General features: G+C 36.5%; 2 protein-coding genes and 2 non-coding genes across 4 annotated transcripts in view; 3 read left to right on the top strand and 1 right to left on the bottom strand.

The window, feature by feature from the left end:
- The window catches only part of LOC141618565 (uncharacterized), a 5,741-nt gene extending 1,368 nt beyond the window's left edge, over positions 1 to 4,373 (bottom strand). Inside the window, exons 1-2 of the mRNA XM_074435668.1 lie at positions 3,990 to 4,373; positions 1 to 453 (exon numbers count right to left, since the gene is read on the bottom strand). The exon at positions 1 to 453 is cut by the window's left edge and continues 84 nt beyond it. Of these exons, the coding sequence (XP_074291769.1) occupies positions 1 to 453; positions 3,990 to 4,373 (837 nt within the window). The remainder of the gene's footprint in view (positions 454 to 3,989) is intronic.
- Positions 4,374 to 23,726: 19,353 nt separating this feature from the next.
- LOC141618564 (uncharacterized) lies at positions 23,727 to 25,167 on the top strand. Its single transcript, XM_074435667.1, has 3 exons — positions 23,727 to 23,851; positions 23,921 to 24,164; positions 24,547 to 25,167. The coding sequence occupies exons 1-3, from the start codon at positions 23,727 to 23,729 to the stop codon at positions 25,165 to 25,167; spliced, it is 990 nt and encodes a 329-aa protein (XP_074291768.1).
- Positions 25,168 to 55,622: 30,455 nt separating this feature from the next.
- LOC141624719 (small nucleolar RNA R71) lies at positions 55,623 to 55,729 on the top strand. The gene has a single exon (XR_012534525.1). It is a non-coding gene; the product is annotated as a small nucleolar RNA R71 (small nucleolar RNA).
- Positions 55,730 to 64,007: 8,278 nt separating this feature from the next.
- LOC141625326 (small nucleolar RNA R71) lies at positions 64,008 to 64,114 on the top strand. Its single transcript, XR_012535111.1, has one exon. It is a non-coding gene; the product is annotated as a small nucleolar RNA R71 (small nucleolar RNA).
- Positions 64,115 to 72,089: the final 7,975 nt, after the last annotated feature.

Raw genomic sequence — 72,089 nt, 5'->3', positions numbered from 1 at the left:
TTGGGTTGGACTAACCCATTGACTATCGGAGATAGGATAGATCATACCTACATAAAGGAGTTTGAGTACTTCTTTCTTCACAACATCCATCATTGGAGGATTCAAACGCCTTTGTGGTTGTCTGACGGGCTTTGCTTCATCTTCAAGAAGAATCCGATGCATGCATAAAGTGGGACTAATGCCTTTGATGTCGGCCATTGTCCACCCAATTGCTTCCTTGTGTTGCTTAAGAACCCGGATGAGAGCCTCTTCTTGCTCCTTAGTAAGCTTGCTTGAAATAATTACCGGTAGAGTTTCTTCACTTCCTAAAAATGCATACTTCAAGTGGCTTGGTAAGGGCTTCAATTCAACAATAGGAGGCTTGACAATAGAGGGAACGGGTTTCTCTTTTGGTAGCTCTTCTAATAATTTGGAAGAAAGGAAGAAAATCTCTTGGACAGGGGCAAACTCGCACTAATTATAAACTAGTAAAATAGCAAGCAAGGGATCGAACCCAAGAGAAGATGGGTTTTGCGATAGTGAAATTAAAAGAATAATTAGAACAATTGTAAAGAAGTAACAACAATTATGTAAAAAGGGGGGGTTTTTGGTTTGGTTTTAATTGTAACAAAAGAAAGGCAAATTCAAACAAGAGTGCAAAGCAAGTAAACAATCAAGAGTTTAAGATGGAAATTAATCAATATTAAGAGAGACTTAACCCGACCCAAAGTTTGGCACTTTAGTTGACAAAACCCCTCAATCAATCCTTCAATTATATATTATCACCCTATTGTGAAGATAAATCTTCTAAATCTCCTTAGTAATGGCCAAATGACAAGGAAATCACACTTAATCAAATAACCCAACTTATCAATTCTACCAAGTAGAAATCACATACATTGGTCAAATTAACAAGAAGATATGAGCACAAGAGATTCAATAGAGGTAATTAGACACAATGAAATCACGATTAATGCCTAATTACAAGTTAATCCTTTACTTGCTAATTAAGCCAAGAAGAAATCACATTCATTAGCATAATAACAAGGTGTTGCAAAGATGAGATTACAAGGAAATCACACTTAATAATCCCAACAACAATAAATTAAGGAACTTGATTAATTAAGCAACAAGGAAATCACACTTAATTACTCAATATAAACAAGGATTCCAAAATTCAAACAATAAACACAAAAGGATTAACAATGATAATGAAAATTAAGGAAGGATTAAAGGGTCTTACAACCAAAGATTAAGCCTTGAGTCGGATTAAGATAGAAGATTAGTTCTCCATAATTAGATCTAAAACCCAATTCAAAAGATGAAAATATTCCCAAATTACAACCTTGATTAATTAAAGTGAACAAAAGATGGTTAACCTAATTGCAAACTTCCTATTTATATCCCCCAAAACCTAGTAATTAATGGGCTTAATAAAGGGAAGGCCCGTAATACAAAACGGCAACAATCGTCCTTAAACCCAGAATTTTCGCACCGTGCGAGTTCTGGGCCTGGAAAACTCGCACGGTGCGAGTTTGCTCCTGGAGTGCGCCTTTCTTTCGCGATTCCTTTGATCCTTTGGAGGGCTTTCTTGTGGCATTTCTTCAAGCTTGTTCTTGGCTCCTCCTTGGACACTTCTCTCATTCTTTTGGCTTCTTAATCTTCACTTGAATTCATGCTAAATGGTGAAGCATTCGGAATTGGTCAAACAATGTAAAAATTGTCAAAAACCGTCACCAAGTGCTACCAAATGAGCTCAAAATGGTGCCAAAATGTAGTAGAAATAGGAGCTCATCAAACACCCCACACATAGCCCTTTTCTCGTCCCGAGCAAACTAGAATAAACCTAATCACCACCTAGGCCAAGAATTATGGGCACTCCTAATTCCCCTATCTTCACCTCACTTCTTCCTTCTTATGTCATCCCTCTTCTAAGCTCATGGTCACTTTCCTTCATAGCTCCAATAAGTGAGTAAGTGACCCAAATTCCACCAATTCGAACCTCTCTTCTCTCACTCCCCCTCCTTATATCATCCCTCTTCTAAGATGATCCTAAGTCCACCAATTCATCCATTCATCCTTCCCAAAACTCAACACTTCCTCCTTATTACTCCCCCTTATCACTCCACTTGGTTTACACAAGGTTACCACGATCATTAAAGCCTCTCCTATCTATCAATTTGGCAACCTCAAACACCTCCATTTTTCAACAATTCACAACAACTCAACAACTCAACACTCAACAACCAAACACAACCAAACATAACACAAGTGAACACAATCCCACACAACAAGTATGTCAAGCACTAGTAACAAAATAAACTTCCAAATCCCCCTCCTAGTCTTGGCATATCACTATCCTACCCTTCCGGCCTTCTAGAGCTCCACCACTTATGTCACCAATTCCAAATGGAAATAGTCAAGTATGTGACATGATTTCAAGGCTTCAAAGAGGTCACATGATTTTTCAATTTTTTTCCTACTTCTCTCATTTTGCCTAAACCGCCCTTTCGGGTTTTCGGTTTAGCTCTTTTCCTCACCTCTACTCTCGTGACTCGCACTCTTTTCTTCATTTTGCCCGGAGCGCCCTTTCGGGTTTTTACTCCGACCTCGGCAACTTTCCCATTTTTGCCTAGGATGCCCTTTCGGGTTTTCATCCTAGCCGGGTTTTTCTTTTTCTTTTCTTTCTTTTTCTTTTTTTTCGTTTTTTTTAAATAAAATACAATGCATGGAATTGAATATATCACAATATATACATGATACCAACTCATGCCCACCCCACACTTAAATCTTCACTTTGTCCTCAAAGTGTGAGGTGAACACCCTAAACTCACTCAAGAGTGTGAGCTTGAGGCACCTCCAAAGTCCGGAGGTCCTCCTCTTCTTCTTGCTTCTCTTCTTCTTCTCATCCTAGCCCTTTCGACTCTTGTTTCCTCAACTCTAGTCTCACTATACCCTTGGTATTGGGTGGGGAATTGTTGCATGAATTAAGCATTCATCGCGGCCACCATATCAAAAGTTGCGTTTGAAGTATAACGCAACTCTTCCAAATCTTCTTGATAATGGTGGTAGCGGGTTTCGGTGATTCCCCACCGATCATTCTCCGTTAGTTGCATTTGGGAGAGGGTAGACTCAATGTTTGAGACACGGTTGGTAATGTTGGTTTGCCATGTGTTGAAGGCCGGGTAGTCGAATTGAGGGCCCGAAAAAGGATATTGTGGTTGTTGTTGTGGCATTTGGGGAGGAGTGAAATGTGGCTCATCAAAGGGGGCATTACGCATGGGTTCATCAAATGGTGCATCATTATGAGGCATGTCACCAAAAGTAAAAGCCCCCCCTCCCCCCACTTACGGTTGCTCTCCTCCCTCATCCTCTTACGGCTCAACTACTTGGGCTCTATCAACCCAAAGGTACACAAAGGCATCGTCGGGAGGCATGTAGAAATCTTGTGCACTCCCCCAACTCAAGGGTGGTGAGTCGGAGGGACGGGGTAGGTACATGTAATGCTTGGAGTTTTGCCCACCCATGCACCAAATGACCAAGGGGGCGGTCTTGTCAACCACCTCAATCATTTTTTAGTGCTTCAAGTAATGGAAGTCTATGCGACCACTACCCTCAAGTTCGAAAGCATTGGGTGGAAATGGTACACCCGTCTTTTGCACAATTAATTCGATCATGCCCCCAATAAAAATGGTTCCTTTGGGGTTCTTTTGTAGTTCAAGGCACCCACTCACAAACAAGTCCACCCAATCCGGCACTCCCCTCCATTCCGGGGTCATTGACCAAAGACATTGAATTTGTTGGTATTGCATTTTGGTTGGTTCGGTCATGACCAAGAAATTTGTATTTATATGACGGCTTAGGAGGCGTAAGACCGGGTTGGGGATGGTGGTATTCTTTGAGTTCCCATGACGCACATCTCCCGTAATATCGTTCCAAAAAGCACTCATCAATTTTTTATCAAGGTTTTCTTAGACGGGGGCTTTCGTGATATGTAGGGCCTCTCGAACCTCATCATATGTCAAGGTATGGACAAGGCGATAAGCCCGAAATTTGATCCCCGGGACCTTGTCCCTTCCCACTTTCACTTTTTCCAACGACGAAAGAAATTCAAGAGTAACACCCCTTCGGGTGTATGCGGCCATGTGAGTGTAGGCCTCAAGGCCAACCTTTTCCAAAAGCATTCGGGTCAAGTCAAGCATTCCCAATTTAGAGAGAACGTTTTGGTCGAAGAATTTAGTTTGTACAATAGTTGACACCGAAGCAAATTTCTTCCAATTTGTGAGGGCCTTGTCTCGGAGGCCCTCCTTACCCGAATACTCACTTTCATCATAATCCACGGCTCCCTTGGGTCCTTTTGAGGAGGAAGCCGCGGTTTCTTTGCCTTTGCCCATTGAGAACAATTAGATATCCAGAAAACACAATTTTTTTGGGAAAAGTTTTGGGTGAGGCAAATGATCAAACACCTAATATGCACTACAAAAAATGTTGTGCTAATTAGCTATTTGTTAGAATAAAAACACCTCACTAGTTAAAGGGTTGTTTAAGGACGATTTCAACACAATAAAACAACTAAGTTTCGAATTTGAGGCACTCAAATTCGAAATCTAGTAAACTAGAATTGACAAGGAGAAGAATAAGGTGTTATACCTCCCTTTGATCCTTGTTTGTGTCGTTTGGTGAAGAATGCTAACCCAAAATGCTCAAAGTCGTCCCTTAAATCCAATTTGCAACCCAAAATCTTCAATTTCTTCAATCACTTGAAAACTCTAGCTCGAAATGATGATGGTTTTTCGGATTTTCTGCAATTTACCTTACCCAAATTGATGTTGGGAGATAAAAGTTGATAAAACTTGAAGGTAAATGCTTGATTTCGGTGATTTGAGAAGGATTTTGATGGGTGATTTTAGGGGTTTAGAGTTATGGTGAAGAGAGAGGTTGAATGTTCAAGCAATTGGGGAAGAACAAATGAGGCTGTCGTGGGAATTGAAGATGAAAAGCACAGTTTCTTCAAAAACCCGCACGGTGCGAGTTTGGGTCTCAGAAAAGTCGCACCGTGCGACTTTGCTGCTGGAAGTTGCTTTTTTGTTAATTAATTCTCCACTTTAGCTAATTCTTTTACCCATCATTCTTCCTTCTTTTCTTCACATATGCCCTTGAGTTGATATCCTATCACTAAAACACACATTAAAACATCCTAACATGCTAAAAACATTAATGAAAATGCAAATGATTTAATTTATAATGCAAAAATTAAAGGGTGCAATTAATTTAAACATACAAAATGTAATATAAACAATGCAATATGACAAATGCAATAAAGACAATGCAATGCGGAATTTAAATATGCAAGGGAAAGAAATATTTAGAAACTTTTGCCGTTTATTTAACGTCGATGGCTCGACAAAGTTGCACTTTCCATTAAGCCTCGTAAATGGGATCAATAAGGTGTAGTGTTTCCACTTCACCCGCTTCAATGCCTTCATAATAATGCTTAAGCCGTTGTCCATTCACCTTCAAGACTTTCCCGGTCTTTAAACACTTGATTTCTGTTGCTCCAAGTTGAAAAATTTTCACCACGTCATATGATCCCATCCATCGAGACCTCAATTTCCCGGAGAAGAGTCTAAGCCTATTTTGGAAAAGCAAGACTTTCTCTCCTAATTGAAAAACTCTTCTCGAAATCATATTGTCGTGCCATGCCCTTGTCCTAGCTTTATAGATGGATGCATTCTCATAAGCCTCATTCCTTATCTCTTTTAGTTCATGAAGTTGAAGCTTCCTATGGAGTCCCGCCTCATCCAATTGCAAATTGAAGGATTTAACTGCCCAATAGGCCCTATGTTCAATCTCCACGGGTAGATGACATGGTTTCCCAAAAAGTAGTCGGTACTGTGACATCCCAATCGGTGTCTTGTAAGCCGTGCGGTAGGCCCACAAGGCATCATCCAATCTCGAGCTCCAATCTTTGCGATCGGGATTTTCCGTTTTCTCAAGGATGGCCTTTATCTCCCTATTGGAAACCTCGGCTTGGCCGTTGGTTTGAGGGTGATAGGCCGTGGATACCTTGTGAATCACCCCATACTTTTTGAGAAGGGCACCAATAGCTTTGTTACAAAAATGCGTGCCGCGATCACTTATCAATGCTTTGGGAAACCCAAACCGAGAGAAAATATTAGTCTTGAGGAACTCTCCAACCACCTTGGCATCGTCGGTCTTGGTGGCTTTGGCTTCCACCCATTTAGAGACATAATCCACCGCCAAGAGTATGTAGATGTTGCCATAAGATGCGGGAAATGGCCCCATAAAGTCAATACCCCACACATCAAAGATTTCGCAATAGAGCATCGGGGTTTGGGGCATTTCTCCTTTCCTTGAGATATTGCCAAGTCTTTGGAATCTATCACAAGTCTTGACTATGGCATGGGCATCACGGAAGAGTGTGGGCCAAAAGAAACCGCTCTCTAAGACTTTCCGAGCCGTCTTTTTGGCTCCGAAATGACCCCCACAAGCATACTCGTGGCTAAACCGAAGAATTGACATGATTTCGGTGTCCGGCACACACCTCCTTATCACTTGATCGGCACAAAATTTCCACAAATAAGGATCATCCCACACATAGTACTTGGAATCACTCTTGATTTTGTCTCTTTGATGTCGAGTCAAACCCGGTGGAAATTTGTCCAAGACCAAGTAATTCACGATATGTGCATACCAAGGTTCGGTAGACATCAAGGCAAGAAGGGCTTTATCCGGGAAGGTCTCCTTTATTGAACTTTGTGGCACCAAGGAGTCTTCTTGGATGATTCTACTAAGATGATCCGCCACCGTGTTGGTGGAGCCTTTCTTGTCTTTGAGTTCAACGTCAAACTCACTCAAAAGTAGTACCCATCTGATCAAACGGGGCTTAAATTCTTTCTTAGAGACAAGGTGCCTCAAGGCGGCATGATCCGTGAAGATGATGGATGACCTTGGCTCCAAGAATATAAGATCGGAATTTCTCTAAGGCAAACACCACCGCAAGAAATTCTTTCTCGGTAGTTGTATAGTTCCTTTGAGCCTCATTCATCATTGTCGACGCATATTGGATAACATGAGGTGCTCTTCCTACCCTTTGGCCAAGTACCGCGCCAAGGGCATAATTGCTTACGTCCGACATTATCTCAAACGGTTCATTCCAATTAGGAGGTTGAATTATAGGTGCCGAAATAAGCTTCTCCTTGAGCATATCAAAAGCTCCCTTGCATTCTTCACTCATGATAAACTCACAATCCTTTTAAAGTAGCTTGCATAGAGGAGCGGCAATCTTGGAGAAATCCTTAATAAAATGCCGGTAGAACCCGGCGTGACCTAGGAAAGATCTCACTTCGCGCACATTAGTAGGATAAGGCAAGGTGTGAAAGGTATCGACCTTTGCCTTATCAACCTCAATCCCTCTAGAGGAGATCACATGTCCCAAGACTATTCCTTCATCAACCATGAAATGACATTTCTCATGGTTGAGAACGAGGTTGGTATCAATACATCTCTTCAAAACCCAAGTGATATGACTCAAACAATCCTCAAAAGATTGGCCATGGACGGTGAAATCGTCCATAAACACTTCAATAAAGTCCTCAACATGATCCGAAAAGATACTCATCATGCACCTTTGGAACGTTCCCGGAGCATTACAAAGGCCGAAAGGCATCTTTCTATAGGCAAACTTTCCAAAGAGACATGTGAAGGTTGTTTTTGTTTGGTCCTCGGGTGCAATTGGGATTTGATAATAACCCGAGCAGCCATCCAAAAAACAATAAAAAGCTTTTCCCGCTAACCTCTCCAACATTTGATCCATGAAGGGAAGCGGGAAGTGATCTTTTCGGGTCACGGCATTGAGCCTACAATAGTCGATACATACCCTCCACCCATTTTGAACTCAAGTGGGGGTAAAAACGCCTTCATGATTCTCGACTACCGTTAGCCCGGATTTCTTTGGGACAACTTGGGTTAGACTAACCCATTGACTATCGGAGATAGGATAGATCATACCTACATGAAGGAGTTTGAGTACCTCTTTCTTCACAACATCCATCATTGGAGGATTCAAACGCCTTTGTGGTTGTCGGACGGGCTTTGCTTCATCTTCAAGAAGAATCCGATGCATGCATAAAGTGGGACTAATGCCTTTGATGTCGGCCATAGTCCACCCAATTGCTTCCTTGTGTTTCTTAAGAACCCGGATGAGAGCCTCTTCTTGCTCCTTAGAAAGCTTGCTTGAAATAATTACCGGTAGAGTTTCTTCACTTCCTAAAAATGCATACTTCAAGTGGCTTGGTAAGGGCTTCAATTCAACAATAGGAGGCTTGACAGTAGAGGGAACGGGTTTCTCTTTTGGTTGCTCTTCTAATAATTTGGAAGAAAGGAAGAAAATCTCCTGGACAGGGGCAAACTCGCACGGTGCGAGTTTCCCATCCCCAGAACTCGCACGATGCGAGTTCTCTGCTGCCTTCCGGATTTCTTCCTTTTCTTCCCATTCTTCCATTGGGGGATTTTCCTCTAAGTCCTTGATTGTTTCCTGCAAATCACAAGACAAAGCATACCCCGTATCCTCTCCAACCAATCCATTAGTCAAAACAACATTTAATGCATCAACTTTGCACAATTCATACATGGTTTGCACAATTGGCTCAAAAATTTCAAGAAAACACAAGGATGAAGTCTCGGATGGGTATTTCATAGCTTCATGGATGCTATACTCGATCTTTTCCCCCTTAAATTCCATTGTGAGGCGTCCACTAGATACATCAATTTTGGTGTTGGAAGTTCTCATGAAAGGCCTTCCCAACAAAATGGGAGTGGAGCCTTTCTCGGGTTCCATTTCAATCACATAGAAGTCGGCGGGGAAAAGCATTTCCCCCACCTTCACCAAGACATCTTCCACAACCCCCTTAGGATAGATATTGGACCTATCGGCCAAAGAAATGACCGTACGAGTCGGTTTCAAAGGCCCTAACTTGAGTGACTCATAAAGGTAATTGGGCAAGACATTAATAGATGCACCTAAATCAAGCATAGCATGTTGACAATCCAAGTCTCCAATTTTACAGAGGATGGTGAACATGCCCGGGTCACTACATTTTTGTGGCAACCGTTTTTGAAAAATTGCCGACACATGTTCACTAGCCCTTACCTTTTTCATGCTTTTTGCCTTGTTGGTCCTCTTAGTAGTGCACAACTCTTTCAAAAATTTTGCATGCTTGGGCACACTACTAAGAAGATCAAGGATAAGAATTTTTACCTCCACTTTACGAAAGATATCATAAAGGCTTGAAGTCTTCTTGTCAATTATCCTTGTGTCATTCAAAGCACTTGGAAATGGAGCTTGTGGCTCATATTCCGGAAGAGGTTCATGGATCCTCACTTGTTGAGGTGTTGATGCTTCCCCTTGTTCCACTACCACTTCAATTTCATCTTCAATCACATCTTCCACTTCATGAACAATAGGAAGTGGTCTTGTCTTCTTAGGACCCTTGGGTGCCTCTACCAACTCTCTACCATTCCTCAAAGAGACCGCTTTTGCTTGTTCCTTGGTGGGTGGGGGAATGGTGTGAGAAGGGAGACTCCCTCCTTGGTTGGGTTGATAATTGAGTGTAGTGAGGATTTGACCCACTTGGGTCTCAAGGTTAACAAACCTAGAGTCGGTGAGTCGGTTTTGTTGAAGCACGGCATTTTGAAATTCCTTGGTATTTTGTAGCAAGGCTTGGCTTTCTTTTTGCATTGTCATTTGATTCATAGCAAGTGTTTTCATCATTTCTTCCAAGGAATTTTGGGATTGGTTTTGATTTTGATTTGGCTTTTGAAATGAAGAGTTTGAAGCCCCTTTTTTATTTTGATTTTGGTTTTGATTTTGGTTTTGATTTTGGTTTTGATTTTGGTTTCCACCCCACCCCATGTTTGGATGAGATTTCCACCCTTCATTGTAAGTGTTAGAATAGGGGTCAAACTTCCTAAAACCAATAGCCTTCACCGCTTCAATTGCCTCCTCCGTTTGCAAAGATGGACACCCATCGGTGGGATGAGTTGGGTCATTACAAAGGCCACAAAATTTCACATGAGAAGCACTCCTACCTCCTTTTGTAAGTTCCTTGACCAAATTGGTAAGAAAATCAACTTTCTCCTCCATATGATTGGAGCTTTGCCTTGAAGAGAATGTTCCACTTGACTTCTTAATTCTCCTCCCAAAATTCCTAGAGCTTCCTACCAACCTTTCAATCAACTCATTTGCTTCTTGGACCGACATGTATTCAATTCCACCTTGGGTGGCGACTTTAATCATCCTAGCATCATCCTCAAGTAGACCACCACAAAAGTTCAAGAGAAGGTCGTGGTCGGTACACCCATGGTATGGGCAACTAGCAAGAAGTTGTTTAAACCTCTCCCAATACTCATACAAGTTCTCCCCATCCATTTGTTAAACATTACTTATTTCTTTCTTCAATTGAGATGAGAGACTAGCGGGAAAATACTTTTCTAAGAAAGCCTTCTTCATTTGATTCCAAGTGGTGATGCTCCCGGTAGGGAGATAATAAAGCCAATCATTGGCCGCGTCCTTGAGTGAGAAAGGGAAGGCCCTTAGTTGAAGTTGCTCATCGGTAACCCCATTTGGCTTCATGCTTGAGCAAACAACATGAAATTTGTTGAGATGCTTGTTGGGATCTTCCGTGCTAAGTCCATGAAATTGGGGCAATTGGTGAATGAGCCCGGACTTCAATTCAAAGGTGGCATTTTCCGCCAAGGCCGGAAAGGAGCTACACAAGGGCACTTGTGTGAGATCCGGGGCGGTAAGTTCCTTAATAGTTCTAGGCCGTGGTGGGTTCTCTCTTTCACCATGCCCATGTGGTTGTTCTTCCTCACGATCACCCATGATGATTTGAATGGGTATGGGTTGTTCAAAAGGGATGTTGTTATCTTCTCTTTGGTCTTGTTGAAAACCGGGATCAATTTCTTCAATAACCGGGTTGTCTCTTCTAATACCTCCTCCCATCCAAGCAAGTGATCTTTGAATCTCCGGATCGAAAGGAAAAAGTGATTCTCTTGAATTCCTAGTATTGACCATAAACAATTCTACACAAGAGCACACAATCAAAAGGTTCACACAAGTAAAGAACAAGACACTATCAACAAGAAACAAAGACTAACTCTCACAACTATCCTAAAAACACAAATAACAAACACTAGCAAAACCGTTACCTTCCCCGACAACGGCGCTAAAATTTGACACGCCTAAAATGTCGCACTAAAAGACGGCCAAATTAACAATTTATATACCACTAAACACACTAATTAGCACTAATTATAAACTAGTAAAATAGCAAGCAAGGGATCGAACCCAAGAGAAGATGGGTTTTGCGATAGTGAAATTAAAAGAGTAATTAGAACAATTGTAAAGAAGTAACAACAATTATGTAAAAAGGGGGGGGGGGGGGGTTTGGTTTGGTTTTAATTGTAACAAAAGCAAGGCAAATTCAAACAAGAATGCAAAGCAAGTAAACAATCAAGAGTTTAAGATGGAAATTAATCAATATTAAGAGAGACTTAACACGACCCAAAGTTTGGCACTTTAGTTGACAAAACCCCTCAATCAATCCTTCAATTATATATTATCACCCTATTGTGAAGATAAATCTTCTAAATCTCCTTAGTAATGGCCAAATGACAAGGAAATCACACTTAATCAAATAACCTAACTTATCAATTCTACCATGTAGAAATCACATACATTGGTCAAATTAACAAGAAGATATGAGCACAAGAGATTCAATAGAGGTAATTAGACACAATGAAATCACGATTAATGCCTAATTACAAGTTAATCCTTTACTTGCTAATTAAGCCAAGAAGAAATCACATTCATTAGCATAATAACAAGGTGTTGCAAAGATGAGATTACAAGGAAATCACACTTAATAATCCCAACAACAATAAATTAAGGAACTTGATTAATTAAGCAACAAGGAAATCACACTTAATTACTCAATATAAACAAGGATTTCAAAATTCAAACAATAAACACAAAAGGATTAACAATGATAATGAAAATTAAGGAAGGATTAAAGGGTCTTACAACCAAAGATTAAGCCTTGAGTCGGATTAAGATAGGAGATTAGTTCTCCATAATTAGATCTAAAACCCAATTCAAAAGATGAAAATATTCCCAAATTACAACCTTGATTAATTAAAGTGAACAAAAGATGGTTAACCTAATTGCAAACTTCCTATTTATATCCCCCAAAACCTAGTAATTAATGGGCTTAATAAAGGGAAGGCCCGTAATACAAAACGGCAACAATCGTCCTTAAACCCAGAATGTTCGCACCGTGCGAGTTCTGGGCCAGGAAAACTCGCACGGTGCGAGTTTGCTCCTGGAGTGCGCCTTTCTTTCGCGATTCCTTTGATCCTTTGGAGGGCTTTCTTGTGGCATTTCTTCAAGCTTGTTCTTGGCTTCTCCTTGGACACTTCTCTCATTCTTTTGGCTTCTTAATCTTCACTTGAATTCATGCTAAATGGTGAAGCATTCAGAATTGGTCAAACAATGTAAAAATCGTCAAAAACCGTCACCAAGTGCTACCAAATGAGCTCAAAATGGTGCCAAAATGTAGTAGAAATAGGAGCTCATCATGCAGCCTTAATATTTCGTTTGAATTACTATAATTCAAACGAAACATGATAACAATAATTAAATAGTTGGTTATTTAATTAAATAATTAAATGTTGATATTTCAGCATTTAATTACTTAATTAAATGTTAGAAAGAACCAGATAGCTGGTTCTTCCCGTCTATAATTGCAGCCTTAATATTTCGTTTTTCGATTCTCTTTCCAACTTTCTACACTTAAATATTGAAAGATTTCATTTTCCTCATTAGAGCTCTTAGGAATGGCAAATGCTTTTTACTTTAGTCTTTTACCATCTTCACTAATTTAACTTATTTGTTTAATACAAGCCTAATTTTTTGAAGTATACTGTAATTGATTAAAGATTTGTAGGTTGATAATGTTTCTCTGCCCATTTACAATCTCTTTAATCGATTCTTTTCTTATCACCATACATGCATGTGTAATTGAGGTTTTTAGCCTCTCCATCCCAAATACGGGTGAAACTCTTAAATTAGCTAGATGTCAAATCATTATAGTATTTCCTTTGGAAAATAATTATGACACTATACTTTCATTTAATGCTACAAAAATGAGTTAAGCCTAAGATAAGGGACTTAATTTTACAATTTTCTTTTCTAATCAGAACCTAAACTATTAACTTTTTCAGTTAAAGACCTGACCTCCATGTTCCGTCATGTTCTCTGTTAAAAATAACGTTTGTTGATTTCACCTTTAATTCATGATTAATTTCACATTTTATGTAGGACACATTAGAGGCAAAGTGAGGATTAACAAATAAATAAAAGCGATAAACTAGATCCTTATAAAATTGGAGTTAGCCCTCTTTAAGACGGTTTTACACTAATAATATTTGAAAAACGGACATAAATATAAATTTATCAGTGAATAAAGATTTCCTTTCACGATAAATTTGTGTAAAATCGTCTTACTCAAGAATTTGTACCCAACATAAAAATTCTACTTGATCAAACACTATTGAACGTTATAGAACTATCTCAACCCTTGATTTTAAGCAACCTCATATCACGCGAAATTTTGTATTATATTATCAATAAACTAGAACCATAATTTTCTTTTTTAATTTTAATATGTAACGCAAATTAGTAAATAATTTTGTAGATTCTTAATAAGACCTCAAATAATCACAAATATAATATTTTGTCTTATATTTATTTAGTATGCTTTAAATAAATGTTTTTCATAAATTTAGCTAAATCAGAAGTTGAGTGCGTCCTAACTCAACATTTGGGTGTTATTCATGTATGTGTTATAGGATCAAGAGTCGAGGTTTACGAATTTACTTCTTCCATTTCATTCATTTATTTGATTACCTTATACTCCCTCTGTCCCGGTCATTTGTTATTCTTTTCCATTTTTAGGTGTCTCAGTCATTTGTTGTCCTTTCTATTTTAACAATGAACTTGATGGGTAATTTGATCATTCTCATTCAATTTGTTCCACTTGTCATTTAGTTATTGGTCCTCTCCTCTTTCCTTGGTCTTTGTGCCAAAACCAAATGACAACAATTGACCGGGACGGAGGGGGTATATTATTTGCGAGGAATATTTAATTAAGGGTTATTTCATAACAATAATCCATCATATTGGTTGTCTGCAATAATCACTTCATCCTATCAATAATCCCAATTAAATCCAACCTAAACATCATACCTTCTAATAACGAACCAACTGATATTTTGTGATGTTTAAGTGTATCAAATAAACCAAGTTCTTGATTTATCACTTGAAAATATTACATATAAACTTCACATATACTAGCTAGGTTTCCCAAAAACTATCAAATATTCCAACATAAACTTTTAAAAAATATCAGCTGGTTCGTTATTAGAAGATATGGTGCTTAGATTGGATTTAATTTGGATTATTGATAGGATGGACTGATTATTGCAGACCACCAATAGGATGGATTTTTGTTATGAAATAACCCTTTAATTAAAGATAAACAAACAATTATTTAGTGTCAAAAGGGAAGTACAATAACGGGCTTGGGGGACTTTGAACCTGAGACCAATTGTCCCCTATACCTTATTCTTATTATTAAAGACTAATATCTTCGATGGGTAAACAAATAATTGAGACAAGACAATATAACCTTCAAAATATAAGCTTGACAAAAGGGAATTTTTAACAAGTTCAATTTTGTATAAGACGAGTTTTGTTTGATATTTTTATACGGAGTACTCCTTAAGAAAACACATACGAGGAATTATCTCTAACTTTGGGTTTAACGCGCTCCACGCCTGCACATATCTTGCACATGCATATCTTGTGAATAAATGAACTTGAGATCAGGGACGAAGCTAGGACAAAATTCTGACCGGGGTCGATATGATCCATTTTGTTGGTATCTATACTCATTTATCATAGACATCGCACTTTTATTTAATATTATCGACATTTGTTACTCCCTAATAGGATAAACAAATGATTGGAACGAGGGTGTAATATTTTTAGATTACTATATTAAACCCATATTAAAATACTTAAATTATACGAGTACATATTTTTTCTTCGATAAATTTACTCCGTGCTATTCAAATATTCGTGCTATTCAAATTTACCCCATTTTGTCGATAGATTACTATAAAATTGTTTATATAATTTATTTAAGGTGAGATGGTTAAAATTGCAAAATTATTAACTATACAAGGACCACTCACAACGATAAAAATTGTTCTATGCTATTCAAATACTCGTATTATGTAAATATTTATTTATTAGTTACAAGAATTATAGTTGACAAAAATCAATGTTAATAAAATATAATAATGGTCAAGGATGAAGTATAACATGAGACAAAATAAGAAATTTTTTAAAAAAACCAAAATAAAAAAAGGCTCTCTCTCGGATTTGAACTCCGCTTCTCTAGCAATACTGCACCATTGTCTACAATATTACAAGTTATACCACTACGCCAAACACTTGCCAACTGCTTATTCACTACTTGTTTGAGTATTATATTCTTTTGGAGTCTGCCCGGGCCATGGCCCATCCGGCCCAGGCGTAGCTCCGTCCCTGCTTGAGATTATTATAAATGTAACGGAAAAGTGACCATAGTTTTTAACTGTAAAACATAATTATTTAGGTCTTTATTGCAAAAAAAAATGCAAAAAACTGTATTGACTTCAAGGTTAAGGGACATTTATTGACTTCAACAACATGAAAGAATTTTTCGGGTGATCATTTTATTATGCTGATTATACTCATTATAAAATTGTTCGATAGAATGGAATGGTTGCCTCATAATTTTGAATTCTTATCCATTTTTATGAAATGTTTGTACATTAAGGCCCTGTTTGGTAAACAACGGATTAGTTTTAGCATAAGCAGATTGCAAAAGCAGATTATAAATGGCAGATTTTATCAGAAGGTTTGATTAGCATATTATAATTAACAGGATTAATTTGAGTGTTTGGTAATTGGTAGATTACGATGAGTAGATCGTTACTTTTCTTTGGAAAATGGAGAAAAATTTCCTATTTTACAATATGCTAACCAATATGTTGGGGTAAGCAGCATATTGTAAAACAGCATATTGACCCCAAATATGCTGTTTCAACATGCTGTTTACCAAACACTAAAATTAGCATATTCATTGGTCAAACATGCTAAAACCCTTGAATATGCTAAAAATTGGCCAATATGTTGTTTACCAAACAGCGCCTTAAACTAATATTCTATTTGTAGCTAAAATTTAAAATCTTTTATTCATTTATTTATATATACCCATGCAACTTTGCACGGGTTCTAAACTAGTATTTTATAGATGTATGCCATTTAAATTTATGTAATTTTGAATCATATAATTTGTCTTAGTATGGCCTTAGTTTTTAATTGGTATTACCCGTAATGTAAGGGAATATCGATCTGGTTGTAATTTTAATGTGATTTCGCATCACCATTTTGTAATTTAATAGATTCAAATTTTTATTACAAATTTATAATAAGTATAGCTATGTATTTTATTATTATTTTTGTAATTCCGGAGTTTCCTAAAGACGGAGCCATTCGGAAAGGAGTTCTGATCAAGACGGTGTTTCCTTGGGAGGCGTGTCACATGAAGTTCATGGGACCAAAGAAGTTGGTTTCCGAAGTGTAATAGATTATTAAATTTTCTATTTTAGGAAAGGCCATACTAGGAAATTGCTTTTCTTTACATGTTCTATTTTATATGTTTGCATGCATGCCAAATCGCCATAACATCACATGCATATCTTTTTATATCGAGTTCTCGACCTTGTCAATTATAATTATCGATAGATCACTATTTAGTTCACTTAAAAGAGATAGATAATAAATTGACAAGACCTTCACATTTCTAAAAATTGAGACTTAGCCTTACCAAATAGTAGGAACTCATGAATCCCAATTTCATTAGGGGTACAATATGGTATTGAAATATTATACCAGGGTGCTTTGTTTTAACGTTGGGTAAGTTGGATAATAAGATGTTATTACATTTCGAAATTTGGTTGATCTCAACAAAAGTATTAGAGGGACCGTTGTCCCAATAGGTTCGGGTTAAAGATGAACTTAATGTAATTTCATCGACCGAGAATTCTAAGTATAGAATCGGTTAAACGAGTTAACCCACTAAATTGTATTAGTAAAGGTTGTAGAGGGACCGTTGTCCCACAATCATGCTAGTATGACTTTGGGTCTTGGAATCATTTATATAATTGGGTGGAGGTCATTATATAAATGCTATAACTTGCTAAAAGTTTTCATATATTACAATGAATGTTAGTTTTTCCACTATTTCGTTGTTTAAATTTGTTCTATATCTTTGCTCCTAGACATATACGATGTCATTTCGATTTTAACTTATGTCTCCATTAAACCACTATAGCTACAGACAAATAGAATCTCTTTTCTAAAAGCCTCAATTGAACCGTTTAAATAACGCTTGGACTAGCTCCATAGGAATCGTTCTATTCCATAGAACTCCATAGGAGTTGTCCTATGTCATATAAGATTAGCATCTTAAATTCCTAACATGACTATGTATGATTTCTTGTGAAGAAGTATGAATAGAAGTAATGATTAGTCAAAATATGTTTTGATAATATCTTCTATGCATCCACGGTTCAAAAGTCTTATTGCTCAACTGGAATACTTGTCATCAAGCACTTAAGTTATTAAGAACATGACAATGTTAAATTGGTAAATTAATTTGTTAGAAATTTTTATTAACCAAATACCACAATAGAGTTAACCCTTGTGAAGGATTAACTAGGAATTTAAATGAAGATAAGTCTTCATCAAGTAGAAATTCTTGAAGTCAGTGGGAGCAATAAGAAGTAAGTACATATCTTAATTGTTAAGAATAGAATTAGGCTCGAAAGAGAGAGTGTTAGACACTAAAATAGAGACAAACCCCAAATAAGTAAAGATCAAGGAAGTTGGTCATGTGACTCCAACATATTCCTTCCTGAATATCTATGACATTGACATTGCATTCATGCCAATTACCACATCATGAGTATTTGATACAAATTTGTGGATTTCATCATAATATTTGGTATTATCGTGTGACGACTATCAAGAATGTTGTAGTGTCCTCATTTTAGTTTTGTATTTAGAAATGTACCTCAATAATTGTTATGATGTACACTAACTCTAAATAAGAATATAATCCAAGTTTTTGTATAAAAACGCAAAGGGTTTCACTTTTCTGCAATTAAAACAAGCGTTGTGCCCTTACATACCACGATTAAGTTTATGGTGAGACCATACAAATCAAGATAATTATATTCAAACTAGAAATAAAATGTCATATATACAAGACTCAAGTAGGTGACCCCAATTATTTCTCAATTTTCGATTGAAAATCGCATTTAGAAACTAGCTTTGATTAGTGTCCCAAACCATTTCATTAGGAATCTCTTGGTATGTGCGAATCTTGTATTCAAAGCATGATAGTTCATGATCTTCTTCTTGAAAAGGATTATGAATAGAGCAAGATATTCGACCTATTTACACTTTGAAGTATATGGTCAAATACAATTTCAATCAGAAAAAGTTATTACTTCTTCATCTCTTTTACCAACAAACTAGGTAGATACTTGGTATCCACTTAATGAGGTAAGAAGAGAAATTCTTTGACTAAGTCAATGAATGTTTAAAAAGTATCAAAACCTAGATATTATAAAACCAAAGTATTAGTACTTTGTTAAAATGGGGAACAATAAAGTGAAGACTTTTATCTGCACCGAAAAGAGTGTGATATGGTATCTCAAGTTCACTTTCATTACGATATGATTGAATCTTTACAATATAGTTGGAGGTAGTTTTTATTATAAAATTTGTCTAGCATTTAAATTTTCCACTAAAACAAAACATAGTTAAAGCAATATCTACATTTCATATGAGATATGGTTAGGCTTGGTACCTAAATTGCAGCTTGTTTCGATAGTAAACATGTGCTCTCTCTTCCTACATGATCACGAGAACAAAGGGTTTGTGGCTCGTGATGCTGTCTATTAAAGAAAAGAGGATTACTTCTTAAAGACAGAGTGGGAGAAAATGTTCAAGAGCCATAAACTGAAGACAAGACGTAGGAAAGTGGTCTTTCTTGGTCAAAATCAGTAAATATTGATTCGAAACCTAAGTGGACAGAAGTCATGTTATTTTTGGAAGTGACAAACCTGTAACTTATTAAGATGCTTTATCAAGTTTCAACTCCGCAAAAGTCCGAACTGAACATAAACATTAAGATGTTTCCATAACTTGGTTGATTGGTGGTAAGAGGTTTACACCAATTGCAACGCTTTGTTAAATTCGATGACTGTTGGATTTAAAATCATCTTGCATGAGTTTTGTAAATCGCAATTATCCTAAGGTAGGATACGAACTTAAGAAGAAATATTAGGTAGAAGTCAAGGAGTTGAATGGTATGTTTCAGTCATGTAATAAACTTTTCTCGATTTGTCGAGTAGTTTTGTTTATACATGAAGTTTAGTGGGAGTACGATGGTATTATTAGTCTTATATGTGAATGACATATTGATCACTGTGAGTGATAAAAGACTTAGGAGAAGAATAATACATCTCTAAGATATCTAATTCGATGGATATTAGCATAAATTTAATATTCTTATGTTAATAAGAATATTGACAAGTTCAAAAGTATTGAACATGGAGAAATTAAATCCATTTGCTTCCGCTGCTGGATTAATTTATTATGCTAAGATTTATCTCTGTTCTTATACTTCGTATACTTAGAGTATGACGAGAAATTAAAATCGAATCTTTGGGAAAGTCAATATATAGCCATATAGTCTATCCATTAGTACTGAAGAAGCACTAATGATATGTCTTCTATGTCTCATATGTAGATAACATATTATTCATTGATAATGTTGGACCAATGCTCTCCTCCGTGAAGGAGGGATTGGGAGACTAGGAAGAGATGCAAAGCATCTTTAATATCCGAATCTATAAGTGATATATATGAGAGGATAAGTGTTACACAAAAACCATATTCTAAACACATAAGGATGGTTGGAGAACCATCTTGGCTATAATTTTTAAGGAGTAAATCTGAGTAATATACAACGGAAATTATATTATCAACTGATCATCATTTATCAGTAACCATTGGCTTACTAGAGTTTGACGTTACTGTCGTTTGACGGTGGTGATCGGTTGATCCCTTGAGTACACTTGCAACTATGAGATATGCAAAAAAGATGAATCCCACGCACTGTGAGGACAGTGGGAGCTATCCTAAGGCAATATAGCCTATGTCTAGATTGGATTTAGACACGTGCCCAATAGGTTTTATAATACAAGATTATAGATAACGAAGGGAAATAGTATATAATGAGGTTAAGTAAGGTGCAAGATGTTGCTAAGACTTGTTAACCAAGGCCTTCTCATAAGCTTAACATGATAAGTCATGCCATTTCAATTGAATTGATATATACGATTATATACAAAATTAAATATGGATTATAGATTATGTAGTAATTGATATTGTATTAATTTTACATATGTGATAATACATTCATCGTTTGAGTTTTATTTTAAACTCATTTATTACTTTGTTATATCCAAATAGGTTGTAAAGACAACGTTGAACCCTATTAAAGTGAACTGGATTAACATAGTATTGGCCCATAGTCACTTATATGAGGTGACGTCTCCAAGTGACTAGAGTGTGAGCCGATTGATGGCAAGTTCAAGTGCCATAGGGTCATAAGAGATGACTAGTCGATCACATAGGCAGACTGTATGGGACACTCTGTCGGGCAGTGACCACTTATAGAGTTCTTGTAATTCATATAGCATGGTCGTGGCGAGAGCTACTATAGTGTTCTTTTTGAGTCGTTTCTTTGACTAGAGACTGTTCGCCCAAGGTGGCACAGTTTCTGATTGACTTTGATTTTTGCTCCACGACTTCCGAATATGGAGTGCAAATGGGCATCTTTTGGGTCATGATGAGCTGTGGTATTCGAAGAGAACAGTGCGATAAGAATTTTCCACCCCCTTGTCAAGGTTATCTAAATCTCAGGGCCACTCGAGGAGTACTGAACTGAAAATGCGTGGCCACGCTCGGAAGGTATCTACGGCAGATAATTCCAGTCAAACAGTTACTCTCTAGATCAAGGAAATCACTCTAGATATGATCAAATGAAAGCACGACCTGCAAGATACCTTGCATTGAGTGGGAGATAGTAATAGGACAAGAGAATTGGTGACGCGCACTTGTCTCGGACAAGTGGGAGATTGTTGGAGTATGTGTCCTTAACAATAGTGCGATCACATATTAAATCTCATAACAAGAATACAAAAGGGATGATTCAATATTTTGTCAACTGATCAACATTAATCGGTAACGATTGGCCGACTAGAGTTTGATGTTACTGTCGTTTGACGGTGGTGCTCAGTTGATCCCTTAAGGTCACATCTATAGGACAATTCCCTTAACTGATAAGTTAATGGATTGTATGTCGATACAGATTAATTAATTCCTTAAATTGAACAAACTTCATTTGTGAGTGAGAATCATATATCTTATTTTAATGTGATTAAATAAGATTAAATTTAGTAATTAATATGTTACATGATTAATGTTTATGAAATATTTGAGATAAGAGTGATTAGGTAGTTATAATTACAAGATGTTGTAAATTGTATTAACTAAACTTAATGTGATCCATTTTATATACATGTAATTGTGAATTATTTGTTAATTGTTAAATATAATTTATTTGATTTAAAATGATATTTAATTAGTTAAATATGCATTTATATTTCTAATGACATGTTACTTGTCACATGTCATACCAAATTATAAATGACAAATGACAAAGATAATACGGATGTCCATTTTAAGTGTTGGACTGGTTTTTAAGGGTGATTAGTGGGGATTAATTTAGTTCTTATTTTATGCTTAAGGATATAATGATGACACTAATAACATGCTTAACCCTAGGGTCCTACCCTACTATTTTGGGTAAGACAAAAAGGAAAAAGGAAAAGCATTTTCCCTCCCCCATGCTTCTCAAAAACCGGTCACCACCTCCCATATGAGGATATGTGATGGTTTTTATGTTCAAATTTTATTCTAAAAATATAATAAAACACAAGATTACTATTGTATTAATAATATAAGTATTAAATTTGATATTTAAGGTAACAAGTAATATTATATAGTTAATAATATTATTAGTGTTATGGGATAGTCTTGGGTGCAACTAAGAGAAGAGCTCCAAATATGGAACTTTGGTTTTTGGAGGATCATCCTAACGTTATTGAGCTCAAGAACAAGGTTAGGTAGGTGTCCTACCTTGTGCCCAAAAATTCGGTCCACCAATTATAAGGGTAAAACCGTTTTTCTCCTTATTTCATTTATTTACATATTGCATGTAACTAGGTCTATTATTCTAAATTAGTGAGTAATTTAGAAACTAATTAGAGGAGTCTAATTAGGGGTTTAAGAACGTAACAGTTGGTGCACTTAAGCTCTCCCACTCCTAGTCTTTCACATACCGAATATGGCATGACACTCACACTTGCACCTAGATCACATAGTGCTTTCTTGATTGTGGTGTCATCAATGGTACATGGAATGGAGAAACTTCCCGGATCCTTGAGCTTAGGTGGGGAATTCCCTTGAAGAATTGCACTACTTATCTTTGTGAAGTGTAACACCCCCATTTATTTAGGAGTCTTTACCTAGACATCCCAAGTAAATAAGAGCGTTACCATCTCGGTTTTCCGAGGTAGTGAATAACAAAGTCCAACTCACCAAAGTACTTTAAATTAAAACTTAGCGATTACATGTTTATTACAACTTAACCAACTAAAACTTAATATAAAATAATTACAACTAGCAGCGGAAATAAAACAAGTGATTAAATAATTTATATGGTCTATACTTCTAGGTAGAATGGCCAAGTCCTCACGCATCCCATAGCTCCCAAGTCAGCTAATCTTTAGTACCTGTCAAATCTACTCCCCATTATGGTTCATCACAGCTGTTCACGAATACACGGTCAACCACGAGGTTGAGTAGGACTACCCAAACAACAATAATAATCCAACCAAAATAGACATCCTTCAAGTTCTCATCACTTCATTCGTACAACTCATTATGTCACTGGCAGTAGCACAACCCCCTTACTACCGTGTTATGCTCAACTCAAATGGCAGTGGTACTCTCATACCATGCTCAACTGGCAGTAGTAATTTCTTACTATGCACATTTATCTCTGACAGTAGTAATTACTTACTATGCACATCTGGCAGTAACGATCACTCGCTATGCACAACTGGCAGCAATACCCTCCGTGTTATGCTCAACTGAATAATCGACTCTCCATACCAAATATAACCAACAACAAATACTTAATAACAATCTTGTCATACGGCTCAGCCAAAATCTTAGCATACACAAATACTCTGTCTCCAATAATATTAACCTTAATCTCATCAACCGTCACAATTAAATATACATTCACTTAACAATAAAACCCGAGTTGAGTAGATTGAAAACTGTGTTGTCTGGGATTGTGGGGAAGGAGCAAGGGGCCTTTGTTAAAGGAAGAAGTATATTTGAAAACATGATGGTTACTCAGTCATTGGTTAAGGGGTATGTGCAGCAAGGTATCTCTCCTAGATGTATGATAAAAGTTGATATCAAGAAGGCCTTTGACTCACTGCAATGGACCTTCATTGATCAGATGCTGTAAGTCTATAAATTTCCACCTAAGTTCAAAAAATGGATAATGGATTGTGTCACTTCAACTTGGTTTAGCATTAAAGTGAATGGGGATAATACTGGCTTCTTCAAGGGAGAGTGTGGTTTGAGGCAAGGAGATCCTCTATTTCCTTTCCTCTTTGTGATGAGTATGGAAATTATTTCAAGACTGTTAAGGAAAATCCACAGGGATCATCAAGTTTCTTTTCATCCTAAGTGTGGGAAATTGGGTTTAAATCACCTAATATTTGCTGATGATTTGATGCTTTTTGTTAGGGGAGATGTCCCTTCTGTTCAAGCTGTGACCAAGACTTTGAATTTATTTGCTAGTTTATCTGGTTTCCAAGCAAACCCAGATAAGACTAACATTATATGGGAGGAGATTGGGAGGAGGTCAAGCAATCTATTTTGAGAGATACTAACTATGTGGAAGGAGAATTCCCATTTCGATATCTTGTTGTTCCTTTGAATGAAGGGAAACTTAACAAGGGAATGTTTGCTGATTACTGAGTAAAGTGCCGAAATGTTTGCAAACTTGGGCTAATCAGAAAATATCTTATGCTGGGAAAATAAGTTTGATTAACACTGTCATCTTTGGACTAGAGAAATTCTGGTGCTCCACTTTGCTGATTCCAAAAGGTGTCATTAAGCTTATTACCAAATTTTGTAGGCATTTCTTGTAGGGATCAGATGAGGGGCATAGGAAGTTGATTATGAAGAGTTGGGCCTCCTGCTGTGTACCACATGCTGAAGGGGGTTTTAATATTAAGGAGGTTCTGGCTTGGAACAAGTGTATACTATGCAAATGGATATGGATAATTGATACTCACTCTGATAGCTTATGGGTTAACTGGAATCATACTTACAATATCAAAACTGGGGATTTCTGGACTATGGCAGCTAAGAATTATCATTCAGAGAGCTGGAAAAATTTACTAACAGTCAGATATGAAATAGTGGCTAAGACAGGTAGTATTGCTACTGCACGGGCTTTCTTGTTAGATTGTATTGCTGGGGGGAAAATGCGGCTCCATAGGGTGTATGATTTCCTTAGAGTGCCTGGCAGGAGGATCAGTTGGGCACAGGCAGTTTGGAATAAGGCTGTAGTACCAAAGCACAGTTTTCTGGCAGTACTTGCTATGCAACGTAAATTGGCTACTATTGATCAGCTCACGCATAGAGGGATGCACTTAGTGAATCGTTGTGTCCTTTGTAAAGCAGCTAATGAAGATCATTCTCACATTTTTTTCAGTGTAGTTATTCTAGCCACATTTGGCAACAATTGCTGGACTGGATGGGACTGAGAGGAAGATCAATGAATTTAAAGAAGGAAATGCATTGGCTTGCTAAGAGACGACATAAGAGGCATTGGAAGGCTCTTTGGATTTCCAGTTGTTTAAACGCATTGACTTATAGCCTATGAGAAGAACGCAACTCTAGGATCTTCAACAATTTAGAGCATGATGCTGCTTATATTATTCGAAGAGTCCATTTTTTAGTTAGTGTAAAGTTATTACATGTAACTCCTCCTTCTTATGAAGAGGATATATTGTATTGTCTAAATCATTGAGGATTGTAGCTCACTAATTGGTTCTCTTTTGTAAGATTGACCTACTTATTCCCTTCTATGAATGAATAAAATTAGGCTTGCTTTTCTTGCAAAAAAAAAAAAAAAACCACGAGTTGAGTAAGAAATTCCTACCTGGCAAGCAAATAATCCGTATACTGCAACCCAATAAGTAGAAATCCAAATAAGGCTTCTCAACAATTCTGTCACCTAATATAAATAATTATAATTTAATTATTAATTATTTGATTCTTTATGTAATTAAGTTAATTATAGTTTAATTACTTTAATTATATTTTCCGTATGATTAATTACTAATTACTCATTAATTAAAATAATTCATTTACTACGTAAATTACCCATTAAAAACCCGTCTCAAACCATTAGTTAAATCCCGTCTTACAACAACCCAAACTATTATTTTAATAATTATAAATTAATTATACAACTAATATGGAGTCATTATATTAAAAACCCGACTTCCCACAACCCTTGTCAACACCCAAATAAACCCGTCTTAACAAATATGGAAACCCGACTAACAATTCCACAATATAATAATGCCACCCACGTAATTCAATTCACGTGATAACACTACTTCCACAACCCGTTCCACACTACACAAGGCAACCACTGCCTCAACAACAACCCCTCAAACCACCACCACACGCATGGCACCCTCCGTCCTCACACACCACCGTGGACCACCTACTCTTCCCATCCGAGCCACGATGGTCAATGCCCATGACAACCACCACATATGACTAGTGCAACAACTACACACCACGACACTACCAACAACACCACTTATACACCCACAACCCGACACAACCACCTCTGCCACCTGCCACACCGTGAGTCTCCTCTTCCAGCCACCCAACCACGCCCCAAACCCTAGCTACAACCACCTCCAACCGCCACAAACTGACGCCCTAGCAACCACAAGCACAACATCACCATTACCGAAAACCCGACATCCAAACACCGCGTTCAAGCTATAATACATACGACCACCACCACCACTACATGTCACCATCATCCTCCACCGTACCCAGCACCACCAGCAACTCATAACCACCTGCCAAACTACCCCCACAACCCTCAACCCTTCACGCCATAACCATCCCTTCAAAACCTAACACTAACAACCAAACAACCACCCCGACAGCCAGTGGCCACAACTGTGGTCTCCCTTGACCTACGGGGGTCCCACCACTATCCACGACCTCTCACGACACCCCACGACCACCCAGAAATGACGCACAACCCTTCTAATGCACAAACACCCAAACGGCCACCTCCCTTAACTGCCACCGTACCAACCACCACGACACACCACCCCAACACCACGAGCAGGACCACCCACCGCCGACAAGATCAACCACCAAAGTCCCAGGTCAAGTCGTCATGTATACATGGGTTAAAACCCGTTTTAATTACCCACGGAAACCACCTTTTAGACGCCTAAACCGCCACCCACGGTGGTCAACGATGGTAAAAAACAGTGTTAATAGCATTACGGTGGTCAAAGGTAACTACTAAGGTCAGTGGCGTGTATCACGGTGGTCTATACGGTGCATAAACGATAACTTAATAGATTAAGACAATATAAACATAAATTACGACGGTCTTACCTTTTATCGCTAATTGCTCCTTCCGTCTCTTAAATCTCCTTCTTATTTCTTTGTGAATTATTATTTTTCAGATTTATTATGTATTTATAGTCTAGGTTTAGGGAGTATATGATGTCAATTAGGAAACTATTGCCTTTTCTAATTATTATTAGGAATTACCATATTATTATATGTTGGAAACCATAGTTTAAATATCACATATTTTGGTTTAAAGTTTTAGTCATAAAAACATAAAGATCTTATGCATGCAAAACTAGAATAAGAGTAAGAAAAAATGGTTTCATACCATATGAGTATTTCGGATATTTTGGGCACAAGTGAAGTCTCCTACCTCACTTGTTCTTGAGCTTTCCATATGTTAGGATGATCCTCCGAAAACCTCAAGTATAGAAGTCACTCCTCTTGATTGCACCCAAGATTATCCCTTATCCCCACTAAATAATATTAGCTAGATATTAGTTTAGTAGTTTACCTTAAAATTGATTACTAATACTCATATATTACACTAATAATATTAGTAATTTGATTTGAACAATTTGATCATGATTTCTCTAATTTTTGGAGAAAGATGAACAAAGTATGAGAGAGTTTGCATGTGTGTTGAATGGTTAAGTGTAAGAATCAAATAAGAGAATAAAATCTCTCTAATTAAAGGAGGAGCACAGTTGGAATAGTCCAACTAAGGGCATTTTATTTTCTCTTTTTGTCTTCACAAGAAATAGATGTGTAAGATGTGTAAGAGTAGGTGTAAGGCTAGTTGTAGGTAGGCATCATCATGCCATTGTATCAAATAAAATAAAACAACCAAAACCCACTAATACTCCCTCCATATTTCGGTCCATCCTCCATAAAATGGACTATCATTTTATTTTGTCAATTTGTCAATTGTCACACAATATGTCACATGTAGTATGTTACATGTTATTAATTAATTTAAAGCATATTTATCACATAAATATCATTTTATAAATTAATTAAATTACATACAATAAATTGACTAGTGATACTTGATCACATAAATAAAATGCGTCATTTAATTATAATCCACAACATCTTGTAATTATAATTAATAACCATTAATTCTTATCTCTATTGTTTCTCAAACAATAAGTAATTTTCGTAATAAAGTATTTCAATTACTAAAATAAATCTTATTTAATCCCATTACAATAAGATATCAATATTCTCTCTCACAAATTGAATTGTTCAATTTTAAGGAATTGATTGACTTGTATCGTCATACAATTAATCAATTTTACAGATTAGGGCATCATCCTTTAGGTGTGACCTTAAGGGATCAACTGACCACCACCGTCCCACGACAGTAACGTCAAACTCTAGCAAGCCAATCGTTACCGATTAATGTTGATCAGTTGACTATAAAATGAATCATCCCTTCGTATTCTTAAAAATGAGATTTAAACATGTGATCATCATGATCGACAATTGTGATCGCATTATTGTCGGGGACACTCCAACAATCTTCCACTTGTCCTCGACAAGTTTGCGTCACCAATTCTCTTGTCCTATTACTATCTCCCACTCAATGCAAGGTGTCTTTCGGGTCGTACTTGCAAGTGATCATATCGAGAGTGGTTTCCTCGATCTGGAGAATAACTGATTTGACCGGAATTATCTACCATAGATACCTTCCGAGTGTGGCCACGCATATCCAGTTCATTACTCCTCGAGTGGCCCTGAGATATTGTTTTAACCCTGACAAGGGGGTGGACAATTCCTATCGCACTATTCTCTTCGACTAGCCACAGCCATCATAACCCAAAATATGCCCATTTGACCCCATTTATGAAGGTCGTAGTAACATAAATCAAAGTTAATCTGAAACTGTGCCACCTTAGGCGAATAGTCTTTAGTCAAAAGAATCGACTCATTAGAATACTATAGTAGCTCTCGCCACGACCAGGCTTTATAAATTTGCCAGAACTCTATAAGCGGTTTTTGCCCGACAGAGTGTTCCTAACAGTCTGCCTATGTGATCGACTAGTCATCTCACATGACTCTATGGCACTTGAACTTGCCATCAATCGCATCACACTCTAGTCACATCGAGACGTCACCTCATACAAGTGACTATGGGCAAATACCATGTTAATCCGGGTTCACTTTAACGGGGTTCAACATTGTCATACAACCCGTTTGGATGTAACAAAGTACAAGAAAAGAGTTTTTAAAGTAAAAACTCGAACGACAATTGCGATTATCACATATGAATAGTCAATGCCTGATTACTATTTCATATTCTATAATCTAATTTGATCTTGTATGTAGTTGTTCATTTCAATTCAATTGACATGACATGACTCATCATGTTTAGCCTATGATTAGGCCTTGCTAAGTAGGTTTTAGCAACTCCCTGCTCAACCTTGCTACATACTTGATTTCCTTTCGTAATGTATACATTTGCATTACAAAAATTTATGAGTACGTGTCTAGATCCAATCTAGACATAGGGTTTCTTGCCTTAAATAAGCTCCCACTGTTTTCACAGTGTGTGGAACTCATCCCTCTTACACATCCCATAATTGCAAGTGTACTCAATTTCCGTTGTAAATATTTCTCATTGTTCTTTATTGCCTAGAACGATTCTAGAAAATCTATTTCTTAAATAACACAGCCACAATGGTATCTTAACCATCCTAATGTGTTTTGATTATGGTTTTGTCGGAAACCATGCGCAATCTCAATTGTCAATTGTCATTTGTGTAACACCCTTACACAAAATTGCATCAAAAACACTTTGCTTTACATCCTTAATGCTTCTGCAAGCACTTAAGGGTAATCTTTATGGCTTACTTGGTAACTATTACTTAAGTTCGATTTGAAACAATTCATCATACTCAAAGTATATGAAGTGTTATACATCATTTTCTATTTAATTGATCCGGCAGCGGAAGCAAATGGAATCAATCAAATATGTTCAACTTGATTGAACTAGTCATGAATCTTATCAACATAAGACTTCTTATTTGACGCTAATATCATGTGGATTTATCTACATAAATCTGGATATTAAAGATGTATTATATTTCTCCAAAAGTCTTAAATCATTCCCAATGATCAATATGTCATCCATATATTAGAGTAATTAAAATTTCTGTAACTCCCACTAAACTTCATGTATAAACACAACATCTCGACTTATCGAGAAAAGTTTTATAACATGATCAAAACATTGATTCCAACTCATTGATGTCCTACTTAAGACCCTCTCTTAAGCTTCACATTATCTTAGGATTGCAAGAATCTACAAAACTCAAGACATGTATTGAATACATTCCTTCTAATTGAAGAAGTGGGTTTTAGATTCACTCGCTATATGTATATCATCATAATGAAACACAATCCCTAAGAAGATCCAAATAGACTTAAGCATTTCAACTGGTGCAAAACCCTTTGCCACCAATCAAGCTTTGATATCTAACAATTCACTTGGAATTTATTTCGGATTTTCATGGCTATAAGCCTTGTATTGAGTTGTGACTTAAACAGTCTTATGTAAGTCATATGTTCATTACTTTCCAGAAGTAATCAACTTGAATCAAACAATTTCTTTGTAAGTTGCAAGCTCTTTACTTTCTAAAAGTAACACTAATTCATCATCTTCAACAAGTGATGACTTTAACCTCCTATGTTTTGAAGTTATAACGCCTTGCACAAAACGTCTCATGTAGCCAAGAAAGACCAGTTTCTTGTGACATAACATTCTTTTGTGGCTCTTGAATATTTTCTCCCACTCTGTCTTCTAGAAATAAACTTGTATTCTAGAAAGACAGCTTCACGAGCCACAAACCTGTTGTACTCGTGATTATAGTAAGGAAAAATGAGCATTCGTTTCTTGTGTAAACTTACAAACATGGTAATCTACCATTTCATATCTCATATGAATCGTTTAGATTTAGTGGAAAAACAACTTAGACAAAATGATAAAATCCCTAAAATTAGGTCAAGTAACTCAAGGTAACTTGATTAAAGTCCAAACCCTATTGAATATCGTTTGATTTCTTTATCCAACCACACATTATCCCATAATGCGTGCTAAGAGAGATTAATTTGTGATACTATATCACATTTCCTTTGGCTTATATCAAAGTTTTCACTTTGATAATCCCATCACGACTAAATCGTGATTCTTTGAACTCTTTGAACTTCTTCAAAGATTTCTCTATTTACCTTATTAAGTGAACACATTAGCGTCAACTTAAATCGTTGGTAAAAGAAAATGATCAACCTATTTTGGATCAATGACTTACAACCTCGATCTCCTTTTCAACCAAAAAGGCACGAGATATCTTGCTTTGAATACAAGATACGCATATACCATTAGATTAACAATCTAATGGTTCCAAGAGTACTCGATAACTCTTTGCGTTTATCGTTCCAGAATTTAAGGTTTAATCTTGGGTTACCAATTTGAGTCTTGCATCATCTTCTTGATATATCATTCTAGTTTGGTTTAGAATATAATCACCTTGATAATGGGCTAGCCATACATCAAATCATGGTGTATAGGGTCACAAAAGTGAAACCTCTTTTGTATCTTAACAAGATGATATTCTTATTTAGAGTTTATGTACTTAATAGTCACAATTAAGTGCAACTCTAAACCCAAAAACTAGATTGAGTACACAATGACTCTATCTCTCAACATCATTATTGCTAGTCGTCATATTCTAATCATCCTATGTATCAAATACAATGATGAAAACCACCACCGGTTTCTAATATTGACGAAGTAGTATTAGCAAAATTTATGTCAATCAAATAAACATTTAAAGAAGAAGGTCCCATTAGATGTCCCACAACTAACTTGCTTATTGTTCAATAATTTGGGGTAGTCTCCTTTCTAGTGTCCAACACTTCCAAAAGGAAACTTTATTGATTGGAATTGATAGGTTTTGTCTTTACTTTTACCTTTGTCTTGTCAATTCCATTCTAATCTTTACTTCTTGAACCTTGTCATTTTCTTAACGGTTTAAGAGAATACTCCCACTCATTTCAATGAATCTTTACTTAGAGAAGCAAAGTTGAATCTTATGAAGACTACTCTTCAATTCAATCGTTTAGTCTTAAAACTTTCATTGAAGTGGTTGCGCTATTTTGGTCAATTACGATTTCTAAGAAATCTAATTACCAAAACAATTTATCGTTTCAAGGTACTTAACTCAATTATGTATGTAAGAAACAATCCATTGTAAGTAGATGTGTTTAGTTAAGAATCAAAAGCCTATTTGATAATGAATAACTTTAATCTATACTCTTCACAAGAGATTCTTCCAATGGATAACACGAGTTTTTAGAAAAAAAATCAAGTTTTGTCTTTAGGTACGATGTTTTAATGGAGATTTGAATCAAAAATCGAAATGATATCGTATATGAATTGTGGTAAAGAACTAGAACAATATGATAACGGAATAGTGGAAAACGTAACATTTATCGTTTTATTAATACTTGTAAATAACAAGTAAAGCATTTACATAGTGACCTCTACCCAACTATGATAAATGATTCCAAGATCCAAATTCATATTAACTTGGGGCACGGTGTGCCGAAATATCCTTTATTAATATAACTCGATGGACTAACTCTTTAATCGATTCTACTTTTAGAACTCTTGGTTGATAAAATTACATTAATATTTATCTTTAGCCCGAAACACATCCGGAAATCGTCGTGAATACTTTCGTTGAGTTCAATCCAAATTTCGAATAAATGAGTCCATGATCCAAATTCATATTAACATAGGGCATGGTGTGCCGAAATACCCTTTATTAACATAAATTCGGTGGTTAGACATTTATCACCCACTTCCCCTACGTAACACGGTTTGTACCCCGGTAAGGCCGAGTGCACTCCCTCACGAAATAGGTTTTCATGGTTTCTACTTTTTTGTAAGGCTAAGTCTCAATTGTTTATTTTAGCGAGAGGTCATGTCAATTTATTATCTATCACGTTTTAAGTGAACTAAAGCGGTGAACTACGATAATTTTAATTGACATGGTCGATAAACTCGATTAAAATGCATGTTTAGTTATGGCGATTTAGAGATGCATGCAACATATTAATAAAATGCAAAGCATAAAAAAAAATCCTAGCATGCCTTCCTAAAATAGTAAATCTAATAAACTATTACAAAATCGGAAACCAACTCTTTTGGTCCCTTGAACTTCGGTCTTGGCACGCATTTCAAGGCAACACTTTCTTTAATGGATCGCCTTCTCGAGTGGCACCGTCTTCAAGGAACTCCGGAATAAATAAATTACATAATAAATTACATAATTTCATATTATACATTTGTATTTAAAAATAAAAATAAATCTATTAAATTACAAAACGGTGATACGAGATCACAATAAAATACAACCGAATCGATATTCCCATACATTTCGGGTAATATCAATTAAAACTAAGGCCATACTAAGTAAAATTACATAATTCAAAAATTACATAAAATTAAAATATGACAATCATAAATAAAATGAAGCATTATAATATGTATGAACATGCCCAATTTTATGCTAAATCGCCTTTAAGGAGCCAATATCGTATATTAATTGGTTTTTACGGATTTGCGTGATTTAACCTTTTAAAAATCACAATAATTACATAAATTCATATTTATGTACAAGTTAATTACCCTAACCAACTTAGGACTCAAAATTAGTCTCCCCTAACATATTGACAATAATTAACTTATATTTCTTAATATTGTTCATAAATGGACCCAAAAATACAAAATTATTCCATAAACTTCAAATTAAATCATAAAAATTTCAAATAATTTCAAAATTTGAAATTTAAACTCATGAACATTCTGGAAAAATACCATGACACTCATAATACTCAAAAACATAGGTTAAAAATTTCGAAAATTTATTGAGAACAACAATGTTGCGGTTTATCGGATTTATCAATTATTACCATAAAAATATGAGAAAAATTATTTTTATTAACTTTTCACTTTTATATCTGAAATATATGATAAAATTCAACATGTGACGTTTTTCCTTAGTCATGAAGTATGTTTTAGCAATTTTTACTAATTAAAGTGACTATTTATGTGATTTTTCATCAAAAATTCATAAATCATGCATAAAGACTTCATTAGAGCCACATATTTTACACACATCTTGTAAAATTTCATGTGATAACATACTAAATTTTTATGACCATATTCGAAATATAACTCATATTAACCTATTTTCCCATTTAAATACGATTTTAACTTGAAAAATCCATAGTTCGAGCATAACAACTCATTTTATTATGAAATTTTACAGGCCATCAGTAGATAATATATTGAAAACATATCCAAAAATCACTGAAAATTTCCAAGTTTAGATAATTTTCGTCCAAAAATGACATTTTTATCATAAAAATCACATTTTAATGCCAATATTATATAAAATGAACAATAAAAATCCATAAATAAACCAAAATGTCCTAAAAATCACTTAGGACCAGAAACTTTTAACATGCAAAATTATTTCATGATTTATCTTCATAAATCCTAAATAACAAGTTTTATATGTTAATTAAATTAACTCGGAAAAACTAACCCGATCTTGCATGCAACAACCATAATGCTCTGATACCACTTGTTGGAAATCATATTTTAAATATCACATATTTTGGTTTAAAGTTTTAGTCATAAAAACTTAAAGATCTTATGCATGCAAAACTAGAATAAGAGTAAGGAAAAATGGTTTCATACCATATGAGTATTTCGGATATTTTGGGCACAAGTATAGTCTCCTACCTCACTTGTTCTTGAGCTTTCCATATGTTAGGATGATCCTCCAAAGACCTCAAGTATAGAAGCCACTCCTCTTGATTGCACCCAATATTATCCCTTATCCCCACTAAATAATATTAGCTAGATATTAGTTTAGTAGTTTACCTTAAAATTGATTACTAATACTCATATATTACACTAGCTAATAATATTAGTAATTTAATTTGAACAATTTGATCATGATTTCTTTAAGTTTTGGAGAAAGATGAACAAAGTATGAGAGAGTTTGCATGTGTGTTGAATGGTTAAGTGTAAGAATCAAATAAGAGAACAAAATCTCTCTAATTAAAGGAGCACGGTTGGAGTAGTCCAACTAAGGGAATTTTAATTTCTCTTTTTGTCTTCACAAGAAATAGATGTGTAAGATGTGTAAGAGTAGGTGTAAGGCTAGTTGTAGGTAGGCATTATAATGCCAATTTTATCAAATACAATAAAACAACCAAAACCCACTAATACTCCCTCCATATTTCTGTCCATCCTCCATAAAATGGACTATCATTTTATTTTGTCAATTTGTCAATTGTCACACAATATGTCACGTGTAGTATGTTACATGTTATTAATTAATTTAATGCATCTTTATCACATAAATATCATTTTATAAATTAATTAAATTACATACAATAAATTGACTAGTGATACTTGATCACATAAATAAAATGGGTCATTTTTATTATAATTCACAACATCTTATAATTATAATTAACCATTCATTCTTATCTTTATTGTTTCTCAAACAATAAGTAATTTTAGTAATAAAGTATTTCAATTACTAAAATAAATCTTATTTAATCCCATTGCAATAAGATATCAATATTCTGTCTCACAAATTGAATTGTTCAATTTTAAGGAATTGATTGACTTGTATCGTCATACAATTAATCAATTTTACAGATTAGGGCATCATCCTTTAGGTGTGACCTTAAGGGATCAACTGACCACCACCGTCCCACGACAGTAACGTCAAACTCGAGCAAGCCAATCGTTACCGATTAATGTTGATTAGTTGACTATAAAATGAATCATCCCTTACGTATTCTTAAAAATGAGATTTAAACATGTGATCATCATGATCGACAATTGTGATCGCATTATTGTCGGGGACACTCCAACATTATACTTATTATTTTATTATTAAATCCCATTTCAAATATCGACTACCCCTCGTACTAGGCCTATTATAATCAGCCCATATCTATTTCACACGGCCCAAGGCCTTATTACTAGCTAAGCTAAATTCCCGACTTGCTTACTTACTTTATTATTTAATTAACATCTTATTTGCAATTATTATTAAAAATGCCTTTAATTAATTATTTAAATTAAATTAATTATTCTCATAAATTATTATAAAAATATGGGGTATTACAGTCTTCCCCCCTTAAAATAAACTTCGTCCCGAAGTTCGCCCACAACAACAATTATAAACATCCACACAACTAAATCTTCATTCCAACTTATGATCATTGCAACATAATCAATTTAGTTAGTCATTATCAAATTATATCATACTCATCAAAAGATGCCTAAAAAATAATTCAAAACATTTGTAGTATCACATTCCTTCCCCCTAAAAATAAACTTCGTCCTCGAAGTTCGGGATATTAAACAACAGGAATAACAAACCATTTGGTGTAACATCACAAAACATGTAATACACATTGTAACATAAGACAACTATTATCATTAATACAACATCAACTGATGAATAACAACAATCTTCGAATTAATAATATTTTTTTTATTACTTGTGCGTTTATTTCTCAATAACGAAGTCTAACTTTAAACATGGATGCAATTAATGTAATTATATACTGTATATAGGTTTAGGACAACACATTCCGCATATCACTAGACATGTCATTCTACTTCACATAATTTACAACGTCAAAATATCAATGTAAAAAAGATAAGAACAAAACTTACATTTTTTTTCAAGGCTAAGAAAACATGTTACATCTTCTAAAAATCATTAATAAATAATAACGTAATTACTTCTTGACCGCTTATAATTTTTAGAAAATACAGAGAGTTAAAAATTCATGAGAGAAAGAATCAAGTCAAAAACTCATAAGGTCAATTTATAATGCATTTTACAAATTATTTGGTTGAAACAGAAATTTTACAGCAACTTGTCAGAAACTTAGGTCAACTTGTAAAAATCACTATAAAATGTCAAAATATTTTTTTAAAACGTGGCTTATCAATTTAGAAACATATACAAATATTTTAAACAGTGGAGTTGGAATCATACCTAAACAATAAGTGAGTTTTAAATGGCAAGTTTTACAAAAACATGGAACGAAAACATCAATATACAGGAATATTCTGACCACTGTCCACAAAAATATTTATTATTCCTAAACCGTATATTATTTAAGCATGAAACTAATGGCATATGAAATTTAACTCACAAGGCTATTACACAAAAATATTTCGTGCAAGAATATTAAGCAAGCAGTAAATGGCAGCTAAAGTATTCAAGGGTAAAATTTCGAGAAATAAACCAAATTACATTCTTCACAATTCCACGCATTTCCCTTAATACTTCACATGTTAATCATACTCACACCTCCCACATACATGCCAACATACTTTCCCCATATCAACATGCTTATAACGGTGCTTAAAATCATATCACATTCCGATCACCTTAAAAGTGAGGTTACGTCCCTGTAACCGCAACCAGCAATGAAAACAATATTCAAACAAGGCAACAAAAACTCCTAAGACAAAATAAACAATATTTATTTTTAATTACCCCACACTATAATATCTATCAAGGTAACCGGTTCAAAACTGGAAGGGCCATGGTACGAATTAAGGCACGCTTCTTAACAGCATTAAGAGGGGTTCCTAACAGTTTCTACCCGGGGTTCATTTTATTTAGACACATCCTAAGTTCATTATTGTTCATTGGTTAGGCCCGAGGATCGTTTTGCTCTGATACAACTTTGTAACACCCCCGTTTATTTATGAGTCTTTAGCTAGACATCCCAAGTAAATAGGAGCGTTACCATCTCGGTTTCCCGAGGTAGTGAATATCAAATTCCAACTCACCAAAGTACTTTAAATTAAAACTTAGCGATTACATGTTTATTACAACTTAACCAACTAAAACTTAATATAAAATAATTACAACTACCAGCGTAAATAAAACAAGTGATTAAATAATCTATATGGTCTATACTTCTAGGTAGACTGGCCAAGTCCTCATGGTCGGTCGCTTTCTTAGCTTAGATTTCGGTTACTTGTCGTTAGGAGTACCTAGACCAAAACAATATTTATAATCTTCACAAACAACTCTACTATTAGTAAAGAGGCAAGTAAAGGTCGGATCCCAAGGGACGGGTGTTGATGTAAGATTTTCGATTGCAAGTAGTGGTGTCTAGGGGTGTCACAATTTGGGTTGAGATAAGAAGATCACTAAACTAAATAACAATAAAAGTAAATAAGCAAGATGACTAAAATGAGATGTAAACAATTGATTAAAAGCACTAGGGTGTTATGGGTTCATAGGGGATTCATGGGAATTGATCATACAAACATATTCTCAAATTATAAGCAAGCAATTATTGTTGTGATAGGATCGAGTTGGTTTATATCTTACAATCCTAGGAAGGTTTGGGTCCCGGACCCGAATCGATTAGATTGTACAACACCTAAAAGTCGACTTAATTCTCCCTACTCAACTATATGCATGGTCTAATGAGACTCGAGTTGGTTTATGTCTTACAAGTCTCATTGAAAAGATAAGTGATGGGTAAAAAATGCAAGGATTCATAGGCTCGCATTTCATCAAACATAACATGTGCATAAGTTGAGATCACAACAAGCAAGCAAATAAATTATGTGAACATATTAGATTAAGCATGAATCATCGCCCCATGTTGGTTTCCCCTAATTCCCTATTAACCCTAGTTAAGGAAACTACTCACTCATTATCAAGTTTAACATGTTAACAAGGTTGTCAATCATACCAACAAAGCAAAACATGATGAATAAATAAAGATGATTAACAATAATTAAAAAGGGATTAAGAGAATTATACCTAATGATGATTCCAAAATAATAAGCAAAGAATAATAGAAGTACTTGATGAATGATTGGAAGGTTTTCAATCCTCCAAGTAAACCCAAATAATCTTCAATTACCCAAAATAAAGGATGAACAATAGAGAAATTTAGAAAATGAGATTTGTATTAATACTTGATTAAAAGTTGATTACATGATAAAGTGAGATTAGAATAATATAGACTACACTAAAGATTGATGAGAAGAACATGATAATCTAATTAGTATAATGGGGTATTTATAATGGGGATTAGGTGCACAAATTAGGGTTACTAAGGGCTTAAATGACGATTAAGTACTTAAGAAAAGTTTAGGAAATTCTCCTCTCGAAGAAAGATGCGAGTCTCCTTTCTACTAGTCTTTCGAAAATATGCGCATCCCGAGTAGAACAAGAAGAAGTCGGGCTGCACTGGAGAACAATCTGAGCGTCCAAAAGGTCGGGACGAGTGGATTGTGCAGGTGGTGGACGAGCGGCTTGGTAGGTTGGACGCTCGGATTGTGGATCTCTTGGACGAGCGGCCCGATGATGGGACGAGCGGATTCCAGTCCAGTGAGCTTTTTCTTCTTTCCTTTTTTTCTTCTTCCAACAATCCTCCGGGATCTTGTCGTAGATGCAAGGATCTTCTTCATCATTGCCCATCTACTTCATTATTTACAAAGGCCTTCTAGTCTTGTCTTCACTTTGATGCTTGGTCATTAGATTCGATCAATTTAGCTCTATTTCGCCATGAAAATGCAAGGTATGCACTTCTCTCTTACTAAGGGAACAAAACCTCAAAGAATATGCAAAACAAAGGACTAAAGATAGTAAATGACCCAAATATGCACTAAGAATCATAGGAACGAGGCTAATTCGGGGACTAAATATGCTCAAATATTGGTCACATCAAATATCTCCAAACCGAACCTTTGCTCGTCCCGAGTAAAAGAGGTAACAAAACTAGGACCCTTATTTAAACTAACCTACTAATATAGCCGATATGAGACAATTAGCGGGTCTCACTCCGCCCCTTCAACTCACAACAAGACAACCATGAGGTAGGATGCCTTCTTGCAAGGCAAGGTAAATCTTGCCAAAATGGCGACACATCCAATCATTAAAGCACACAAAATCAAGTAATGGATGCATCTACAAAAGGAATATCCACTTTCCTCATCTAAGTGGCGGAAATTATCTACAAGGGAAGCAATTTAAGGGTACACACTCCCTCATAGATATGGTTTCTTCAAACTACTGAGCCTAGAAGGATACCAATAAATCACCTCCAAATTGTGTCAAGCTAGGGTACCTTTGTCCTCAATCGTTAAATGCTTTTGTCAAGAGTAGACTCCTTATGGTGTTAGAAATAATGGAGGATCGCGGAATTCCCCTTCTTGCCTAGATAAGAAGAAGGGTCGTCCCCTCTCTACCATGCGCAAAAGTGGATACGATGGAAAAGGGATCGATAGGATTTGAGTTTCATTTGGGAGTTTGCTTTTGTTGTGGCATATAACATTTGAGAACACTTTCTTTTTGCCATTTCTTTTGATGTTTGGCATTTCAATACTTGACAACTTTCAACTTTTGCATTTTCTTTTTAACATTTTCAAAGTCACCCCAATTAGTAATGAGGGTGCCTTATATTTGAAGCTTAGGAGTGCTTATTTATGGACACCTCTTTTCTTTTTTATGCATTTTGCAAACTTTTTTACTTTCATTTCAATTCTTGAACTCAAATTTTTGAACAATTTTTGTGCCCATTCCCTTTGATGACAAAATGTGGTAGAAATGGATGATGGTTGCATGGTTTCAAGGGTCACCTTGGAATAAACGGTAGCCAAGGAGTTATCACACCACAAGGTACTATTGAATGGTCTTAATCCATGGGTCAAAGGATACTAACATGACACATCCTAGGGTGTTTTACAAGTATTCTAACAAGCAAAGTCTTAAGAAGAAAAAGTATCTACAAGGGCCTATATACACTTGTCAAGCTTCCCAAATATATGGTTTCACAAAATTTTTCTAACATGTAAACTATATGCCATGATGCAACTAACATTTATACATTCTAATACATATGCTTCTACCGACCAGTATGCCAAATAATCTAAATGCAATCCTAAATTCACATTGTTTATACCGTATCAATCAAAATAAAGCCACATAGTCATTAACATAAAGAGGAAAAAGGAGATTGGAAAGATCATACCATGCGGTCTTCAATATCCTCATGTCTCGGATGTGACGTAGTCGATTAATGTGAATAAGGATGAACAAACACAATATATACAAAACAATATATATACAAGACTACACTACAAAGGGAAATGAACTTGTTTTTGGATTTTCAATTTTTTCAATTTTTTTGGATTTTTCGAAATTTTTTGATTTTTTTGGATTTTGTATAAAAGTCAAGTTAGAATTTCCCATCCCCACACTAGTATGGGCATTGTCCTCAATGGCCAATACGATAGGAAATTATGCAATCAAAATGCATGATTTTTAAAAAAAATGCAAACTACACTAAACTACACTACATGATGCATGTATTTTTGTTATGGCGGAGAGCATAATTTAGATTAGCTCCCAATGCATATGCATGGACTTCCCCAAACCAAAATAGACATTATTTCTAATGTCAAGAATTTCGGGGGAGTTCATGCACATGGAATGCAATGCATGAAACTAAAAACTGTCATTTTGGATTTTTCAAGTCGGGAACAATAAAAATGAACACCTTAATGATGCCAAGGTGTTAGTCCTCCAATGTTGCTAGGACTCCTCAAAATGATCAAGATAAAAGAAAAACAAGAGAAGTAGACAAACCATAAGGGAGGTGTAAGAATGTAGGAGCCTCCAAAAGTTTGCTAGTCCTTACCCATCGTATCATCATTATCATCATCTTCCTCGCTTGAGGCATCATCAACCTCCATAGATGTGGAATCATGTCCACTCTTACTTTCACTTTCTTGTTCTTCTTCACTTTCCTCTTCTTCTTGAACTTCTTCTTCTTCTCCTTCTTGGTCACCACTCTCATCAACAACCATTTCCTCTCCACCCGGTCTACCACCACTAGAAGTGCTAGGAAAGAATACTTCCCTATCTGCCCAACTAGGCAAAGGAAAAGATGGATCAAGAAGTCCATGCCTAGCTAGATGTAGGAGGGGCGGATATTGGGCCTTGTAAGCATCAACTCTATCATTATAAGCTTGTTTATGCATTTCCCTCATGAGTAGAGTCAAGTAATCATTTTCCGACTTGGCATCTTTGGGGTTGAACTCTTGGTACTCAAATGGGTAAGGTGGGGTGATAATGGAGGAGGAGGGCTCGGTAATTTCGTCCCCTTGGTGTTGAATGATGTACTCGGTCTCTTTGGAGAGTGGGAGAAGGTAGTTTGGTCGGTGAACATTCAATCGGCAAATTTTGCTAGTGAAAGTGAAGGATCTAGCTTCATTTGTCAACCACCTAAACTTGTTGTCAAGAGTATCATTTTTTACCCACTTAAACTTTAGAATCATGGTGGGCAAATCGATAAGATGGCCACCTTTTACCGGTGCATAAGTGTTGTTCTTGTTGAAATCCCGGTTAAAATGCTTGGCCAAATAGCTAACTAGTCCTCCATTGGTAATAAAGGTCGTGCCTTCTTTGCCACAATCAACATTAAGCCATCGATCAACCTAAAGTCGTAAAGCATTGTATGGCTTGGTAAATTCTCTCCCAATGTTCAAAGCCGACTCAAGAAGAATAAAATCGAGTTTGGTAAGATGATTTGTGCCATTTCTAGCTATCAAAGTATTCCCAATAACCTTATGCCATACTCTAATGCCCGGATGGTGGACTAAGAGAGCACGACAATCATGAAAACGTGTGAATTTCCTTCCGGAAATTGCCATCCAAAGAGGAGCGGGGTCACACTTGATATGCATCTTTGTAAATTTTGCACTATCACTAAGGCCAAATATCTTACCCAATTCGTCATAAGATAAGCATCTATCAACATTTTCAAGACGAAACTCAATAATGGTTCGAGTCTCCACCCTTGTGACTTTCAAAGAACTCAAAAATTCCAAGGTAAGGGAGGGGTATATCAATTCTTGCATTGTAAACAATTTACTTAACCCCATAGACTCGAAAAAGGTCTTAGTTTGTTCAAGGACACCCAACTTTGACAATGCATCTTCACAAATAAACTTAGTAGGCATGATGGTTTTCTTAGCAAAGAGAATAAATTTCTCTCTATGGGAGTCGGAAGTGAAAATTACCTCCGGATAATCGAATAATTGTTCAATGACCGGAGTTGAAGTAGTAGTTTCCATAGGGGGATTTTGTTCTTGAACCTCCAACCTTGCATTATGGACTACCAATGCCTTTGATACTTGTTTTGATTGAAGAGCTAATTGCCTTTTGGAAAATGTCTTCTTTTGGGGTGCCTTGTTTCCACCTTTTATTCTTGCCATTCTCCTTTGCTTAATTTCACCAATGAAAGATTGAAATCTTCAATTTCTAGTAATGCACAAATCGATTTAGGATGAATGAATGTTTCTTTGTATCCTAAAAATCGACTCAAAACTTAAAGATTTTGTTGTTTGAATCACTTGTTGTTGCAAAAGGAGTGATTAATTTTCGTTGTGAGGAAGTTTTGATTTAATTTGGTTGAATTTGGTTGAGGGAATTTGTTTTTGTTGCTGTAGAGGATGAGGGTTTTGGGGTTTTGGGATTTTGGGTAGTGTTTGTATTTTGAAGAAATGAGAATGAATGGGAGAGGAAGGTTTTAAAAAGACCCGTTAATTTTGAATCTGCAGAGGGAGACGAGCGGACCAGGGGTCGGGACGCTCGGATTCTTCAAAAAAATGGTTCAGAAAAAGACGCCACAGGACGAGCGGATTGCAGGAAAGACGAGCGGATTCCTTCAGCTGAGACGAGCGTCTTCTGCTTAGGATGCTCAAATTCCTTTCCAGGGAGAAATCCCAGAATTTGGCAGCAAAAAGACGAGCGTCTTTCTTGATGGATGATCGTCCAGACTGAGACGAGCGTCTTTCTGGCTGGGAAGCTCGAATTAACAGCCAGATCCAAATTTTGATTTCTGCAGCTTCACCAGACGAGCGTCTGATGGCTTGGACACTCGGGTTTCTTCAGGACGGGCGGATTATCCCTCAGACCGCTCGGATTCTTCCTGACCACACGGATTCAGGTCCATCCGTGGGTGCTTCGTAACCCGTGTCATTTCATTCTTCAATTCTTGTGTTCTTCATTGTAGGGGCGCTACAAAGGCATGAATAGCCTAGGTAATTGCTATCCCCCCACTAAGTCAAAGCACTACACATCAATAAATTCATAAGTCCCTCCCTTACTTCTCTCAAAGTGATGAATATCTTGATCAAGGCACAAAAATGTAAATCCAAAAATGACAAAAATGCAATAGAATAATTGAAATGCAAGTTAGGGAATTAGAATATTTACAAATGGTGGTTTAGGGAGGATTCCACCAAACTCTCATCCAATGTGAGATGTCAAGGGGGCATGTTCAAGGTGTTGTTGATGTTACTCAACACATTGAAGAAGTAGTCGAAAGCTTGCTCATTATCATGATAAAGATCCTCAATAGATCTTTGCACTTGTTGTTCTCCATGATGGTCTTGGGTCATAGAATTACCAATATAAGGATTGAATATCCCTTCAAACTCATCATCCCAAAGACCGCATACTTCGTCTACTTGCCCACTAAAAAAGTCTTGAGTTGATAAAGACAACTCTCCTTCTTTCTTGTCTTGGCAAATGAGGCTTTTCTCTTCACTTGTCATGGGTGAGCTTTTCAAGCTCTCATTGTTGCAATTTCGTTGCTCTTTTGATGGGGCATCTTCCACTTTTTTTGTCCATTGAAATTTCAACTTCTTCCTATCATCCTTCCGGCTATAGTGATCAACCATAAAATATGGCTCATGCAATCGGGGAGCTCTCATGGTCTTGTCAAGATTGAAAGTGATGGTTTCATCTCCCACTTCAAGGGTGAGCTCTCCATGCTTCACATCGATCACCGCTCCCGCGCTGTGCAAGAAAGGTCTTCCTAAGATAATAGGAATGTTGTAGTCTTCTTCCATTTTAACAATAACGAAATCCACCGGGATGAAGAATTTTCCAATTCTCACGGGAACATCTTCCCATACCCCTAAAGGTGTCTTTGTCGATCTATCCGCCATTTGAAGTGTGATGTTGGTGCATTTGAGTTCTCCCATTCCTAGCCTCTTGCTAACCGAATATGGCATGACACTAACACTTGCCCCACGGTCACATAAAGCTTTGTTGATTGTAGCGTCACCAATAGTGCATGGAATGGAGAAGCTTCTCGGATCCTTGAGCTTTGGAGGTGAACTCCCTTGAAGGATGGCACTACTCACCTTAGTGAAGGCAATAGTCTCAAGCTTCCGGATTGATTTCTTCTTTGTAAGGAAGTCCTTCATGTACTTCGCATAGGCGGGAACGTGATTGATCAATTCCATGAAAGTAATCGAGACTTCTAAATTCTTCACAATTTCCATGAATTTTCCAAGTTGGTCATCAAACTTAGGCTTAGCTTGACGACTCGGGAATGGAAGTCTAATCACAATAGGCTCCTTCTCTTTGGCCTTTTCTTCATTTTTCATTGAAACTTCTTGATTGGTGGGTTCTTCTTCCCTAGAGTTTTGCACAACTCTTACCTTGTCAGTAGCCTCCACAACTTCATCCTCAACTTTCTTCTTTGGCCCTTCATACCTTGTACCACTCCTCAAGTGGATGGCACTAACCGTTTCATGTCTTGGGGGATTACTTTGAGGTGGTAATTGCCCCTTTTGTCTTTGAGAGCTTGAATATGCTAGTTGGGTCATTTGAGTTTCCAACATTTTTGTGTGGGCTAGGATGTTGTTGATGGTGATATCTTTTGCTTGGCTATCTTTTTGCATTTGAGAGAAAAATTCTTATTGATTCTTTTGCATTTGGAGGACCGCTTTTTGAACATCAAAACCTTGGTCATTTTTTTGATTGTACGGAGTTTGATTTTGGTAACCTTGTTTTTGGTTGTAAAAGGGTCTTTGATTTTGGTTTCTGATTGGAGGTGGGGTGTATCTTGGTTGAGGGTTTTGAACATTTTGGCTTTTGTATGAGAGATTTGGATGGAATTTGGTGTGTTCATTGTAATATTTGGAATAAGGGGTACCGCTTTTGTATGCTTGAAAAGCATTCACTTGCTCATTTGTTCCCCTACATTCACTTTGGTCATGTCCCAAAGTTTCACAATTCTCACATACTTCATTTGGAATTGATGAAGATGCTACCATGGCATTAACATGTTGCTTTGGTGATTTTGAGGCTTCTTCAAGCTTAGCCATAGCCTTTTCAAACTTCAAGTTGATGGTATCAATATGAGCACTAAGTTGAGCACCCAATTGAGTAATAGAGTCCACTTCATGCTTTCCTCCTCTAGCAGCCTTGCGAGGTCTACTATATTGTGAAATATGGACCGATATTTCCTCAATATTGTTCCTGAAGGAAAAGTAGATCTATATACTTACATATTCATATATGTTATAATTTAATTTGTCATAAAATTAACAAATGATCTTATGCATTCAAACTAATAAACAATATAAAGAAGAAACCATCATCTTACATTGGATTTTCGGTTTTAGGGCACAAGAGAGATCTCCTTCTCTCTTGTTCTTGAGCTTTCCTTTTGGATGAACAAAGACCCAAGTGTAGGATCTCTCCCAAGGATTTATACCCAAAGCTTACTCTTAATTAAAATCAATATTATAAATACTAGTACAATACTAATTTTGTAAGAAAAATTGACCCAAAATAATTTTGGTTTTTGTCTCCTAAAACCGGGTAGGAGGAAGAGGAAGGAAGAAAAATATTTTTATCTCTCTAAAAATATTTTTTGATAAGATGAATGAATAATATTATCACACACTTAAGCATGTAGTGAATGATCATATTTTAAGCAAAAGACACTTGTTCTTTTCTAGGGGAAACCGAGTAGGAGGGTGTGGGATGGCCAATGCATGGGCTTGGTGCTCTTCCACAAAAGCCACTAGGTATGCATGCCTATTGTAGAGAAATAATCATGTATTCCACTAGTCTTAATTAACATTATATAAATTTTTAATCACACCCAATATTTCGGTCCATATGAGGATAAAATGGATTCCATTTTATCTTTGTCAATTTGTCAATATGTCACATGTCACATGTTACATAGAATTGTTATCTATTTTTAACATATTAAAAATCAACGTATTAATAAAAATACGTCATGTACAAAATTGACTTTAGTAATTCATAATTACTTGTACCAAAATATTTTACCAATTATAAATCACAACAAATTGTATTTATAATAATTCATTCAAATTTAATTGTTTCCTTAAATAATAATTTCATCTGAGCAATGATATAATTCGATTACTCGAATAGTATCTCATTTAATCAAATTTCAATGTGATACGTAAAATTTACTTCCAAAATCGTCCGTCAATTTTCAAGTAATTTAATTAACTCGTAACGCTATACGATTAATTAAATGATCAATTAAGAGTGTTGCCCTATAGGTATGACCTAGGGGATCAACTGATCACCACCGTCGCACGACAGTAATGTCAAACTCTAGTCAGCCAATCATTACCGATATATGTTGACCAGTTGATAGTAAAAATACTTCCCAATTGTATTCTTTAAAATGAGACTTAAACATGTGATCATCATGATCAACAGTCGTGATCGCATTATTGTCGGAGGACACATATTCCAACAATCTCCCACTTGTCCTCGACAAGTGTGCGTCACCAATTCTCTTGTCCTATTACTATCTCCCACTCAATGCAAGGTGTCTTTCAGGTCGTACTTGCAAGTGATCATATCGAGAGTGGTTTCCTCGATCTGGAGAATAACTGATTGACCGGATTCATCCACCATGGATACATTTCGAGCGTGGCCACGCATTTCCAGTTCATTACTCCTCGAGTGGCCCTGAGATATTGTTATAACCCTGACTAGGGGTGGACAATTCCTATCGCACTCATTCCCTTCGACTAGCCACAACCATCATAACCCAAAATATGCCCATTTGACCTCATTTACGAAGGTCGTAGTAACACAAATCAAAGTTAATCTGAAACTGTGCCATCTTAGGCGAATAATCTTTAGTCAAAAGAATCGAGTCATTTGAATACTATAGCAGCTCTCGCCACGACCAGGCTATATAAATTTGCCAGAACTCTATAAGCGGTCATAAGGCCCAACAAAATGTTCCTAACAGTCTGCCTATGTGATCGACTAGTCATCTCACATGACTCTATGGCACTTGAACTTGCCATCAATCGCATCACACTCTAGTCACTTCGAGACGTCACCTCATACAAGTGACTATGGGCAAATACTATGTTAATCTGTGTTCACTTTAACGGGGTTCAATTGTCATTACAACCCGTTTGGATGTAACAATGTATAAATTAAGATAAAAGACAAATGTGATTATGAACATGAACAAAAAACAACACTTTTATTTCATTTCAAAATCTAACATAGACTTGGTACACGTTTAAGTCCCATGGACGCCATATGTCCATCATGTTTAGCCTGCTATAAAGGCTTGGTGAGCGGATCGGCTATGTTGTCATCCGTCCCAACCTTACAAATCGCAATTTTCTTTTTTTCAATGAAATCTCTTATTACATGATATTTTCTAAGTACATGTCTAGATCTATTACTAGACTTTGGCTCCTTAGCTTGGAAGATCGTCCCACTATTATCACAATAGAGAGTGATGGGATCATTGGCGGTAGGTACTACTTTTAGACCTTCCGTGAATTGCACGATCCACACAAACTTCCTTAGCGACTTCGATCTTTGCAATGTACTCGACCTCCGTTGTAGAATCATGATTCTGACTTCCTTGAAGCTTCTCCATTTCTGACACCACCATTGAGCATGAAAACGAAACCAGCTTGTGATTTCATGTCATCTCTATCTGTTTGAAAACTTGAGTCCGTGTATCCATTAACACGCAGCTCAGTGTCTCCTCCAAATACTAGGATAGAATCCTTAGTTCTTCTCAAGTACTTAAGGATGTTCTTGACGGCAATCCAGTGACTCTCACCTGGATTTCCTTGATATCTACTCGTCATACTCAAAGCATACGAGACATCAGGACGTGTGCATATCATGGCATACATGATTGATCCAACAGCGGAAGCATAATGGATCGTCTTCATGCGTTCAACATCATGGGGTTCGGAGGGAGATTAAGTCTTGCTCAATATCGTCCCGGTTACCATAGGTACCAATCCCCTTTTGGATTTGTCCATGCTGAACCGTCGAAGAATCTTATCAACATAAAACTCTTGACTTAGTGCCAATATCCTCTTGGATCTATCTCTATGGATCCGGATACCTAATATGCGTTGTGCTTCTCCTAAATCCTTCATTTGGAAGTGGTTACCTAACCACTTCTTAACGAAGACAACATCGAATATCATTTCCAATGAGTAGTATGTCATCGACATACAAGATTAGGAACACAACATTGCTCCCACTGAATTTCATGTATAAACATGGTTCCTCAACATTTCGAGTGAAACCATTCTCTTTTATCACATGATTAAATCGATGATTCCAACTTCTAGATGCTTGCTTAAGACCATAAATGGATCTCTTTAGCTTGCACACTTTGTTAGGATTTTTAGAATCAACAAAACCTTCGGGTTGTATCATGTACACCTCCTCTTCTAAATGCCCATTTAGAAAAGCGGTTTTGACATCCATTTGCCATATTTCATAATCATGAAATGCGGCAATCGCTAACAAAATCCGTATGGATCTTAGCATGGCTACGGGGGCGAAGGTCTCATCATAATGGAGACCTTGGACTTGGGTAAATCCTTTTGCCACTAGCCTAGCTTTGTAGACATCATCATGTCCTTCTTTGCCATTTTTGACTTTGAATATCCATTTGCATTGAAGGGGTCTTGCCCCTTTAGGCAAATCTACCAAGTCCCAAACTTGGTTTTCATGCATATAATCCATTTCGGACTTCATGGCTTCAAGCCATAAGGAGGAATTTGGACTAGAGATTGCGGCCTTGTAGGTGGCGGGCTCGTCACTTTCCATAAGCAACACTTCGAGTGTTCCATCTTCCTCGATAAGTCCCACATATCGATCGGGATGGCGAATTACTCGACTCGTTCTTCTTAGTGGAGGAGGTACAACCGTGTTAGACGACGAAAGAACATCTTCTTGCGTGTCTTTCTCGGTTTGTGGCTCTTGAACTTCGTCAAGTTCAAAATTTCTCCCACTCTGTCTCTTAGAAATGAATTGACTTTCTAAGAAGACAGCCTCGCAAGACACAAACACTTTGTTTTCTTGAGGTTTGTAGAAGTAGTATCCTCGAGAATCCGAGGGGTAACCTACAAAGGTGCATTTTTCGGATCTTGGGGCAAGCTTGTTGTCATTCTTAGTTTTGACGTAAGCATCACATCCCCAAATCCTCATATAGGATATATTGGGAACTTTTCCCGTCCACATTTCATATGGAGTCTTCTCGGTGGATTTAGTGGGACTATTGTTCAAAGATCTAATTGCGGTTTGAATCGCAAATCCCCAAAACGAGTTTGGTAACTCGGTTTGACTCATCATGGATCGAACCATATCAAGTAGAGTTCGATTTCTCCTTTCGGCAACACCATTGAGTTGTGGTATTCAAGGTGGAGAAAGTTGTGATATAATACCACAACCTTTCAAGTGTGAATCGAATTCAAGGCTAAGATATTCTCCACCACGATCGGAACGTAGTGCTTTTATCTTTTTGTCTAATTGGTTCTCTACCTTGTTTTGAAATTCCTTGAATTTCTCAAACGCTTCACTCTTATGTTTCATTAAATAGACATACCCATGTCTACTCAAGTCGTCCGTGAATGTTATAAAGTAGTCATAATTTCCACGAGCGGTGATACTCATTGGTCCACATACATCGGTGTGTATGAGTCCTAATAGTTCACTAGCTCGTGTCCCTTTACCACTAAAAGGATTACGAGTCATTTTGCCAAGTAGGCAATATTCGCATGTACCATATGATTGATAATCAAATGGTGTAATCACATTAGTCGAAATTAATCTTTTGATGCGATTCTCGTTTATGTGACCTAATCGACAATGCCAAATGAACGCTTCACTTGAGTCACTTGATTTGAGTTTCTTTGATTGAATGTTATAGATATCATTAGTTGGATTTGAGGTCTCTAAAATGTAAATGCTATTTATAGAGGAAGCTTGGCCTATAACCAAGTCGTTCCTAGAAATAGTACAACGATTGTTCTTAATGACAAAACAAAAACCGTCTATGTCTAGCATAGCTATTGAAATAATGTTTTTAGAGAGTGTAGGCACATAAAAACAATTATGTAAATACAACTCAAATCCATTAGGCAAAGCTAAAACATAAGGTCCTTTGGATTCGGCCGCTACCCGAGCTCCATTTCCAAGGCGTAGATCCACATCTCCCTTGCTAAGCCTCTTCACGTCTCTTAAACCCTGTAAATGATTACAAAGGTGAGAACCACAACCGGTATCTAGTACCCATGTCGTAGTGGAAGTATAATTTATATCAATAACATAAATTTCCTTAGGAATTTTACCTTTTGGAGTGATGATTCCTTCCCTTATATTTCGCAAATATACTGGACAATTCCTAAGCCAATGTCCTATGCCATAGCAATAATGGCACTCATCATTAACTTGCTTGAAGTTTTTGATTTTCTTTCCCTTCTTCTTGAACTTTTTGCCCTTGGAAGCAAGAACTTGATTGCTTGAGCTCCCACTAGTTTTGGCATCTTTATCTTCTAGAGACAAAGACCCTATAGATTGTATGAGGTAGTCTTCCTGAGACGGGCTCATACGAGATCTAGTAGTAGTTGGTGGTTTAGAAGAAGTGATGAAGTTAAGGTTTCCATCCGAACCTATCCTAAAATGATGTTCTCTAGTAGTGTCGAAATCATTGTTGGTGCAAACGTCGTCAAAAACATTGTGGTAAGACTCAATAGTAATCGGTGCGGTAGCATTTGATGGATTCATTGTAATGAACTGCAAGTATGGAGGAAAAGGAAATATTAACATTTGTCTTTTTAAATCATACTTGTAAAAGATTGACAAGATATGAACATTTATATAGTGACCTCTACCCAACTATAATAAATGATTCCAAGACCCAAATTCATATCGACTTAGGCACGGTATGGCCGATGAAACCCTCATGAATATAACTCGGTGGATTAATGTTTTAATCGATTCTACTTTTAGAACTCTTGGTCGATAAAATTACTCTAATAATTATCTTTAGCCCAAAACACATCCGACAAAGGCACGGTATGGCCGATGAAACCCTTATCAAAAACTTTTGTTGAGTTCAATCCAAATTTCGAATAGATGTGTCCATGATCCAAATCCACATCAATTAGGCACGGTATGGCCGATGAATCCCTCATCAATATGAACTCGGTGGATAGACATTTATCACCCACTTCCCCTACGTAACAAGGTTTGTACCCCGGTAGGGTCGAGTGCACTCCCTCGCGAAATAGGTTTTCATGGTTTCTACTATTTGGTAAGGCTATGTCTCAATTAATTGTTTTAGCGAGAGGTCATGTCAATTTATTATCTATCACGTTTTAAGTGAACTAAAGCGGTGAACTACGATAATTTTAATTGACACGGTCGATAAACTCGATGAAAGAAGATGCATGTTTTAGTTATGGCGATTTAGCGATGCATGTGACATATAAATAAAATGCAAAGCATAAAATAAATCCTAGTATGGCCTTCCTAAAATAGAAAAACTATTTAACTATTACATATTCGGAAACCAACTCCATTGGTCCCTTGAACTTCGGTTGTGGCACGCATCTCGAGGTAACACCGTCTTTATGTATCGCCATCTTGAAGAAATCCGTCTTGGGGAACTCCGAATAAATAAAATTACATAATAAATTGCATAATTTCCTATTATACATTTGTAACTAAAATAAAATAAATCTATTAAATTACAAAACGGTGATACGAGATCACAATAAAATTACAACCGAATCGATATTCCCATACATTTCGGGAAATACCAATTAAAATCTAAGGCCATACTAAGTAAAATTACATAATTCAAAAATTACATAAATTAAAATTATGACAATCATAAAGAAAATGCAGCATTATAATATGTATGAACATGCTCAAATTTTATGCTAAATCGCCTTAATTAGCCAATATCGTATATTACTCGATTTTTACGGATTTGCGTGATTTCAACATTTTATAATCACAAAAATTACATAAATTTATATTTATGCATAAGTTAATTACCTAACCTCTTAGGACTCAAAATTTAGTCTTCACTAATTATTTGACCATAATTAACTCATATTTCTAAAATTGTTCATTAATGGACCAAAAATTACAAAAATAAGCTATAAACTTCAAATAAATCACAAAATTTCAAATAAATTCAAAATTTGAAATTTAAACTTATGAACATTGTGGAAAAATACCATGACACTCATAATGTTCAAAACTTAGGTTAAAAATTTCAAAATTTATCCGAAAAACAATGTTGCGGTTTATCGGTTTTAACTAAAATAATCATAAAAACATGTGAAAAATTATATTCATCAACTTTTCAATTTTAGATCTGTAAAAGGTAATAAAATGCAACATATAATGTTTTTCCTTAGTCATAGAGTATGTTTTATTAATATTTCACTAATAAAGTCACTATTCATGCTATTTTTCTTCAAAAATCCATAAATCATGCAAAAAGACTTCTCTATAGCCTATTATTTTACACACATCTTGTAAAATTGCATGTGACAACATACTAAATTTCTATGACTAGATTCGAAATTTATCTCATATTAACCTATTTTTCTCCTAAATCCGAATTTAATAATGAAAAATCCATTTTTCGAGCATAACAAGTCCAAAAATTATGAAAATTTACAGGTCATCTCAAAATAATGTATGTGATAACATATCCAAAAATCACTGGATCAGAAATTTAGGATCGGAAATTTTAACATTTTAGGATCAGACATTTTAGGTCATCTCAAAATAATGTATGTGATAAAATATCCTAAAAACATTTTAGGATCAGAAATTTTAACATGCATGGATTAATTTCGTGATATATCATAATAACACAAATTTACAAGTTTTATATGTTATTCTTTATAACTCGGAAAAACTTTTAACCGATTTGCATGCAAACAACCATGCCTCTTGATACCGATTGAAGGAAAAGTAGATCTATATACTTGTATATTCATATATGTTATAATTTAATTTGTCATAAAATTAACAAATGATCTTATGCATGCAAACTAATAAACAATATAAGGAAGAAACCATCATCTTACATTGGATTTTCGGTTTTAGGGCACAAGAGAGATCTCCTTCTCTCTTGTTCTTGAGCTTTCATTTTGGATGAACAAAGACCCAAGTGTAGGATCTCTCCCAAGGATTTATACCCAAAGCTTACTCTTAATTTAAATCAATATTATAAATACTATTACAATACTAAATTTGTAAGAAAAATTGACCCAAAATAATTTTGGTTTTTGTCTCCTAAAACCGGGTAGGAGGAAGAGGAAGGAAGGAAAATATTTTTATCTCTCTAAAAATATTTTTTGATAAGATGAATGAATAATATTATCACACACTTAAGCATGTAGTGAATGATCATATTTTAAGCAAAAGACACTTGTTCTTTTCTATGGGAAACCGGGTAGGAGGGTGTGGGATGGCCAATGCATGGGCTTGGTGCTCTTCCACAAAAGACACTAGGTATGCATGTCTATTGTAGAGAAATAATCATGTATTCCACTAGTCTTAATTAACATTATATAAATTGTTAATCACGCCCAATATTTCGGTCCATATGAGGATAAAATGGATTCCATTTTATCTTTGTCAATTTGTCAATATGTCACATGTCACATGTTACATAGAATTGTTATGTATTTTTAACATATTAAAAATCAACGTATTAATAAAAATATGTCATGTAATAAATTGACTTTAGTAATTCATAATTACTTGTACCAAAATATTTTACCAATTATAAATCACAACAAATTGTATTTATAATAATTCATTCAAATTTAATTGTTTCCTTAAACAATAATTTCATCTGAGCAATGATACAATTCGATTACTCAGACCGTATCTCATTTAATCAAATTTCAATGTGATACTTAAAATTTACTTCCAAAATCGTCCGTCAATTTTCAAGTAATTTAATTAACTCGTAACGCTATACGATTAATTAAATGATCAATTAAGAGTGTTGCCCTATAGGTATGACCTAGGGGATCAACTGATCACCACCGTCGCACGACAGTAATGTCAAACTCTAGTCAGCCAGTCATTACCGATATATGTTGACCAGTTGATAGTAAAAATACTTCCCAATTGTATTCTTCAAAATGAGACTTAAACATGTGATCATCATGATCAACAGTCGTGATCGCATTATTGTCGGAGGACACATATTCCAACAGTTCCAAGTTTAATTATCGTCAACTTCGGTGAACATACCATTTGATCCCATGTTGAGAATGTTTCGGGAGTCTTCATAAAGACCATTCCAAAATTGTTGTACCAAGAACCACTCGCTAAGTCCATGATGAGGGCATGAGCGACAAGTTCCTTTGAATCGCTCGCAAGCTTCATACAAAGATTCTTCGTCCCTTTGCTTAAAACTCGTGATTTGGGCTCTTAGCATGTTAGTCTTTTCCGGAGGGTAGAACTTTTTGTAGAAAGCTAGAGCCAACTTCTTCCAAGAGTCAATTCCAATAGTAGCCTTATCAAGGCTCTTTAACCATTGTTTCGTGGTACCAATTAGAGAAAAAGGAAATAAGACCCATCGAATTTGGTCTTGAGTCACTCCGGTTTGTGAAATCGCATCACAATAGTCACAAAAAGTCTTCATGTGAGAATGAGGGTCTTCACTAGGCATCCCCTCAAATTGGCTTCTTTCGACTAATTGGAAAAATGCGGATTTTGCAATAAAATTTCCGGTTAAGTGTTGTGGTGTGGGAGTACCATTGGGTAGGTTCTCCTCGGTTGGTACGGAATGTGATGAAAACTTAGGCATTGTGGGTTGATTGTGTGGTTGATTTTGTGTGGGGTTCTCCTCACCTTCTCTTGCAAAAGGGTTGATGAACTCAAGAGTATTTGGTTGAATATCTACAACCTCAGCAATACCTCTCAAAGTATTTCTAGCAAGTCTTTTATTGGTTGTCAAAGTCCTTTCAATTTCGTGGTCAATGGGTAACAAGTTACCTTGTGATCTTCTAGACATGCAAAATATCAATCAACTCAAAAATAATTAGAACAAACCTTGAGGAGTTTTACTTCCCTAAGGCAAAGAAAGACGCAACTAATAACAATTAAAGAAAATCAAATCAAGTTAACACCGTCCCCGGCAGCGGCGCCATTTTTGGTCGGTCGCTTTCTTAGCTTATATTTCGGTTACTTGCCGTTAGGAGTACCTAGACCAAAACAATATTTATAATCTTCACAAACAACTCTACTATTAGTAAAGAGGCAAGTAAAGGTCGGATCCCAAGGGACGGGTATTGATGTAGGATTTTCGATTGCAAGTAGTGGTGTCTAGGGGTGTCACAATTTGGGTTGAGATAAGAAGATCACTAAATTAAATAACAATAAAAGTAAACAAGCAATATGACTAAAATGAGATGTAAACAATTGATTAAAAGCACTAGGGTGTCATGGGTTCATAGGGGATTCATGGGAATTGATCATACAAACATATTCTCAAGTTATAAGCAAGCAATTATTGTTGTGATAGGATCGAGTTGGTTTATATCTTACAATCCTAGGAAGGTTTGGGTCCCGGAGCCGAATCGATTAGATTGTACAACACCTACAAGTCGACTTAATCCTCCCTACTCAACTATATGCATGGTCTAATGAGACTCGAGTTAGTTTATGTCTTACAAGTCTCATTGAAAAGATAAGTGATGAGTAAAAAATACAAGGATTCATAGGCTCGCATTTCATCAAACATAACATGTGCATAAGTTGAGATCACAACAAGCAAGCAAATAAATTATGTGAACATATTAGATTAAGCATGAATCATCCCCCCATGTTGGTTTCCCCTAATTCCCCGTTAACCCTAGTTAAGGAAACTACTCACTCATTATCAAGTTTAACATGTTAACAAGGTTGTCAATCATATCAACAAAGCAAAACATGATGAATAAGTAAAGATGATTAACAATAATTAAAAAGGGATTAAGAGAATTATACCTAATGATAATTCCAAATTAATAAGCAAAGAATAATAGAAGTACTTGATGAATGATTGGAAGGTTGTCAATCCTCCAAGTAAACCCAAATAATCTTCAATTACCCAAAATAAAGGATGAACAATAAAGAAATTTAGTAAATGAGATTTGTATTAATACTTGATTAAAAGTTGATTACAAGATTAAAGAGAGATTAGAATAATATAGACTACATTAAATATTGATGAGAAGAACATGATAATCTAATTAGTATAATGGGGTATTTATAATGGGGATTAGGGACACAAATTAGGGTTACTAAGGGCTTAAATGACGATTAAGTCCTTAAGAAAAGTTGAGGAAATGCTCCTCTCGAAGAAAGATGTGCATCCCGAGTAGAACAAGAAGAAGCCGGGCTGCACTGGAGAACAATCCGAGCGTCCAAAAGGTCGGGGCGAGCGGATTGTGCAGGTGGTGGACGAGCGGCTTGGTAGGTGGGACGCTCGGATTGTGGAGCTCTTGGACGAGCGGCCCGATGCTGGGACGAGCGGATTCCAGTCCAGTGAGCTTTTTCTTCTTTCCTTCTTTGCTTCTTCCAACAATCCTCCGAGATCGTGTCAGAGATGCAAGGATCTTCTTCATCATTGTCCATATACTTCATTATTTACAAAGGCCTTCTAGTCTTGTCTTCACTTTGATGCTTGGTCGTTAGATTCGATCAATTTAGCTCTATTTTGCAATGAAAATGCAAGGTATGCACTCCTCTCTTACCAAGGGAACAAAACCTCAAAGGATATGCAAAATAAAGGACTAAAGATAGTAAATGACCCAAATATGCACTAAGAAGCATAGGAACGAGGCTAATTCGGGGACTAAATATGCTCAAATATTGGTCACATCCCCTCACGCATCCCATAGCTCCTCAGTCAGCTAATCTTTACTACCTGTCAAATCTACTCCCCATTATGGTTCATCACAAGTGTTCACGAATACACGGTCAAAACCCATAACCAGCTGCCAAACCACCCCCACAACCCTCAACCCTTCACGCCAAAACCATCACTTCAAAACCCGACACTAACAACCAAACCACCACCCCGACAGCCAGTGGCCACCACCGTGCTCTCCCTTCACCCACGGCGGTCCCACCACTATCCACGACCTATCACGACACCCCACGATCACCCAGAAATGACGCACAACACTTCTAATGCACAAACACCCAAACGGCGACCTCCCTTAATAGCCACCGTACCAACCACCACGACACACCACCCCAACACCACCAGTAGGACCACCCACCGCCGACACGATTAACCACCAAAGTCCCAAGTCAAGTCGTCATGTATACATGGGTTAAAACCCGTCTTAATTACCCACGGCAACCACCTTTTAGACGCATAAACCGCCACCCACGGCGGTCAACAATGGTCAAAAACAGTCTTAATAGCATCACGGTGGTCAAAGGTAACAACTAAGGTCAGTGTCGTGTATAACGGTGGTCTATACGGTGTATAAACGATAACTTAATAGATTAAGACGATATAAACATAAATTACGACGGTCTTACCTTTTATCGCTAATTGCTCCTTCCGTCTCTTAAATCTCCTTCTTCTTTCTTTGTGAATTATTATTTTTCAGATTTATTATATATTTATAGTCTAGGTTTATGGAGTATATGATGACAATTAGGAAACTATTTCCTTTTATAATTATTATTAGGAATTACCATATTATTATACTTATTATTTTATTATTAAATCCCGTTTCAAATCCCGACTACCCCTCATACTAGGCCTATTATAATCAGCCCATATCTATTTCACACGGCACAAGGCCTTATTGCTAGCTAAGCTCAATTCCCGGCTTGCTTACTTACTTTATTATTTAATTAACATCTTATTTGCAATTATTATTAAAAATGCCATTAATTAATTATTTAAATTAAATAAATTATTCTCATAAATTATTATCAAAATACGGGGTATTACAGTCTTCCCCCCTTAAAATGAACTTCGTCCCAAAGTTCGCCCACAACTACCACAACAACAATTATAAACATCCACACAACTAAATCTTCATTCCAACTTATGATCATAGCAACATAATCAATTTAGTTAGTCATTATCAAATTATATCATACTCATCAAAATATGCCTAAAAAATAATTCAAAACATTTGTAGTATCACATTCCTTCTCCCTAAAAATAAACTTCGTCCTCGAAGTTCGGGATATCAAACAACAGGAATAACAAGTCATTTTTTGTAACATCACAAAACATGTAATACACATTGTAACATAAGACAACTATTATCATTAACACAACATCAACTGATGAATAACAATAATCTTCGAATTAATAATATTTTTTCTATTACTTGTGCGTCTATTTCTCACTAACGAAGTCTAACTTTAAAAATGGATGCAATTAATGTAATTATATACTGTATATAGGTTTAGGTCAACACATTTCGCATATCACTAGACATGTCATTCTACTTCACATAATTTACAACGTCAAAATATCAATGTGCAAAAGATAAGAACAAAACTTACATTTTTTTTTCAAGGTAAAGAAAACATGTTACATCTTCTAAAAATCATTAATAACCGCACTAAGAGGGGCTCCTAACAGTTTCTACCCGGGGTTCATTTTATTTAGACACAGCTTAAGTTCATTATTGTTCATTGGTTAGGCCTGAGGATCGTTTTGCTCTAATACCACTTTGTAACACCCCAATTTATTTAGGAGTCTTTAGCTAGACATCCCAAGTAAATAAGAGCATTACCATCTCGGTTTCCCGAGGTAGTGAATAACAAAGTCCAACTCACCAAAGTACTTTAAATTAAAACTTAGTGATTACATGTTTATTACAACTTAACCAACTAAAACATAATATAAAATAATTACAACTCGCAGCGGAAATAAAATAAGTGATTAAATAATCTATATGGTCTATACTTCTAGGTAGACTGGCCAAGTCCTCACGCATCCTATAGCTCCCAAGTCAGCTAATCTTTAGTACGTGTCAAATCTGCTCCCCATTATGGTTCATCACAGGTGTTAAAGAATAAACGGTCAACCACGAGGTTGAGTAGGAATAACCAAACAACAATAATAATCCAACCAAAATAGACATCCTTCAAGTTCTCATCACTTCATTCGTACAACTCATTTACGTCACTGGTAGTAGCACAACCCCCTTACCACCGTGTTATGCTCAACTCAACTGGTAGTGGTACTCTCATACCATGCTCAACTGGCAGTAGTAATTACTTACTATGCACAACTATCTCTGGCAGTAGTAATTACTTACTATGCACATCTGGCAGTAACGATCACTCGCTATGCACAACTGGCAGTAACACCCTCCGTGTTATGCTCAACTGAATAATCGACTCTCCATACAAAATATAACCAACAACAAATACTCAATAACAATCTCGTCATACAGCTGAGCCAAAATCTTAGCATACACAAATACTCTATCTTCAATAATAAATCACAATATTAACATTAATCTCATAAACCGTCACAATTAAATATACATTCACTTAACAATAAAACCCGAGTTGAGTAGGAAATTCCTACCTGACAAGCAAATACTTCGTATACAACAACCCAATAAATAGAAATCTAAATAAGGCTTCTCAACAATTCTGTCACCTAACATAAATAATTATAATTTAATTATTAATTATTCGATTCTTTAAGTAATTAAGTTAATTATAGTTTAATTGCTTTAATTATATTTTTCATATAATTAATTACTAATTACTCATTAATTACAATAATTCATTTACTACGTAAATTACCCATTAAAAACCCGTCTCAAACCATTAGTTAAATCCCGTCTTACAACAACCCAAACTATTATTTTATCAATTATAAATTAATTATACAACTAATATGGAGTCATTATATTAAAAACCTGACTTCCCACAACCCTTGTTAACACCCAAATAAACCCGTCTTAACAAATATGGAAACCCGACTAACAATTCCACAATATAATAATGCCACCCACGTAATTCAATTCACGTGATAACACTTCTTCCACAACCCGTTTCACATTACACAATGCAACCACTACCTCAAAAACAACCCCTCAAACCACCACCACACTTATGGCACCCTCCGTCCTCACACACCACCGTGGACCACCTACTCTTCCCATCCCAGCCATGGTGGTCAGTGCCCATAATTACCACCACACATGACTAGTGAAACAACTACACACCACGACACTACCAACAACACCATTTATACACCCACAACCCGACACAACCACCTCTGTCACCTGCCCCACCATGAGTCTCCTCTTCTAGCCACCCAACCACGCCCCAAACCCCAGCTACAACTGCCTCCAACCGCCACAAACTGACGCCCTAACAACCACAAGCACAACATCACCATTACCGAAAACCCGACATCCAAACACCGCGTTCAAGCTATAATACATACGACCACGACCACCACTACATGTCACCATCATCCTCCACCATACCCAGCACCCCCAGCAACCCATAACCACCTGCCAAACCACCCCCAAACCCTCAACCCTTCACGCCATAACCATCCCTTCAAAACCCGACACTAACAACCAAACCACCACCCCGAGAGCTAGTGGCCACCACCGTGGTCTCCCTTCACCCACGGTGGTCCCACCACTATCCACGACCTGTCACAACACCCCACGACCACCGAGAAATGATGCACAACCCTTCTAATGCACAAACACCCAAACGGCCACCTTCCTTAACAGCCACCATACCAACCACCATGACACACCACCCCAACACCACCAGTAGGACCACCCACCGCCGACAAGATCAACCACCCAAGTCCCAGGTCAAGTCGTCATGTATACATGGGTTAAAACCCGTCTTAATTATCCACAGCAACCACCTTTGAGACGCCTAAACCGCCACCCACGGTGGTCAACGATGGTCAAAAACAATCTTAATAGCATCACGGTGGTCAAAGGTAACTACTAAGGTCAGTGGCGTGTATTACGGTGGTCTATACGGTGTATAAACTATAACTTAATAGATTAAGACGATAAAAACATAAATTACGACGGTCTTACCTTTTATCGTTAATTGCTCCTTCCGTCTCTTAAATCTCCTTCTTCTTTCTTTGTGAATTATTATTTTTCAGATTTATTATCTATTTATAGTCTAGGTTTAGGGAGTATATGATGTCAATTAGGAAACTATTGCCTTTTCTAATTATTATTAAGAATTACCATATTATTATACTTATTATTTTATTATTAAATCCTGTTTCAAATCCCGACTACCACTCACATTGGGCCTATTATAATCAGCCCATATCTATTTCACACGGCCCAAGGCCTTATTACTAGCTAAGCTCAATTCCCGACTTGCTTCCTTACTTACTTTATTATTTAATTAACATCTTATTTGCAATTATTATTAAAAATTCCATTAATTAATTATTTAAATTAAATAAATTATTCTCATAAATTATTATCAAAATACGGGGTATTACATGAAGGCAATGGTTTCCAACTTCCTTATGGACTTCTTCTTGGTAAAGATGTCTTTCATGTATTTTGCATAGGCCGGAACATGGTTGATCAACTCCGCGAATGGTATAGAAACCTCTAGGTTCTTCACAATCTCCATGAACTTTCCAAGTTGCTCATCAAGCTTGGCTTGGTTTGTCGACTTGGAAACGGAAGTCGAATCACAATAGGCTCTTTCTCAACCTCTTTGGCCTTCTCTTCATTTCTCTTCTTCTATGAGTCATTGGTAGTTGGCTCTACCACCTTAGGATTTCTCCTCAATGGTTCTATCACATCACTTTTCTTGTCATTTTCCTCAACAATATTCTCTTCAATTGGCATCTTAGGTCCCTCATATCTTGTACCACTTCTCTAGTGAATGGCATTGATGGTCTCATGTCTTTTAGAAGGATTACCTTGAGGAGGTAATTGTCCTTTTTGTCTTTGGGAACTTGAAGAGGCCATTTGGGACAATTGTGTTTCTAATATTTTGATATGAGCAAGGATATTGTTGATGGTAGTGTCTTTGGCTTGGCTATCTCTTTTCATTTGAGCAAATAAATCTTGTTGGCTCTTTTGCATTTGGAGGATCGGTTTTTGAACATCAAAAGCATGGTCATTGGATTGATTGTAAGAGGGTTAGTTTTGGTTGAAGTATGGTCTTTGAGTAGGATTTCTCATTGGAGGTGGGGTGTATGTTAGTTGAGGGTTTTGAACATTTTGGCTTTTGTATGAGAAGTTCGGGTGAAATTTGGTGTTTTCATTATAATATTTGGAATAAGGGGTGCCATTCTTGTATGCTTGGAAAGCATTCACTTGCTCACTTGTGCCCCTACACTCTTGTTGATCATGTCCCAAAGTTCCACAATTCTCACACACTCCATTTGGAGTAGAAGATGTTCCCACCATGGCATTGACATGATGCTTGCGTGATTGAGAAGCTTCATTCATCTTGGCTATGGCTTTCTCAAACTTCAAGTTCATTGTGTCAATATGGGCGCTTAGTTGGGCACCCAAATCGGCACTCAATTGTGTGACAGAGTCAACTTCATGTTTCCCTCCCCTAGTATCTTTTCTTGGCCTATCTCCTCTATCTTTGCCCAAGTTTGGTTGTCATCTACCTCGGTGAATCTTCCATTAGAACCCATGTTGAGCACATTCCTTGAGTCTTCATACAACCCATTCCAAAATTGTTGAACAAGAAACCATTCGCTTAGCCCATGATGAGGACAAGAGTGACATGTATCTTTGAATCTCTCCCAAGCCTCATATAGAGACTCTTCATATCTTTGCTTGAATCCGGTGATTTGGGATCTTAACATGTTAGTCTTCTCCGGAGGATAGAACTTTTTGTAAAAGGCAAGTTCTAACTTCTTCCATGAATCAATTCCAAGAGTGGCCTTGTCTAGGCTCTTTAACCATTGCTTTGCGGCTCCGATCAAAGAAAAAGGAAATAATACCCATCGAATTTGGTCTTGAGTTACCCCCGTTTGGGAAATTGCATCACAATAGTTACAAAAAGTTTCCATGTGTAGATGAGGATCTTCACTAGGCATCCCTCCAAATTGACTTCCCTCAACTAATTGTATGAATGCGGATTTAGCAATGAAATTACCGGTCAAGTGGGGTGGTGTTGGAGTAACATTTGGTAGGTTCTCCTCGATTGGTACGGAATGAGATGAAAATTTAGGCATTGTGGGTTGATTTTGTGGTTGGTTTTGAATTGGGTTCTCCTCTCCTTGTCTTGCAAAAGGGTTGGTAAACTCAACACTATCTGAATGGATGATACCAATGTCCACAAGTTCTCCAATACCCGAACTTGTTGAAGTTCCTCTAACAGTTCTTCTAATGTTGGTCAAGCTTCTTTCAATCTCAGAATTAATAGGCAAAATATCGCCTTGTGATCTCCTAGACATGCCAAAATTAAACAACTAGAAAACAATTAAAACTACCTTGAGGAGTTTGACTTCCCCAAGGTTAAGAAAGACACAACTAAAAACAACAAATGATAACAATTCAATTGAACACCGTCCCCGGCAACGGCGCCATTTTTGATTCGGTCTAAACTTTGTCGTCTATGCTTACCAATCAAAACAATATTTATAATCTAAACTAACTACTCTTAGTAGAGTGGCAAGTAAAGGTCGGATCCCAAGGGACGAGTATTGTATGGATTTATCGGTTGTAGAGAGTTATGTCTTAGGGTGTCACAATTTGGATTGAGTTTGAGGTTTGCAATGTAAACTACTTAACAATAATGGTGAGAGTTATGTCTTAGGGTGTCACAATTGATTAAGGCACTAGGGTGGCATGGGTTCATAAGGGAATCATGGTGAGATCTCATAAGCAAGTTTCATAGATGCAAGCAAATTATTATTGTAGTGGAATCGAGTTAGTTTATATCTACAACTCCTAGGAAGGTTCGGGTCTTGGAGACGAGTCGGTCAAGACTTTACAACACATACAAGTCGACTTAATTTCTTCCTATTCAACTATATGCATGGTCTAACAAGCCTTGAGTTGGGTTATGTCTTACAAGCCTTGTTGAATGGATAAGAGATTCATGCTAGGTTGTCAATCAAGCATTTCATCAAGCACAACCTGTGCATAAGTTGAAACTACAACAAGCAAGTAATCATATGAACTTATTAAGTTAAGATCTACCCCATGATTAATTCCCCTAATCCCCCCATTAACCCTAGCTAGGAGACTACTCACTCATGGTCATGGTAAACATGCTAAAAGGGGTGTTAATCATATTAACAAGGTTAAACATGGTGGATGAGTAAAGCAATAAACAATAATTAAGGGATAAAAGGAATTGTACCAACTTAAGATGATCCAAATAATAAGCAAAGAATAATAGAAGAAAACTTGATGAATGATGAAGAGTTGTCAATTCTTCAATAAACCCAAATAGTCTTCAAATTACCCAACTAAATCTAAGAACACTTGAATGATTAAGGAAAGATTAAGATTGAACTGTGTGATTACAACTTGATTAATATTAATAAGTGATACAGTCGTTTAGTACTGATGTGAACATTATTTTCAAACATTTAGTCCCCTAATTGAACCTATTTTTCATACTATTATAACATTCCATAGCCATTTTATCCGTCAAATGTTTCCTATTTTGCTTTCCTAGTACATTTCGTATGTTTTGTAGGAAAGAAGACAATTAGGCGGAAATTCCCATCTCCCGTGCATATTTAGAAGCTTTATAAAGATATTGGATGGACTAGTATGAAGAGGAGGCAAGAATGATGACCAAGGATGTAGTAATAAATAGTATATAGAAGGATCATAGACTTAAAACCAAGGATGACGAGAAGGAAGACATTGCAAGAAGAAATTGCTTGAAACCCAAATGTAGAGTTGCTCCTTAGGATCTGAAAGTATTCTAGATGAAACGGCGTCGAAAAATCAAGTGATATAGGCTTTTTAATCACTCCAATAGGAGTCCGGATGAGAAAATGACGTTCGTTTTACAATCCGAGCTCAAATAGAGAAACTGTCCGCCAGGACGAGCGTCCCGAGACCCAATCCGCTCGTCTGCTGCAGGAGGAGCGTCCCGAGACCAAATACGCTCGGATTCCTGCAGGACGAGCGTCTCCCCTTCAAGACGCTCGGATTGTTTGGCAGACAAGAATGAAGAAGAACACTGCCTTAAGATCCGAGCGTCCCGTGCTTGATCCGCTCGTCTCCCCCTGCTACAGTCCGCTCGTCCCGACTACCTGGCCGCTCGGATTGTCCTCCACTGCAACACGTCCTCTTCTTTCTCCATTCGAGATGCGCATATTTTTGAAAGACTAGCTAGAAGGAAACCCGCATCTTTTCTTGAGAGGAGCGATTTCTCAAGGACTTAATCGTCATTTAAGCCCTTAGTAACCCTCATTTATTTGTGCACCTAATCCTCACTATAAATACCCTATTGTACTACTTAGATTACCATGCTCTCTTAACCAAGCTTTCTTAGATTAAATCAACTTTCCTTTGATTAGATTAGGAGTAGATTAGAATAGATTATCCTTTAATCTTTCTACAAAATTATACATTAATCTTTCCTTAATTATTGTTCAAGTTTTTTATTGAGTAATTCAAGTTTATTAATGGGTAATTAGAAGATCATTTGGGTTTATTGGGAGATTGAAAACCTTCCATCAATCATCAAGTACTTCTATTATTCTTTGCATTATTATTTTGGAATCTCCATAGGTATAATTCTCTAAATCCTTATTTTAATTATTGTTAATCTTTCTTACTTGTTCATCATGTTTTGCCTTGTTAATATGATTGACAATCTTGTTAGCATGTTAAACTTGATAATGAGTGAGTAGTCTCTTATCTAGGATTAATGGGTAATTAGGGGAAACCAACCTGGGGATTGATTCATGCTTAATCTAATATATTTACATAATTAAATTGATTGCTTGTTGTGATGTCAACCTATGCACATGTTATGTTTGATGAAATGCTAAGTCTATGAATCCTTGCATTTTTACTCATCTCTTATTTATTCAACAAGATTTGTAAGATATAACCCAACTCGAGTCTTGTTAGACCATGCATAGAAGTTGAGTAGGAGGAAAGTAAGTCGACTTGTAGGTGTTATACAATCTAATCGATTCGGCTCCGGGACCCAACTCTTCCTATGAACCATAAGACATAAACCAACTCGGTTCTTCCACAACATTAATTGCTTGCAACTTTGTAAACATGTTTGTATGATCAACACCATGAATCCCCTATAACCCCATGATATCCTAGTACTTTTAATCATTTATTTACATCCTTCCTTTTATTGCTTGTTTTACTTTATTGCTTGCATTAGTCTTAAACACAACTACAAACCCAAATCAATTGTGACACTAGCATAAATTGAGATAGATAGACATAGAACCCAAAACACACCGTTCCATGGATCGACCTCGACTTACCGCTAACTAGTTGTTTGTTGAGAATAATAAATGTGTTTGATTGGGAGACCCGACGACATCACCCATCAAAATGGCGCCGTTGCCGGGGATGGTGCTATGTGATTAAGTTCTTACTTGTTTGTCTATTTTAATCGTGCTTTCACCTTGAGGAACTTGTTCCTCAAGGATTGTTCTTACCGTTTTTGTGTAGTTTCCATGCTTGTAGTTGTTTCCTTGTCTTAGCTATGATGGCTCAAGACTTGACATATGGAGTATGTGGTGGATCTTTTGAGTATGACTATGGGTATGGGGAGTTTGAGAAGCAAGTCAACACAAACCTACCTTGGTATTCGTACAATGAAAATTCTAACTACTACCCCAATTTTTCCCACCAAAACCACCACATCCATTATCCACAACAACCACCCACTCAATACCCACTTCATAATGACTTTCAATTGCAACAATACAACCACTTTCACACCCATCCACAACAAGAAAATGAATCCATTCAAAATGTGAATCTCCAAATGATGGGGGATCAACAAAATTTCTTCAAACAAGTGCTAGAGGAGAGCCAAAATAGCGACAATGTTCTTCAAAGCATTATTACCCATGGTGAGGAGTTGGCAATTCGTATTGCCCAAATGGAGGCAACCCGAGAAACCACTCAACCAACCGCTCCCCACCAATCCTTGAGCATTGACCATGAATGTGAGTTTGAAGGAGTACCCTTTGATGTGGAAGATGAGAAGTGGGAAGAGCCAATCTCTTTGAGCTCTTGTGAGTATGAAAGTGTGGTATTTGATGAAGAAGATATGAAGTTGAGTAAGCCAAGTACTCTTAGACTTTGTGAGTATGAGGGTGTGTCATTTGATGTGGACATTGAGGTGTTGGAGGAAGAATTATTGAGGATAAGTAAAGCCCCTATTTATGATTTATATGGAGAAAGAGATGATGACATATCTATGGAAGAAGATGATGAGGGAAAGATAGGCTCAAATGATAAATGGAGTTGTTAGATCCAACTTGATTGAGGAACCCATCCTTGAGAAGTTTGAAGATTGGTTCGATGAAGAGGAGGAATGCCTTCATGAGAGTCTTTTCAAACCCACTATGGAGCCCATGATACTTGGAGATAACATTATGGACCTTCTCACGAAAGTTAAATCGTCATACAAGAATTACATAGTGGAGAAGCTCAAAGAAAAGGCCAAGAAGGAGGTTACATGTGGAAATTTGGCACCCACCATCCCAACTCCTAAGACATCCCATCATCAATGCCATGAAAGTTCGCCTTCTATCCTTGGAGGATTGACTAGTCCAAGCATTTGCATCATCAACCATGGAAGAAAAAGGAGCAATCGGAAAACCCTCTATGACAAGAATCTCAAGTTTGCTAGTTTTAAGAGTCGGGAAGGCCATCATGACAAAGCAAAGGAGAAGGGGAAGGAGTTCAAAGGGAGGTCCCTCATGGATTGGCCCTACTCTATTTTGCAATGGTTCAAGACTTATTCATGCTTAATTGAGGACCATTCACAAGCTTTTGACCAACTTTTAAGAGCAATAAGCTCCATGGATAAAGAAATTTGCCATTTAACATAGTTTGGTGGAGTCCTACCTCAAACCACCATTTGTAAGATATCCTTTCCTTTGACTTTGCATTACATTTACACTTGTATTTAGTTATATACATATACATTTAGCTTGCATTTGTATTATATTTCATATTTCATTTACATTAGTTAGTTCATTTAGTATAGTTTGCATTGTAATATATCTCACATGTCTCATATAGTTAGTTGCATTCATGCATAGTCACTAATGACCAATCCTATTCTTTTCTACACTAGAAATAGTTTTTAAATCGGTTTGGGGAGGTTTGATCATAGGTGACCATAGTTTACTAGAAATCATGCATCATATAATATAGTTTAAGTTGCATTCATTTGTCATATATGTCATATAGAATTGCATTTAGTTAGAGCATGCATTCATTCATACCATATCATTGCATTTGCACTTCAATTTCCATAAAATCCAAAAATCCAAAAACATGTTTTCCTTTTTCATTCCTACTCCTACATGTACATTGAGGACAATGTCCAAAATAAAGTGGGGGATGGGAATTTATATTCCAAAAATGCATAAAAATTGAATTTTTTTCTGAAAAATACAAAAACATGTCTTTTTCTCCCATAAATCATAAAAACCATAAAAATTTGAAAAGTGAAAAATCCAAAAACATGTTCATTTCCTTTGTAGTGTAGTCTTGTGTATGTATTGTGTTTGTATATCTTGTGTTTGTTTGTCCTCCTATCACATTGATCGACTACGCCACATCCGAGACATGAGGATATTGAAGACCGCATGGTATGATCTTTCCAATCTCTTTTTTCCTCTCTATGTTAATGACTACGTGGCTTTATTTTGATTGATGCGGTAAAAACAATGTGAATTTAGGATTGCATTTAGATTATTTGGCATACTAGTTGGTAGAAACATATGCATTAGGTTGTATAAATGTTAGTTGCATCATGGCATATAGTTGCATTTAGGAAAAATTTTGTGAAAGCATCTATTTGGGAAACTTGACAAGTGTATATAAGGCCCTTGTAGATACTTTTTCTTCTTAAGACTTTGCTTGTTAAAATACTTGTAAAACACCCTAGGATGTGTCATCCTAGTATCCTTTGACCCATGGATTAAGGCCTAGTCAAGAGTACCTTGTGGTGTGATAACTCCTTGGCTACCGTTTATTCCAAGGTGACCCTTGAAACCATGCAACCATCCATCATCCATATTCTACCACGTTTTGTCATCAGAGGGAATGGGCACACAAAAATTGTTCAAAAATTTGAGTTCATGAAATGAAAACAAAAGAAAAAGTTTGCAAATGCATCAAAATAAAAGATGAGTAACAAAAATGAAAACTCCTATACTTCAAATATAAGACACCCTCGTTACAAATTGGGGTGACTTTGAAAATGTTCAAAAGAAAATGCAAAAAGTTGAAAGTTGTCAAGTATTGAAATGCCAAAAATCAAAAGAAATGGCAAAAAGAAATTGTTCTCAAATGTTATATGCCACAAGAAATTGAGGGGAAAAACAAACAACAAAAGCAAACTCCCAAATGAAACTCAATTACTACCGATCCCTTTATCCATCGTACCCATTTGTGTGCATGGTAGAGAGGGGACGACCTTTCTTCTTGTCTAGGCAAGAGGGGGAATTCCGCGATCCTCCAGTGTTTCTAACACCATAGGGAGTCTACTCTTGACAAAAGCATAATAACGATTGAGGACAAAGGTACCCTAGCTTGACACAACTTTGAGGTGATTTATTCGTATCCTCCTAGGCTTAGTAGTTTGAAGAAATTGCATCTATGAAGGAGTGTGTACGCTTGAATTGCTTCCCCTTTAGATAATTTTCGCCACTTAGATGAGGAAAGTGGCTATTCTTTTGTAGATGCATCCATTACTTGATTTTATGTGCTTTAATGATGGGATGTGTCACCATTTTGGCAAGCCTCACCTTGCCTTACAAGAAGGCATCCTACCTCATCGTTGTCTTGTTGTGAGTTGAAGGGGCGGAGTGAGACCCGCTAATTGTCTCATATCGGTTATATTAGTAGGTTAGTTTAAATAAAGGTCTAGTTTTTGTCACCTCTTTACTCGGGACGAGTAAAGGTTCGGTTTGGATGTGAACATTATTTGCACACATTTAGTCCCCTAATTGAACCTATTTTGCATACTATTATAACATTCCATAGCCATTTTATCCGTCAAATGCTTCCTATTTTGCTTTCCTAGTACATTTCGTATGTTTTGTAGGAAAGAAGACAATTAGGCGGACATTTTCGTCTCCCGTTAATATTTAGAATCTTTTTGATGATATTGGATGGACTAGTATAAATATGAGGCAAGAATGATGACCAAGGATGTAGGAATAAAGAGTATATAGAAGGATCACAAGCATAAAAGTAAGGATGACGAGAAGGAAGACATTACAAGAAGATATTGCTCGAAAACCAAACCGAGAGTTGCTCCTTTGGATCTGAAAGTATGCTAGATGAAACGGCATCGAAAAATAAAGTGATCTAGGCTTTTTAATCACTCCAATAGGAGTCCGGATGAGAAAATGACGTCCGTTTTACAACCCGAGCTCAAATAGAGAAACTGTCCGCCACGACGAGCGTCCCGAGACCCAATCCGCTCGTCTGCTGCAGGACGAGCGTCCCGAGACCAAATCCGCTCGGATTCCTGCAGGATAAGCATCTCCCCTTCAAGACGCTCGGATTGTTTGGCAGACAAGAATGAAGAAGAACACTGCCTTAAGATCCGAGCGTCCCGTGCTTGATCCGCTCGTCTCCCCCTGC

Source organism: Silene latifolia, chromosome X (genome assembly GCF_048544455.1).
Source record: "Silene latifolia isolate original U9 population chromosome X, ASM4854445v1, whole genome shotgun sequence".
NCBI lineage: Eukaryota > Viridiplantae > Streptophyta > Magnoliopsida > Caryophyllales > Caryophyllaceae > Silene > Silene latifolia.
Note: the sequence above shows the minus strand (reverse complement) of the source record. Positions and strands in the feature narration are given on the sequence as shown.

Excerpts from the sequence above, each read along its gene's own strand:
- LOC141618564 (XM_074435667.1), top strand. The coding sequence starts at position 23,727 with ATGATGGTTACTCAGTCATTGGTTAAGGGGTATGTGCAGCAAGGTATC. Across the intron at positions 23,852-23,920 it reads ACCTTCATTGATCAGATGCT|CATTAAAGTGAATGGGGATA; the intron begins GTAAGTCTATAA and ends AACTTGGTTTAG. Across the intron at positions 24,165-24,546 it reads ATGTCCCTTCTGTTCAAGCT|GGATCAGATGAGGGGCATAG; the intron begins GTGACCAAGACT and ends CATTTCTTGTAG.